Here is a 72,089-nt window from a genome sequence, read left to right on the forward strand (position 1 = left end):
CAACACTAGAGTGAAGTTCAGTTTATAAATTAGGTATACATGTTATTATGTCTCTATATATAAGAGTCAAGAGAATTAATAAATAAAAATAAAAATAATTGCTGTATTATAATGCCATAGTCTAGATTATACAAAAACATTTTAATTCCCTAACATTTTTGAAGTTTAATAAACTAATGTTTAGTTTTTTACAGAAAATTGATCCTATGTTTGAGATTTTAAATAATAGTTAGCTATAATAAAACAAGTACCTATTATAATAATAATTGTAATGTTATCACAATGCGTCAATGGGTTATTGTTTTCACCATTAAAATTTACAAAATGAATCTCCATTTGCCTAATTCATTCATTAACAAAGTAGTAACTGAACTACAATGTTATGAATATGTTATTCGATCAAACATTAAAACTAAAGAGGACTGTAATTTGTGGGTTTGTGAATTTGGAAAATTAAATAATATTAAATGGAATGCTAGATCTTCTCGATCATGTGGGAAAAAAATTAATTGTTCGTAAGTATAATATTATAGGTGCATTATACCAATCAGAGAATATATTACATTTATGTAAAAGTGGCAAATACTCACAAATGTTCATAAAATATAATTCTGGGACATTAGGTATTGTATAATTTACAATTAATATAAAAACATTTTAATATATACTATATTATTATAGTATAAGTCAGTTTTTGAATTTAACACTAAATTTGTATGATTTAATAATAATTAATTATTAATATGGTTGAGTTTAAATTATTAAGAAAATATAAATATAAATGTAATACATTTTTAGTAAGGTAATATTATGAGGTGATCTATCCACTACTATCCTGTCATTATGCCTGTCAAACTAAAATGTTTCAATATAAAAGTGCATATACTATACATATTATATACCTACTTAAATTTTTTATTTAATTATTAACAAGTGTTTAATTACAATAAATTATAATACAATATATTATTATTGTTGTTGTTATGGTTGACTGTTGTTGTCATAGTTATAATAATTATTAATTATATTTTAAGTTGGGTGAGTCTTAAATTAAATGATTTAATAAAGTAGAAAATATTTTACACTAACGGTTAGGTAAATTCAATAGATATTGTAATATTTGTATTAATTCAGTAAAATCTATTTTTTGGTACCTAACACTAATCAATGATTAGTATTATATTATGTAATAAATTATAATATGATATATATTGCTTACAAGTAGATGATATCAGGTATGTTTTTTATATAATGTAGGTTAGGTATATGGGCTATTATTTATATAATATATAATATATTTTAATTTGTGGCTATAATAAAACAAGTACCTATAATAATTATTTTAATCAAAACCATATCATATTTTTCAATTTTATACTCTTACATGTATTTAGAGATATTATTAACTATATTTTTAATTTAGCAAAGTTGAAATTTGTAAATCTCGTATTAAATTATTTTGTTTATATCTGCCTATTGTAGTGTGATAAGTGATAGCCCTGCCTGCTCGTGCCGCCGAGGCGACGATTAGTTATTAGTGATTAGTCACTATAGACTGATTAGTCAGTCTTGTGCCGTCTTGTGTCGTGTGCGTGTGTCAGCGGAGTGTCCGGACTGCACACGCTCACGGGCACTAATTAGTTTTTGTCTTATAATATATTATTACGTTGTTTACTACTACTGTTTACTTATTCATTGTTATGTAAATGTTAATATTATTAAAATATAAAATATATAGATATATATATAATCGTGTCAAGTTTGTAGTAACGGCCGTCTATGCGTGGCCCTACAGTTCAGAAGTGGGATTCAATTCAGTTGCCCTCAAAGTAATTGTGTATTGTCATTATCGCGAAATTAGTCGTCGAGTCGTTCGGTTTGTGTCGCATATTTTGTTTTGCCTAACTTCTATTGATTCAAAATGGATGACGGTCAAACGGGTCAGAAGGACGCCGAAAACCACGAGGTTTGGTCGTCTAGCCGTTTACGAAGCGGGTCGCAGCAGGCTACAGTGCAGCCACCATTGCAGCCCCAAGTGTCTACGGAGCAGCTTTGTTCGCAGTCAATAACAAACATGTTACCACCAAATACTAACCAGTCGTCCGGGAGTGTAACCACTACCAGTGATAGTGGAATGCGAGATGCATTGACAGCGCTAATAGAGCAGAACCGATTGTTGTTATCACGGATATTGCGTAATGAAGACAATAACAATGATAACATACGTGCGCAGTCAACACGTTCGCCGTCAACTTCTAATAACGGTTACTACGTCATGCCAGACTTTAATAATTCGATTAGTACTTTTTCTGGACGTGAATCTAATACGGATGCGAGAGCATGGTTGAAATCCGTTGAAGGTGTGGCAAAATTGCATAATTGGCCAGACAGTTTCAAACTAGAAATAGTACGTACAAAATTGGATGGTCCGTCAAAAAATTGGTACGTTGGTCGTACATTTTCAAGTTGGGGTAGTTTTGTTGACCAGTTTAATAATACATTTGTGGGAAACGAGTTGTGCACAGTTGATCGCGTAAGAATTATGTCGAACCGCGTTCAAACCAAGGGCGAGTGCGTCATAGAGTATTTTCACCACAAAGCACGCCTCTGCCGTGAAATCTCGTTACCGTTTAACGAAACTAAACAACAGATAGTTGAAGGTGTTTATTCTCACGATTTATGTAACTATTTGATAGCGCGCACACATTTAAGTGAAGACGAATTATTAGCTGATATTAATTCTTACAATAATCTGAAAAATGCCAGGATCAATCGAATCCGATCGACCGAGCCTGCTAAAACAACTCAAAGTTATACCGGCAATCGAAAAACCAGTTCTGACAACCGCGATAGAGATCGGAATACGGTACAACGATCCACTATTGATACAAGAATGAAGCCGTCAAGGGATACGTCGAGTGTCACGTGCTATAGCTGTGGAAAGATCGGGCATCTGGCGTCTTCGTGTCCAACGAGAACCTGTCATAGCTGTCATTCAACGGGTCATTCGGCGCGGAACTGTCCAGGTCGCCAAGGTGAGCGTCAAGACAACAACGGTGGTGAGCATGTCTCTGTTTTGGAACGGTCCCCCACACATATTGTACCCCCATATATGTTAAATGTTAGCATTAAGTTTCCCAATAGTGAGTCTATCGATGTACAAGCATTAGTAGATACGGGTAGTCCTGTTAGTCTAATTAAATCGACTGTTGTCCCATACGTGTCTGGGGTCGTGCCTCCAAAATCGGATTTAGTAGGTATTAATGGTTCTAAACTAAATATAGTAGACCAGTTTGATGCGAATATTTTTCATAGTGAACTTGATGCCCCGATTAATTTATGTTTTCACGTGGTGCCCGGCAATGCCATGAGAAATGATTGCCTATTGGGTCGTAATTTTTTATCTCACCCTAGAGTAAATTTAAACGTGTCAGATGGGCATTTTGAAGTAAGCTTTAAAAAAGTTGATAATAATATATCGTTTGCCGAAATTTTATCTGTTAATTACACTGATTATAAAAGAGATGATGCTGATATTAATTTGAATGTTGAGGATACTCTGCCGGATGATATTAAACAAAAAGTTAAAAAAATATATGTAGAGTCCTATGTTAACCATGAAAGTGTCATTAGTACAGCTGATGACTATCGTCCTGAGATACGCATCATATTAAAAAATGATAAACAGTTTTATTTTCGCCCCCGGCGTTTGTCTTTTTTCGAAAAAGACTGCCTACAAAAAATGTTAGATAACATGTTGACCAAAGGGATTATTCAACGTAGTAGTTCCGAATACAGTAGCCCCATAGTACTGGTTAAGAAAAAGAATGGAGATTTTAGGATGTGTGTTGATTACCGCGAGTTAAATAAATATGTTGTGAAAGACCGATACCCGCTGCCGTTAATAGACGATAATTTAGATTTATTACGCGGAAAAAAATATTTTAAATGCTTGGACCTAAAGGATGGGTTTCATCATATATATGTTGCAGACGATTCGATTAAGTTTACATCTTTTACGACACCATTAGGGCAGTTCGAGTTTTTAAAAATGCCGTTTGGGTTAGCTAATGGGCCTTCGTGTTTTAGCCGGTTTATTCAAAATGTTTTCGACGAATTTATTCGTAAAAATGAGGTGATCGTATATTTTGACGATATTATGCTAGCCACAGAAACTATTGAAGGGCATTTAGAGCTCCTGTCTAGAGTATTAAAAGTAATGAAAAATAAACAGTTAGAGATCCGTCTAGACAAAAGTCAATTTTTGAAATGTGAGGTAATTTACTTAGGTTATTGTGTAAATCAGTACGGTATTCAACCGAATCCTAAAAACGTCTCAATAATTGAAAACTACCCTGTACCACAAAATAATAAAGAACTCCAAAGTTTCATTGGTTTATCGTCTTATTTTCGACGATTCATTCCGAATTTTGCAATTATTGCTAAACCACTTTATAGCTTGCTCAAAAAAGATATTCCATACGAGTTTGGAGAGGAGCAAATGAGGTCGTTCGATTCTATTAAATCAAAACTCGGGGAACAACCGTTATTAGCCATTTATAATCCCAATGCAATAACAGAGCTTCACTGTGATGCTAGTAGCCATGGATATGGTTCAATTTTGTTTCAGAAGCAACCCGATAATCATTTCCATCCGATTTTTTATTATAGTCATAGGACTACTGAGTCCGAATCGCGTTACCATAGTTATGAGCTAGAAATGTTAGCTATTATAAATTCTATTAAGCGTTTCCGCGTATATTTACAAGGTATAAAATTTAAGATAGTAACCGATTGTAATAGTGTTGCACTGACGCTAAAAAAAAAAGATATAAGCCCTCGAATCGCTAGGTGGGCCATGTTTTTGCAAAATTTTTTGTATGAGATAGAGCATAGGTCCGGGTCGCAAATGCAGCACGTTGACGCGTTAAGTCGTTGTAAGCATATTTTAGTAATAGAAGGTTGTACATTTAATCAGGCCCTTGCTATTAAACAACAAACTGACCCCGAAATTAGTTCTATTTCCAGAGAACTAGAACGCTCAGAACACCCACAGTTTGAATTACGTAACGGGTTAGTATATCGAAAAAATAATGATAGATTACTATTTTACGTACCGACTAGCATGCGTGACCAAGTAATCCGTTCCTGTCATGACGACATGTGTCACGTAGGAACAAATAAAACTATTGAGTTAATTAAACAAATTTACTGGTTTCCGAAATTAAGTGATCACGTTAAGACATATATTAGCAACTGTCTCAAATGTATTATATTTTCGCCTAAAAACGGTAAGGACGAAGGGTTATTAAATTTAATCGACAAGGGAGACAAACCATTTCAGACAATTCATATTGACCATTATGGTCCGTTAAACCAAACTTTTGGTCGTTTCAGACACATTTTGGTTGTGGTGGACGCATTTAGTAAGTTTTTAAATTTGTATCCAGTCCGCACAGTTGCCGCTAAAGAATCATGTTTACGATTAACACAATACTTTTTACACTATAGTAAACCGATCAAAATAATATCGGACCGTGGGTCATGTTTTCGTTCTGACGTGTTTAAAGAGTTTTGCGAGCGATATGATATAAAACATATAAAAACAGCAGTAGGTACGCCGTCGGCAAACGGACAGGTAGAACGATACAACAGAGGGTTAACGGTTATGTTATCAAAACTTATGCACGAGCATAGTCAAAATTGGAATGAATATTTGTATCAAATACAGTTTGCTGTAAATAATACTTTTAATAGATCGATACAAAATACACCTAGTAAATTATTATTTGGTATTGATCAAATAGGAGAGCCAACAGATTATGTTAGATTATACTTACAAGCGCTTAATGAAACTGAAAATGATCAACGTAATTTTGATAAAATTAGGCAAAATGCTCAGGAAAACATACGCATAGGACAACTAAATAATAAGGCTTACTATGATTCGACTAAACGACCGGCCATGCAGTACTCTGTCGGCGAGTATGTCATGATTAAAAATGTTGACACTACCCCAAATATTTGTAAAAAATTATTGCCTAAATTCAAAGGTCCATATAAGATAGATAAGGTCCTTCCCAATGACCGATATATTGTTTCTGATATTGAAGGGCACCAGGTGACCCAAATACCTTTGAATACAGTCGTGGCCGCGAGAGACATAAAACATTGGGTTAAACAGTATTAATTTTTTTTTTTTTTGATTTTGTATGTTAAAAAAAAAAAAATGTATTTTTTTTTTTAAGTATTACCTACTAGGTACTATCAGTGAGTGTTCGCTTATTATTATTATTTAATTTTTATTGTTCTTATTTTATTTTCATTGTATACATGATATTATACTTGATCTGTTATTTTTTTTTTTAATTATTATGTTGTGTTATACGGATCGAGGACGATCCGAACGTCAGGATGGCCGAGCTGTAGTGTGATAAGTGATAGCCCTGCCTGCTCGTGCCGCCGAGGCGACGATTAGTTATTAGTGATTAGTCACTATAGACTGATTAGTCAGTCTTGTGCCGTCTTGTGTCGTGTGCGTGTGTCAGCGGAGTGTCCGGACTGCACACGCTCACGGGCACTAATTAGTTTTTGTCTTATAATATATTATTACGTTGTTTATTACTACTGTTTACTTATTCATTGTTATGTAAATGTTAATATTATTAAAATATAAAATATATAGATATATATATAATCGTGTCAAGTTTGTAGTAACGGCCGTCTATGCGTGGCCCTACACTATGTAGTATGTACACATATTGTAGACTTTTATAATTTTGTATTTATATATAATTAACCCCAATTGGCTTTTATTGCAGTATTGACAAAAGTTTTTTAACAAAACAAAATATTAAGGATACAATAAATGTATGTGTTAAAATAGGAATAAAATATATATACTTATACTTATATATATAATATATACCTTTATATATTGTATACTTATTTATATAGTTACTTACATTTTGGAATAATTATTATTTAAAATAACTTGACCAATTTTTTTACTTTGTTAAGTTAATATAGGAAAATAAAAGTTAAGTTTCAAGTCAAAAAAAAATTAATTTGAACTTGAAGAAGTTGCAAGATAAATAGAAAAAAAAGTTACAAATAGTTAAAAATCAGATAAATTTATTTTAAACCTAAGTACCTAACATAGATCTTAAATTTTGTTTTATATACCTATTTATTAAGTAATTAATAAACTACCGTACATTATATTACTGTATTTGTAATAAACTATTATTTTACCTACAACCTATTCAGATGTGATGGTAAAACAAATATTTTGAATCAATATTTAAATAACATGATTTACAGGTTTCATTAAGAAAAATGCAACTTAAAACATGCCTAAAACATTTAGTAATTGAAAAATAACTTAACTCATGCTTTGTTTTGTGAACCACTTTAGATTTTAGGTACACTAGTAAATACATTTGTATTTATTTAATCATAGTTCATTCTACGCATTCTTTAGAAATGTCTTCCATCTCAATTTAAACCATAAAATAGTCTTGTTATTATAACTTTTTTTAAATTCTTATAACAATTATTTACTGTCAAGATAACATAAATTAAATTAAATTACAAATTAACAAAGAATTTATTAATTTTTACATATTTGGAGATAAAAATGTATAGTAACTGTTTTAAATTACATAAACAATTTATTTTTAATAAAGAATAATTTAAAAGATATACCTAATATATTAAGTATTATATGATTATATAATATTTCATTGATAATTCTTATAGTTTGAAAAAATAACAAACTCATTATATATTTAATGATTGTGCCCATGTGATTTTGCATTAGGCACATTAAATTGAACATTAGCACCAAGATTTCTTTTTCTTTTTTTGGTGTTAATTTCACCATTTGCTGGACGGCCTGATGGTAGTCGTTTACTTCCTTTTGTAACTCTAGGTAATCTCCTTGCAATAGATGTTGGCTGGACTCTAATTTTTGCACCAGGTCTTTTTCGCAAAGCAACAGCTGAATTTCCAGCAGTATGTAAAAACGATTGCCACTGTCCTTCTGTTGTTATCTTCTTCAAACGAGACTCTAAAATATTCAACCCTGCAGTGGATGAGCCAAACATTGAGTCTTTAGATTTGATTAAATCGATAATACAATGTATTGATTTATTTTTTGTCTCTTTATTTTCTATAATTTCAGAATCATTTGGTACATTATTATCTTTATGATGTGAATAATCTGGCTCATTAGTATTAGAATAATTTAGAAAATCAGTATTATTTTCTTTTGGTGCATCAATTTGAGAACAATTATTTACCGATAAAAATGACTGGAAGAAATCTGGTGAGATGGATACATTCCCCTGGGCTAAAATAGCAATTTCATATCTATCTTTTGGGGTAACTGGAGGGAAACTTTTTGAAATTACATCAAAATGAATATAAACAGCGCACTGATGTTTACAGAATTTACCAAATTTACCAGAAAGGCATGAACAACAACCTCCCATAATGTTTACTTCATAAGTACATGATGAATCTTTTTCACTCTGTACACAATACTCATATTCTGATTTAGATACTATATGAGCTTTTTGTATTGTACTTGCTTTTTTTATTAATGAATCTAAAAAGATTCTAGCAGTTCTATTTTTAGTGTGTCTACAATTAGCAAACGCCATTAAGCGCCTACAATAATGATCTTCTAATACTGTGCATGTGAAATCTAATAAAGCTACAACGTTGTACGAGTATGCTTTTACTCTTGAAAGAACAGTGTCTTTAAAAATTCGAACAGTAATTTCAGAGTAGTTATTTGTGTGATGACCTTTAGTTGATTCATCACGCCACGCCAAACACCATTTGTGTCTTGTTTGCCAATGTTCATTTAAATATCTTGACCATTTTGGAAACTCAGAGTTTTTAATACTATCATTAAAACATTTCTCTGAAGAATCAACTGTATCAGCATATAAAATAGATTGAAAACTCTTCATAATTATTGGTCGCTTATCTTTCGGTATGTTATTCTTTGAGTCCCAGACCCAACGCCAAACAGCCTGACAAACATGGAAAATGCATAGTAAATGGATACTATTTGGCCAGTTGTTTTCAATTGCATTTATTTCAGCTGCAGCATTATCAGTTATAAAGATTTTTGGCCAACCAACACCACCAAAGCAATTTATACCACATTCTTTTAGTAACTGAAATCCAGTGTTATATGCTGAATATGTCTGACCTATTAATTTATTAAATAAGGATATAAGTTAACTGAAATTAATTTATAGATTGATAAAATTAATTTTAAATACACCTTTTGTAATAATTATTGCTAATGGAACTGCACCTGCAGCACACGGAGTAAGCATAAATGTTATAGAATAATTGTCTGCATCACAGGCAGATGTACTGTCAACAAATACAATGTTACTAGATGACTTTAATGAATGGGCTCGTTGCATAAGTGGGGTAATAATAACTAATGCAAATGGATCTTCCTTGAACTTAACTATTACATTTCTCTCTTTGTATACATCAATCTTTTGTATTATTTTCTAGAAAAAAGAACATTATGAGTTATTATATCTTTAGATGCCTAATTAAGTAGGAATTGTATACATTTCAAATCAGAAAATGAAATAACTTTTTAGCTTTTTTTAATATAGGTCTATTAGCTTATAATTTCTAACTACAGAAAGAGAAGAAGTCAGCTTTTTTAATTTTTCAAGAAAAACAAAATCAAAAATTGTATGAAGTTTAATGATATAAGTTTGGAAATTTGCCATTCATTATTAATATACTGTATAGATCCATTAGAAAACCCCATAGGTTTGTATTAATTTATTATTTAATTGATATATGTCTTTCTTTTTTTAGTAACTATAAAGCTAACCTAACCTTTTTGTAATATAAACTTAATTTTTTTCAATAAAATATTTATATTCACAATATTCAGACATACTCTGAAGATGGAGCATGGATAAATCCAAAATATATTGTTATAACTAATAATAAATTGTCTATGAAATCTTCAACTACTTTCTTTAATTGTTAAATACTAATGAAATGTGTATAAAATTACAAAAATTTACCTCAATCAAACCTGTTCCAGACCGTGGACCTAAATTTTCCAACCTCCATTCATTATGCCAATTTTGGACAGTTCTATAAGTTGGATTAATAGATCCATTAGCCAAGACTTCCAGTGAAAAATTTTCTTTTAATTCTAAAATGCGCTCATGACAATTAATTGCATCAGTTATACCCATATTATCATTAAAATACTCGAAAAAGGTATTTTTAAGTATCTTATCTGCTGGTAAAAAGCGTAAAGTTTCAGCAGTGTCAATACTATGGTTATGTTTATTTTTAATTGTTATTACACCATATAACCCATCCTGAAAAATAATTTTACTAAATGTATTTAATTAAATGATATGTAAGTAAAATTTTCAAACAAGAGAATTATAATTATAAGTAGGTACTTATCAAGGCGGTGAGTATCTTAATAATGTATTTAAATAAGTAATAAGAAAAATAAACAAATAACCAAACCTTAATATAGGGGTCTACTTTTCGTGTAGAATGAGTATCTAATTTTACCATACATGTTACAGAAGCTAAACAGTTAGCATTTTTTGAATTCCCTTTTTTATTTTCTTCTCTGGAAACTTTACGAAAGGAGCTATGCAGACATACAAACTTTTTCCTGGAAACAAATAATAAAAACCTTCTAAAGATCTAAACTATTAAAAAAATATAACTCATTTAAAATCAGCATGGTACTGATAAATATTAAATTTATATTCTTGAGTTTTACTGCTTTGTAATTTTGAATTCAAAAAAAAAAATACAAATTTGTTTAAGTATTTTACAGATTTATAATCATACACAAATAATCAAAAAATACTTATCAGTTACCTATCTACCACAATAAAAAAAAGTATTGTCAAAAAAAGTATGTACAGAAAACTTATGTTAATTAGGTATTTTTAGGTTTTTTTTTTTTTATCAGAAATTGTAAAATCTTTATAAAGTTATAAAGATAAAACTAAATAAAACTATTTTCAAAATGTTTTTACCTAATCTAATAGGTGTACAAACTTGTAATCAATAAATATATTCAAACTAAAAAAAATTATCTTTTTTATTTAAAAGCAAATACCTAGGTAACTATACTTATTTTAAAATATTGATACATATCATTTTTAAAAACCAAAAGTGCAAGAAACATAATAATATCAAATAAGTTATTGATTAAAATCTATAGCTTAAAATTATTAAATTAAAATTTCAAACTTACCTACTAATCAAATTGTATGTGGGTAGTGGGTACCAAACTGTTTAAATTGGTAGTTATTAACGCAAATAGTTTTTAAATAAATATAAGCTAAGCATGATTATTATTTTTACATATTTTGTAATAGAAAATATATTTAAGTATTTTATAAGAAAAAAGTATACCATTAGTTTATTTAAAAAAAAAAATAAGCTATTGAGAATTGATAAATTAAATTAAAAACTCAATTAAAAAGGTACCGGATATTTAGACTAATTATTATTGACTTTGTTCACTGTACAAAATTATTATTCTAAAAACAATGATAAAGAATAATTTATTTTAACTTCCAAAATGTAATAATCATATTAATATGGTTAATGGTTATCCTAAATGTACAATATTATTACTGAATTACTGGCCTATATAATTTATCCTTCATTTACTTGTAGACAATATTATATCATATTACAATAATAATCATTGATAAGTGTTACCTACTGAAAAATAGATTTTACTGAAGTCATGCCAATATCACAATATCAAAAAATCCAATATTAAAAATGTTAATAACATTTAAATAAAAAATGTAAATATATATAATATATATTGTATGCACTTTTATATTGATACATTTTAGTTTGACAGGCATAATGACAGGATAGTAGTGGATAGATCACCTCATAATATTACCTTACTAAAAATGTATTACATTTATATTTATATTTTCTTAATAATTTAAACTCAACCATATTAATAATTAATTATTATTAAATCATACAAATTTAGTGTTAAATTCAAAAACTGACTTATACTATAATAATATAGTATATATTAAAATGTTTTTATATTAATTGTAAATTATACAATACCTAATGTCCCAGAATTATATTTTATGAACATTTGTGAGTATTTGCCACTTTTACATAAATGTAATATATTCTCTGATTGGTATAATGCACCTATAATATTATACTTACGAACAATTAATTTTTTTCCCACATGGTCGAGAAGATCTAGCATTCCATTTAATATTATTTAACTTTCCAAATTCACAAACCCACAAATTACAGTCCTCTTTAGTTTTAATGTTTGATCGAATAACATATTCATAACATTGTAGTTCAGTTACTACTTTGTTAATGAATGAATTAGGCAAATGGAGATTCATTTTGTAAATTATAATGGTAATTTTTTTAATTAAAAACCGTACAAGCAACAACCCATTGACGCATTGTGATAACATAACAATCATTATTATAATAGTTAGTTGTTTTATTATAGCTAGGACTTAGGAGACTATTAATACTATAATACTATTATTATTATTATAATTTTAAATATATTTTATGTAAAACCGCGGCATCTGATATCATATTATTCTTTGATAATAATTATTAAATAAAACCGCGGTAAATTTGAATCGGCCAATCAGAGAACAGCGGTCGTGTAGCAATGTACAGTATGTTAATATGCTGGCCGGACATGCACAAAGACATCACGCGATGGACACGGTGCTGCGAACCATGCCAACGCGCCAAGGTAAACAAACACGTCGTTTCTCCGATCACACCTTTCGCGCCGCCCGAACGACGATTTGGTCACATTCATGTCGATCTTGTCGGACCGTTGCCGCCGTCCAACAACTGTAAGTACCTGCTTACCGTCATCGATCGATTCACTCGCTGGCCGGAAGCCTGGCCACTCGAGAACATGTCAGCTCACGCTGTCGCACAGACGCTAACCACGAACTGGATCGCTCGATTCGGCGTTCCCGACATCATCAGGACCGATCAGGGAAGACAGTTCGAGTCCGAGTTGTTACGCTCACTTTTTTCGACATTCGGCATTCAGCACGCGAGAACGTCGCCTTATCATCCTCAGTCAAACGGTATGGTCGAACGTTTTCATCGAACGCTCAAGTCCGCGCTCACCGCCCACGAATCGGCACAGTGGTCAACGAAGTTGCCAATCGTTCTGCTCGCTCTACGCAACACCGTAAAGGCTGGTTTCGAATACGCTCCAGCCGAGTTGGTCTACGGCACGACACTTCGACTTCCCGGCGAGATGTTTCATGCCGCGCCCGCGGAACCTACTCCGCCCGGACTGGTAGCAGCTCTCCGCGACTACATGGCTCAGGTACGTTTCACTCCCGGTACCAACCACAACACACGACGAGCTACGTTCGTACCAGACGACTTGAGCCAAGTTAGTCATGTTTTTCTTCGAATCGACTCCGTCCAGCCGCCGCTCCAGCCACGATACGAGGGACCTTTCGCTGTTTTGGAACGCCGCGACAAAACGTTCAAGGTACAACGCCACCGATCAACGACGTGGGTTTCCATCGACCGGCTCAAACCAGCGTTTGTTGCGCGTGAAGACCCAGTCGCCGACCACTCATACGCCGCGCAATCGATCGAATTTCCCCAAAAAAAACGAGTCCGTTTTTTTTCTCGCCGAGGGGGAGTAATGTGGTGATTACGACGTGTTATCACCACTTACGCTAGCGCGTCCGTTTATTATTGTCGTTACCATGTTGTTCCTAACATTGAATTATTTGTACTTGTATTTTTTGTCTATGTTCCTTGTATTTTTCACTGCGTGAATTATTTTAACTTATTGTATTTGTATATTTATTCTCTTTGTTACGTCGCCCGCGACGACTTTTCGTACACTTTTTCTCCCGCCGCGCGCGATAGCTTTTTCGCCGTTACGGGCTCGAAGCCATCATCGCTCGCCGTGTTGAGTTACTTTTTTCGTGACCGTCGTTCCCTCAAGTCCGTACTCTCACCGACCCGCGGCTATCGTTACGACTCACGTCGTCAAATCATATTTTTGGTAGTACTATTTTTATTGCCGTGTAATAAAATTTAACTATTTAAACTCGTCTTAATAATTATCTTAACCTACTGATTTTGTCAGACACGTTGGTCGTTAGAGTTGAGACGGTATTCCTCCTCTAACGCCACAACCTGATACGGCGATGTTGATAGCAGGTGTTCGCGCCGCCACACCGATCGACACACACACACACAAACACAGTCACATATTATAATTGTTATTTTTGTATTGGTTTATTTTTGTTAATTCTATTGTGAATTATTATATAACATGCAGATAAGAGCGCTATCGCACGCCGCCGGATCGGCTGCTGATTATCATTTAATACGGCCGCCCGGCCGTCAGTCTATTCCAGTGTGCAACACGAAGCACGTATTGTTGTGTGCGTGCAGAAATCATTATTTTTGCGTATTAGTTGTGCGGGCGCTAAGCGCCAAATTTATTATATTCTTCGGCGCAAATCGCCGGCTTATTTGTATTTGTGCGGACGCGAATCGCCGCATTATTTTTGTATACTTTACGAGCGCGAATTGCCATTTTTATTATATATATATTATTGTTACGGCTCAAATAGCCAAAAATTTGTATTTTATTTGTGTGCACTAATTGCCACTCTTTTTATTATATTATAGTGTGTGTGTCAATTATTGTTTATTCCAGGCATAGGTAGCAGCTGGCCAGCCGAGCACCGCCAACTATGTGAGTTTTTCTTTATATATTATTATTTTGCATACCGCTCTAATAGCGGCCTATATTATTATTTTGTATACCGCTCTAATAGCGGCTCTATATTATTATTTTGTTTTCATATAGGGGCTCGCATAGCAGCACCCTATATTTATTACATTTTTACCTGTTGGGCCAAGAGGGCCATATTATTATATCTTTTTATACCTTTTTTGTTGCTGTGATTTTTATATTATTTTGTGTATTTTAAATTATTTGTATATTACAGCAACTTAGTTACCAAAAACCGTGTTACCTTTTATTTTAGTTTTAAGTCCACACACCACATATATACACACCTACACACCCACCACAGACTAGCGTTCAATAGTCTTGCTCGGCGATCCCGTCCACCTCTATTGAACTGCTATACACGTATACACACATACACAGGTCGATCGGTGTGTGAGTGTAGCGCGCGAAGTATTTGGTGACCGGGCGTCACGGCCTATTATTGTGTCGTTCCCGGCCCGTACAGCAGGTGATAACGGCGGGGTGATACAAACAACGACGTCCAGCAAGGAGATGGACAAGAACCAAAATCAATACGACGATGGAATCTTCGGCGGCAGGGGCCAAAACTCGGTACACGTACAACGCACGTACGTGACGAGTAGGTGAGCAGCAAGACTCGGAATTACAACAAATACCACGGTTCGCACTGCGATACACGGACGGGCGGAACACGTGGTTCGTGGACGAGCAGTGCTCAAGTCATACGGGATGATCGGACGAGCGACAAGGTCGCTAAAACCTGTCGTATGACGACACGAACGGGTTGAGACGATGCAACCGGGTGCACAGCGCGTGATATCAAACCATAACACGGCGGTTACGACACGGTTCGCACAGCGTTAGAAACGGACGGGCGGAACGCGTGGTTTGTGGACGAGCAGTGCTCAAGTTACACACGATGATCGGACGGACGACAAAGTGAGCCGTCGATTGGCACAGGCGGCCAAAATGCAAGTCGCGGATAGACACTCGCGAAAGCGTTAAATGAGCGCGAGGGCTCGGGTGCATGAAGCAAAAAAAAATAGAAATAATGGCGGATAGCGGCAACGGACGCACCGGGTCGTAGAACGATATACGACAATTTGCCAAGACGGCTGGTAAACGACAAAGGCGGCGGTGGCGGGTGTCGGCGACCAACGGCTAGACCGCGACAGTACCCGTCCCCTCCTCATAGTACAAAGTTCGGTTTGCGTAGACTCCGTCGGCGGAGCAGCAGGGTGACAACATTGCAACAAATTCGAAACGCATGCAGCGCGCCGAATTTAAAATTTGATTGTGTATCCAACATTAGTAGTTATAATATAGTAGTTTAGGAATTGACATTTAATTGAATAACAAACATTTATTGTCGTTTCTTTATATTTAGGTAAGTTCTGTATATAATATAAATAATATGTAAAATAATAATAAATAAAAACTTTATATTTAGAGCAACACATTATTGGTTTGATTTGTTTGTGGTCAATTCCTGAGTAAATAAAATAGAAGTCTTATAAAACGACAATTTCGTTTAAGCAATATGAAGAAGCTACAATTTGAATTTATGATAAAACCATCAAGCGATGGAAAATCAAATTTGATGACCATCACCTCGATTACCACTGAAGCTAAAGAAACATATTGCCATACCGGAAGAATTACAACAAATAAGTTTCCATAAAGAGGTGAGTACAACTACTATGTATAATATGGTGAAAAGTGCATTAAAAAAAAAGACACCAATTCAGAAAAGTTTAACAATATTAAGGAAATATAAACTTACAGAATTTGCTGTTAACTATATTGATGATATTCTTATATTTCTAAAAATTTTTATGACCACATTAGTCACTTAACACAGTTATTAAAGGCAATACAAACTGAAGGTTTCAGATTGAAATTCACAAAATGCACATTTGCAACAGACTCGGTGAAATATCTTGGTCATGTTATACAGAATAACTCTATCAGGCCTGTAAAAGATAATCTAGTTTCAATAAATAATTTTCCGGTTCCAAAAACTCAAAAGAATATAAGGCAACTTCTGGGGAAAATAAATTTTTATCATGAATACAAACCAAATAGTGCAATTATCCTAGATCCATTGCATAATTTACTTAGAAAAAACCAAAGATTTATCTGGTCGATACAGTGTCAAACAGCATTTGAAAATATAAAAAAACTACTGTGCTCACAACCAATTTTAGAAATTTTTAATAAAGATTTACCAATCAAGATTTACACAGATGCATCTTTGGAAGGTGTAGGAGCCATTCTCAAACAAACACAGCTTAATGGAAAAGAAAAACCAGTGGCATACTTCTCAAAAAAACTGAATGCAGCCCAAAGAAAGAAAGCAATATATTTGGAATGTTTAGCTATCAAAGAAGCAGTAAGATACTGGCAATACTGGCTTATAGGTAAATCATTTACAGTATATTCTGATCACAAACCGTTAGAGAACATGAACATTAAATCTAGGACTGATGAGGAGCTAGGGGATTTCACCTACTATCTGTCACAATATGACTTTCAAATTAAATATGCTCCAGGGAAAGACAATTTGGAGGCAGATTGCCTAAGCAGAAACCCGGTATTGGAGACAAATGAGAATAAAGAAGAGCAATTGAAAATAATAAATCTAATAAAACTGGATGATATTCTAACAGATCAAAAAAATAATGAAGAGATAAGAAAAAAAAACAATCTGATAAAAAAAAAACAATGTATATTTTAAGAAATATAGAAATAGAAAAAAAATTATGTTATCAGAGGAGTTCAGCATTAAACTCATAAAGAACATACATGAAAACCTATGCCATATTGGTATTAAACAAATGCAAAAGAAGATTGGTACAGTATACACAGCGAAAAACTTGACAAAAAACATAATACAATTTTGTAAAAACTATGGGATATGTATGAAAAACAAATCAAGAGGAAATAAAAAATTTGGTTTAATGTCTCATCTGGGTCCAGCCACAAAGCCTTTTGAGATAATCTCAATAGACACGATTGGTGGATTTGGAGGTTCGAAATCCGAAAAAAAATATCTACATCTTCTAGTGGATCATTTCACAAGATACGCATTCATTTTAACATCAAACACACAGAGTGCGAATGATTTTGTAAAATTAGTCAACAATATAACAAACACAGATGAAATAGGTATCCTTCTCACCGATCAATATCTGGTAATTAATTCAAAAGAATTTAAACGTTTTTTGAGTGAAAAGTCGATACAGATGGTTTTTACTGCCATAAATACCCCTTTCTCAAATGGAATAATTGAAAGACTTAATCAAACACTGGTAAACAAAATTCGATGTAAAATCAATGAAAAAAATAAAAAATTAGCTTGGACAACAATAGCACAAGAATGTGTAAATAGGTATAATGATACTGATCATTCAGTTACGGGGTTTGCGCCAAGATATTTGCTATATGGTACAGATGTTTCAATATTGCCACAGGAATTAAAAGAAGGAAACATAACAGAAATAGATTGGAAATGTGATAGAAAAATAGCATATGAGAATACAATAAAATCACATGATTATAACAAAAAGCTATTTGATAAAAATCGGAAAGACATGGAATTCAACGTAGGAGATATGGTGTATGTGGAAAATGGAAACAAACTAAACAGGAGAAAACTGGATAAACTGAAGATTGGACCGTACAAGATTATAGAGAGGATTTCAAATTCAATCTACAGGATTAACACGGGTCACAAAAAAAACGGAATCAAATAATTTCCATATAACGAAACTTATTCCGGCTTCCGCATTGGATGGAGTAGAACCTAGCTGGTTAGGGACTTGCCTTCAAGATGAAAATTTTTATGGAAAATTGTCTGCCCCAGTGGGGGAGATGTAAAGAATATATTATAATTCTTTAAATTGTATTTAACCGCGCTCTGCACGGTTAGTGTGGTTATAAGGTGATTGGTGATAACAATAATAATGATAAGCAAGATATGATAAAATAAATTAATTGTAATTTGTAATAAGATATTAAGATGTAATAATATTATGAAATATGTAATATGAAATATTATGAAATATGTAATATCTAGTTAGTAGTTATAATATAGTAGTTTAGGAATTGACATTTAATTGAATAACAAACATTTATTGTCGTTTCTTTATATTTAGGTAAGTTCTGTATATAATATAAATAATATGTAAAATAATAATAAATAAAAACTTTATATTTAGAGCAACACATTATTGGTTTGATTTGTTTGTGGTCAATTCCTGAGTAAATAAAATAGAAGTCTTATATATATATATATATATATATATATATATATGTATGTATACAATATGACCAATAATGTGTAAACAATTTTAAATAATACCTAATTTAATACTTTAATTTTAATTTTAATATATTATATTTATATAAATATAATATATATAATTTATTATAATTAATATATATATATATAATTATTTAATTATCTTAATTTGACTTTTTTTATTGGCTTTTTTTTCCTACGTTCGTTTGTGACGGTGCTGACACGATTTCCGACGTGTTAAAACTCCAGTCAGATTTGGTTTCGGTCTTGAGTAAGTCAGGATTAGAGTTAAAAAAATGGGCTTCGAATACGCCGGCTGTGTTGCAAGCTGTTCCGGCAGCCGATCGCGCGTGCGATAACGTTTGCGCGTTAAATCTCAATACGTCGCCCGTCTTCACGAAGCGTGGTATTTTATCGCTTGTTGCTCGCATCTTCGACCCGTTAGGTTTGTTTGGTCCCGTAGTGTTCCTAGCGAAAGCTATCATGCAGTGGACGTGGCGACACGGTGTCGCATGTGACGACCCGCTGCCGGACGATATTCACGCGGACTGGTCCGCATTTGTTTCTGAATTGCCGTCGTTATTAGATGTCCGTGTACCGCGACATATTAACGGCCGCCAAGACGCCCCCTGTTATTTATTAGGGTTTTGCGATGCGTCCCAGGTCAGTTATGCTGCTGTTGTATACGTGCGTATGATAAATGTCAAGTTGAATAAGTCTGTGTTCTTAATTGGTACTAAGACCAAGCTAGCTCCGACGAAAGCGTTAACGGTCCCTAGACTAGAACTGAATGCCGCGGTATTGTTAGCCCGCTGGTTAGGTCGCATTCAACAAATATTATCGCCACAACTCGATGTTGTCGGTTTACGGGCTTGGTTAGATTCAACGATCGTGTTGTCGTAGTTGACGGCGCCCCACGAATCGTTTAAAGTTCACGTGTCCAATCGAGTACACCAAATTCGTTCGTTGTTACCGAATTGTTATTGGCAGCATATCGTGTCGGCCGATAATCCCGCCCACTGCGCGTCGTGGGGTGTCATGCCGGCAGCTTTAGCGCGGCTGGTATTTATTGGCATGGTCCACAGATAGCGACGCTATCATAGCTAAAGTGACCATATATTTTTTTAATCAAAACGGGACAAAAAAAAAAAAAATCATAATTATTTGTTACAAATAAATATTTTTAATTTAATAATATTATTAGCAAATTTCTGTGGTACTTACAATGTTTTTAAAGCACAAAAAAATTAAATTAACTTATTACACTTCCTAGGTAATTTTATTATTATTAACAAAATGTTTTCGTGTAATAATTACAAAATTAAATACTTGTATATTTTTCGTTTGAACAAATTTGTTGTAGTAAATCTGGCGATGACTTCAGGAACGAGTAAAATTCTGTACAAGACATTTTAAAGTTAACTTTTGTTAGTAACATTGCTTTTAAACTTGACACTTGTAGCTGTGTTTTTTCGGCCGTCCATAAATTGTTCATTAATGAAAAAATTCGTTCGACTGGTGCATTTGTAGCAGGCATGCAAAGAACATACTCAACAATTTTTTGAAAAATGGTGTGGTTTAAATTGTTGTCTCGGAAGTACTGAAACACTTCTATCCAACGATGCTCCGCATATTTATTCGAAGAATCTGAATTCCACTCTTCCACTTTTTTATCTGATACATACGATGAAATTAGTGTAAATTCATCAAATGCCTCAGTGTCCTGCTCAGAACCGATTAAACCTTTTTCAATTAGCACATCCATTGACTTCTGTACTTCTACCCACGTTAAGATTTTCTTCAAATCGACCCATTTAAATACCTGCAATTCAGACTGATTGTACGAAGTCCACTGCTGAAGGTATTCAGTAGTTGTCTTATAGAAATCCGAAGCAATTGATTTCACGTAGTCTTCTTGAACCTCTCCTTTTTTTTGCAAGTCAGAGAGTAATCGACGGACAGAATAAGGTAGAAATATAGAACTCAGTTTTTCTTCTAAATTTGCTCGTAACTCATTGATTACTTTGGCAGCTTCAATCGCTGAAATATTCTGACCTTCAATCCTTAATACTGCTGTATGAAAAGTTACCGACTGACTGTGTACGAAAAAAAGCCACAACTCGGAGGTAGGGCACTCGAAGAAATTTTTTAAAACTGTTGGACATAATAATACTACTAATACTGTAACAGTGTAACAGTAACAATAAGGTCAATACTCATAGAAAATATTTTGGGAATTTTGTTTTAGTGCTGATATCACAGCGATTATATAATACATTAGATTAATTCGTGTTAATACGTCGCGACAGTAATTATTTTTATATTTTACCGTTGTCTCGTTATCTTATCTAGATGCCATTCACGGTCAATAACGTCAAACACACCACACACGCACACATAAGAAATAAGATATAATAAAAACGATTCATAGCGTACGGCGAGCCATCGGTATGGGACGAATCCCGCCCGTCGCTACCTCTGTGTGAGCTGCCCGATTTGGGCGAGTTGCGCGTAGTATCGTGTGCCGCGCGTATCAACGACGAGGAGAAGGAGTGGTTCGTACGTTTTTTCCAGTTTTGACCGTATGTTGCGTGTAGTCGCGTATATGAGACGTTTTGTGGAGGCTTGTCATAGAAATTTCGCGCTCTGGCGGAGTGGGGCCGTTTACGGCACTCACTATTAAATTATGATTGTAAACACCCGGTTCTGTTAGCCAAACGATCGCATTTCGCGATGTTGCTGTGCCGCCGATGGCATTTCTTATCGGGTCACGCAGGTCCACGGGTTTTGACTGCGTTAATTGCATACCAGTATTGGGTGATCTCGCTGCGTTCCGTGTTGCATAATATCTTAGTTAATTGTACGACGTGTGTTAGGCTAGATGCGAAACCATCGTATCCATTTATGGCGGATTTACCGGGTCCGCGCGTACAGCCGCGTCGACAGTTTGAGCAGATAGGGGATGCGGGCCCTCTACAACTGAAAGAGTTACGGTTGCGAAAATCGCGTACTTATAAAGTTTATATCGCTGTGTTTGTGTGTTTTACGACAAAAGCCGTCCAGCTAGAAGTAGTAACGGAGTTGTCTACTGACGCTTTTTTGGCCGCGTTCGACCGATTCTTCGCGTGCCGTGGGTTACCTAACGATGTGTATTCGGATTGCGGCACTAATTTTGTCGGCGCAGATAAGCAGTTGCGCGCATTAATACAGAGTACTGAGCGGCAGACCGCCGTTGCAAATTGTCGCGCGATGTGTACGTGGCATTTTAACCCGCCGAGCGCACCTCACTTTGGGGGCTTGTGGGAGGCAGCTGTCCGATCTACTAAGCGGTTATTAATCCGGGTGATATGCACACATGTGTTCACTTATGAGGAGTTCACCACCGTGTTAACCCGCATAGAAGCTGTGTTAAACTCGCGCCCGCTGACGCCCGCCTCGACCGATCCACATGACCTGGAATGTCTGACTCCCGGGCATTTTTTAATTGGGCAACCGTTACTCGCCGTTCCGCCGAGGTCGGGACCTGAACCCGTCCGTAATCTTTCCGATCGTTGGAAATTGATGGACCAATGTCACCGAGCGCTTTGGCGTCGTTGGTCATCCGAGTACCAACCACTTTGCAAAACAGACCGAAGTGGACCGAGGGAGTTCCCAACCTTAGTATCGACGATATGGTCGTCGTGATCGACAGCCAGAGTCCACCGTTATTGTGGCGCCTCGGTCGTGTGACAGAGTTGTTGCCAGGTTCCGACGGTCACGTTCGTGTAGCTCGAGTTCTCACGCGCGCCGGTGTCATGACGCGCCCTGTAGTCAAACTGGTAAAGTTACCGACCAATGTTTTATCGTAACACATTTCAGTAAACACTGTGCCCCCACCGTGATTCCCTGTTGTGCCTGGGGCTTTCGACACACCACACCACTATCTCGTGAGTTATGTTTCCGTATGCGTGTTGTGGGCTGGCGGTGGTCGAGGGTACACAATATGTTCCTCAAATTATTAATTTTTTGTACTACATTTAGTAGTTTTTTTTGTGTGTTATTAATTAATTATTATGTTATGTATTATAATTACGATCCTTATGTTCATTTGAATTTTTTCTTATGTTAATTTATTCTACCCCGATATGGAGTTAGAATGCTACTTATAGCTGGTATATTATTAAAAAAAAAAAATGTGTACCACTGACTCGGCCTATGGGTCCTAACGTAATGGCTCATGATCGGCACGGCTTCAGAGGACATCACTGGCGTCCAGTTCCGGTTCTCAGGATTTATGTGAGATGGCTCTCACGGCGGGGAGGATGTTCGAATGCGGAACGGGTTCGCCGCCAAAACCATGGACGTTCCAAGTCGCGACAAATGTCGAAGCTCCGCGCGCCGAGTTTCCCCCTCCGTAGTCTCGCGCCGCCGTCAACGGCCGGCGAGCTGGCCATCAGTCGTCGCGAACTTGTGTCACTACTTTTTTCTTTTTTTTTCTTTTCCAACGGCTGAACGAAGCGCAACGTCAGCGCTGTCGTTCCCGTGAGTGTCGCGAAAACCTTGTGTGAACCCGAGGTGTCCGTGAGCCCTACCTGTGATCAGTGGCCACGTTCGGTACCGGTAATAGGTAATAATAGGTACTATTACCGAAGTACGGTTTTCGCGTTTGTAATAGTCGTCGCGATACGTTTTCGTTGTTACATCGAGTGACATAGTAAAAGTCGAGTGTGAACACGTCAGTTTTGTCCGTCGTGATCGACGTGTGACGTTAAGCTCCCATCGAGCCCTGTTTTCGTGTATTTACGCCGTCCCGTTATTCTAGTCTATCCTCCGCGTGATCGCGAGTGTTTTGCCACGGAAAGACGTAAATACTAGGTATTCTAATTCGCGTTCGCGCTACTCACATCGACAAATTCGTCATTATCGTCGAGCGACGAGCCGAAGATTTGTCCGCCGTCGCCGTTCCGGCGAGGGACCGATATTGGTTGTACCAAGGATTGCCGCAGTCGCAGAGCCACGCAGTCGCCGCAGTCAGGTCCATTTGTTTAGTCTCACGTGTCAGTGAGTTATTTTTAAAATAATTATTGTTCACCAGCTATGGTATTTTTAGTTTTATGTTACCTATTATTGTTATTCAGGGCGCCCGGTACTTAACTTATTATTCATTGCAAAATATACGTGTTTCCGACCCAAAACTGTGATCGTATTATACACGTTGCGTAACCTGTTCCCGATCCAGCTTTCAACACTTAACGCTAGTCGTTGCCGACAACCGCACAATTTGTAGGATCGGTATCGGCGCATACAGTGGGACCAGTAGAACTTTCATGTAAAGGTAATTCATATATCCTAACTATACAAGATGATCTCTAAAAATATTCGACGGCAGTACCTTTACCAGATCATACAGCCGGTACAGTTTCACAAGCATTTACAGAACACTTTGTTTGTTTACATGAAATACCGAACTCAATCGTCATCAACCAAGGCCGGGAGTTCATGGGTAAAGTATTCTCAGCTTGTTGTAAATTACTCAAAATAAAAAAAAGTAATTCTACTGCTTATCATCCTTCAATCAAATGGTGCGTTAGAAAGGGCACACAGAACCTTAATAGAGTATCTTAGACACTTTGCACAAGATAAAAAAACAAGACTGGGATCAGTACGTCGCTTATGCTATGTTCGTTTATAACAGTTCAGTCCATACGGCTGCAGGTTTCCAACCATATGTACTTGTATATGGGTATCCTATTGAAGTACCCCATACATTAAGTAAAATTCCACAAAATTCCTACAATTACGAAGATAACACAAATGAACTACGTCAAAAGATTCAAGAATCGTTTAAATTAGCAAGAGATCGTCTTATAGACAAGAAACAGAAAACTAAAGAACAATATGATAAGAAATTACATGAGATTACAGTAAAAATAGGAGACATGGTTCTATTAAAAGACCATACCCATAAAGGGAAATTCAACCCAAAATGGCTGGATCCCTTCGCTATAACAAATATACATGATAATGAAAATGTTTCGATTAAAAAAGGACAGAAGGAAATAAAAGTCCACAAAAATGAATTAAAAGTATATAATTCTTAACAGATTTAAAAACAAATATTTTTCTCCTTATTAATTTCTTCTCATTGTGAATAATTCAACTAAGATATATATAAATATCAAACAAAAAATAATACCATTATAATGTTTGTTTCAGACAATTCTTATCGCTCATACCAAAAGGTCTTACCCAATATGAAGTTAAAAATATTCAACATCCGGCAGGAATTTATTATCAAGCTATAACAAGTGTAGAATTATCTAACACTCATTGTCATTTACTTACCTATTTGAATATAACGAACTTTAACGAAAATTTCGAAAAAATAAAAGATGTTATAAATAAAGTTGAAACGGCATGTACATAAGAAAAACAATTAAAAATTCAGGACTTGAAACATATATGTAATCAATATCAATATCAAATAAAACAATTTTTAACAGAAATAAAAAACAATAAAGAACAAATAATTAAAATTATTAGTCGTCCAACTACTGATAGATCACGTTCCAGAAGGGGAGCAATTAACTTAATAGGAAGGGTTGCAAATGTCTTATTTGGCATTTGTGATGATAGAGATGCTAGTTATTTTTATGATAAAATTTGAGATTTCGAAGAATCAAAACTCAAAACATCTCAAATATTAGATTCGCAGACACAAATTTTAAAATCTATGTTATCTAATGTAAATTCTTCCCTTATAGAGTTAGCAGAAAATCAAGAAAGTTTAACCAAAACATATAATTACTTGATTGATGAGATTGTAACAGAAAAGGTTTTTTTTCTGGCTTAATATAGACCGTTCAGGTCCTTCGCCGCAACCACCACTTCCCTCCATCTATATCTATCCGTGGCTAGCTCTTCACCGTTCAAGATTCCCAGCATATCCAAGTCTTTATGGACCCTATCTACCCATCTTTGTCTTGGGTGGCCGAGTGGTCTTTTGCTCTTCGGCTCCCAGTAGGTGACTTGACCAATTGTCTGCTCTCGGCCTCGCCATACATGCCCTGCCCAGCTTATCCTTTTGCTTTTCATAGTGGCTATTATGTCCGGATCCTCTAACATGTTTATCACCTCTTCATTCTTTCTTCGCTCATATTCTCCCGTGTTTTGGTTTCTTCTGGGGCCAAAATTTTGCCGTAACACCTTACTTTCAAATCTTGCTAGGTTTTGCTCGTCTGTTTTGCTCGTGGCCCAGGTTTCACACGCATATAGCGCTATCGGGCGTATCATTACTTTGTACAGAGTTATTTTAGATTTGATTGAAACTAGTTTAGATTTTAATATTGTCTTTAATCCGAAGAAGCATTTGTTAGCTGAGTTTATTCTGTTTTGTATTTCCTTGTGGTTATTGCCCGACACGTTCTATTCCACCCCTAGATACTTGAAATTTCCGACCAACTTGAACTCTATATTTCTTAGTATCAAATTATTATGTAAATTATTTTTCCGTGACAGTATCATGTACTTTGTTTTTTTTTCCATTTATAGTTAAGCCCATTAGTTTGCTTTCATCCACGAGAGATTCTGCCATACTCTGTAGGTCGCTCTCAGATTGGGACAGTAAAACTATGTCATCGGCATATGCTATTAGTTTGATAGTCTTAGATTCTTGCAATTTGACTCCTATACCTGTGTTTAATGCATTTCTTACCACCTTCTCCAACGCAATGTTGAAGAGCATTGGTGAAAGTGCATCTCCCTGTTTCAGCCTTGTGTTGATCATGAATGCCTTCGACAGTTGGCCGTTAAATTTGACCATACCTTTAGAGTTTTGAACACATGCTCTTATCATTCTTGTGATTTTTGCTGGTACTCCAAGCTCTTCCATGGCTTTCCATAAACTTTCCCGTTTAATAGAGTCATATACCTGTTTATAATTTACAAATAGCATGAATAGATCCTGGTTATATTCGTAACATTTCCATAGCATACATTTTCGTAGCAGAAAAGGTAGGAGTAGGAATCCTAAACTTTGAAGTTGCTTTAGAAGAACAGATTGCTTTAATCTTATACAATATTCGTTTGAAACAAAAAGCCTAGAAAGCGTAGTAAACGCCGCTATTCACGGATCAATCCATTCTATCCTGTTAGATTCTTCTACTCTGAAAGTAAAACTAAAAGAAATTGAATTGCAACTACCAGTAGAAGCAACGATCCCAATTGATTTAGATAGGTCAGGGTTAGCAGAACTACTAGGACTAGCATCAGTTAGTATGGGCCATTAGTTAATAGGCCATAGCTGACTAGAGGCGTTGTCTGTTAATGGTAAACCATTAATACCAGCCACTAACAATAGTTCAGAAGGAAGATTAGGCTCTGTTTCTATGAGAGTTTTTACTTCATTTTCAATTCCAAAATGGTGATAAATTCACCCTATGATATTTTTTACTTCGGTGGAAGTAGGTGTTTTTAACAAAGTACGAGCATCTTTTGGAAGATCTTTCATACCAGGGTACACCCTTAAACTTTTAAGTAAGTCACTCAATGATTTATGTGTTATCTTATGACGTAGGGCCATTCAGCTATAACAACATTTATATTGAGTACTTCTTCTCCAATAAAACTATTAGAATTATTAGATCCAGCATCACTAACTTCATTATAAGATGTAGTATCAAATTCATTTTGGTCACATTTAGTTACAAAAGTATTATCAGAGGTAATAAAATTTGTTTCAATGTTATTAGATTGTTTTATTTCAATTGAGTCATTTTCTTCTTCGGAATTAGAATAACTATCTAAAATTTTAGAAGCCGTTTCATTTGCTTTTTTACGTAGTCTATAACGTGTACTTTTACTGATTATCGCTTTTTTTTACAAAATTATGTTTATTATTCAAGTGGTCCATACTTAATATAACATAATCTAGCCAACCAAGGTTACTCAGAATCTTGTAATATAAAATGGAATGCAATAGTGCAATACAATATGATCAATTCAAAGAAATAATGAATATGAGTAGGTAGGTATATATATTAATATATTTTGTTTGTTAAGATTTTAATAAATTGATTAAATTAATAAATTGTAATATAATTTATTATAAATTTCAATTTACAAGCATAATTTAAAAACAATATCTATTCAATGGTATTATATAAATATGACCATCATCTATCACAATAATTATTAAAAGAAGGAAAATACAAAATTGTTTGTATTAAACTGCATCATTAGTTAATATTATCATTAATTAAGGATTTATTTATGATTTAATTTCATACACACATTTTCTTCAACAGAAACTTTTTAAAATTACACTACAAAGTGTACATCAATTTGATAAATTATGATATATATATATATAATTTATTTGAAAAAAATCTTATTTTGACAGTAAAATAAAATTCTGCTTAAAACCATACAATAATTATAATATAAACGTACCCTAGAATGGAGTTAAACCTACTATAATGCTATAATGATACATTAATAATTTTGTTCACGGTACACCAGCTGAATTTGACCAGGGTAATTTTATTTTATTCATAAAATAGAGTACCGGCTAGTGTAGGTACCACATTAATTAGAAATGTAAGTATCAAAGTTGACTCAACCACTATGAAACTTTAATTTAAAAATTAAAACAATAAAACACTGGGAATAGACAATAGTAGTAATTAGTAATTAGTTATAATTTAGACATAGGTGATTGATTTGAGATTTTTATCAATTATACTTCAGAATTACTGAATAGTTTTAATATAAGTAAATAGTAATATTGTTTAACTATATACATATACATATATATATATATATATGTATATTGTATATATAATGAAACAAATACTTACGGAGACTGCATGGACATTGCAGCCGACATCATAGGTATTAAATAAATTACAATAATTGTAGGTATTTTTCAATATATTATAATAGTTGTAGGTATTCTATAATATATTATCTGGAAGAGCCGAATACGGAATAAGTACGTCACTATATAAGTTGTTAGTTGTTACAACAAAAAATACTAGAAATCATGATGGTTATGCTAAATATTTTATCATTAATCATTATCAACATAATATTATATCGTTTCAGATCTATTTATATAATTGCTACATTTTACACCGCTAAACGCTATCTGAACTGTCGATCAATGGCCGTGAATACCGTTGGTTCAATTAATCGACAACGGTTCAAATTTTAAATGTTTTAAACTTGGTTAAATGTTTAACCAGTACATGATTATTTAACTTAGATAACAATGGTAAAGGTTGGTAGGTAGTATAATTGTACGCACCGATTATGCACCGTATAGTTGAATTGTAACCTATGAACTAAATTTGAACAGTATGGTTTTTATTTTAACCATATAACGTTAAAAGTACTATACGGTCAATAAGACCGACCTTAAACCTACATAAACAAATCCAGGAAAAATCAGTTGGTTCAATTGATCGGCAACAGTTCAAATTTTAAATACTTTAAACTTGGTTAAATGTTTAACCAGTACACGTTTATTGAACTTGGTTAACAATAGTAAAGGTTAGTAGTATAATTTAATTTACACACCGATTTGGCACCATATAGTTAAATCAATAACCGAAGAACACAATTTGAACGGTATCGTCCTAATTTTAACCACATAACGTTGAAATGACTATACGGTCAAGAACACCGACCCTAAACCTACATAATGTTACCCGGGCATATATTATTACAACAAATTTATATTATTATTACTGTTAGCGCCCGCACTCGCAATCGCCAGCTTCCGACCGATACATATACACGCACACAACATATTATTTGTTTTACCAGTATTAGGTATATCATTATTAATTATTTTTACTTTGTATAATTGTCAGCGGCGAATTATTATATAATATATAAAAATAATGTAGATTAAAGCTGGTTATCGCGCGCCGCCGGATCGGTTGCGTGAAATTAATTAACACGGCCGCCGTGAAACTATTGTCTTCCTCCGTCCGTAGTCGAGAGAAGGCCGTCGCGTATTTTGCGTAAAGGCAAATATTATATTGTAAGGCACAAATTGTCACATTTTTATTATTATTGTAAGGCACAAATTGTCACATTTTTATTATTATTGTAAGGCACAAATTGCCCACGTTTTTTATTATTATTGCAAGGCACAAGTTGCCCACGTTCTTATTATAATACGTATCAATATAGTGTGTGTAGTGTGTTATTATTATTATCCATACCTATATAGGACAGGTAGCAGCTGGCCAGCCGAGCACCGTCATAACTGTGAGTTGTTTTTTATACTATTATTTATTTATTATTATTATTATTATATTTTGTTATGCCATAAGGGCTGTATAGTTATTATTTATTCTGTTTGGTCATAAGGACCACATACTATTTTTATATTTACAGTTAATTATTGCAACTTGCACAATATTATATTTTTCTTATATTTGGCGGTCATAAGCGCCAAGCTGGCAAGTTAATTAATTATATATTTAGTTGTCAGGCCAAAAGGGCCGTATACTTATTATTAATAATTTGTTGAGCCAAAGGGGCCTTGATTTATTAATACCACTGTTGCTGTGATTTTTTATATACTTGTGCCATTATTATTATTTTTGTATTATTACAGCTCAAATAGCTAATTATTATCGTATTATCTGGCCATATTAATACAATTCTTAGCGGCTCAAATAGTTTGTTATAAAGTATCATTATATTATTTGCCTATTGGCCATATTATTATTTATTGTGTGTCATTTTATACATATTATTATATCGTATTATTATCATTAAATTTGTGTTCACATTATTTTAATATTTAACACACCCTCACATACACACCCACTCACCGCACACTAACTAGCACTCAGAGTATTTGCTCGGCGATCCCGTCCACTATTCTTGAGCTGCTATACACATATCATACACAATACATATCGGTCGGTGTGTGAGTGTTCTTGCGTACGAAGTATTTCGGTACCGGGCACACGAACTATTAATGTTTCGTTCTCGGCCAAAACAATTACATATTACCTACTGCTGTGTTAGTATATTAGATACGGTTATTAAAATGATCAAGTGGTTTAATCGATTGGCTGTATTCTTGTTTTTACGTGAGGTGCATCATAGTCTGCAGACTACAGTGGCGTATCCATGGGGGGGGGGGGGGTCAGAACCCCCCCCCCCCCCCCCCCCCATGAACCTAAGATGATAAATTAACTTTTACATGAAACACGGTTATTTCTTTTACATTTTTAGATTTTAGAATTTCGACTTGAAAATTATATTAATAGTTTGTATAAACACTATAAACGTATTATATACACGTTGCACACACACACACACAAGTCATAATATTATTATGATCATATTTACTACTTTCATCATTTTTGCTTGGGAACACATTAATCGGTTCGCTGAAACGGTCGTCTGGTCCCGATAACAGCGATAAAAGCAATATCATTGTGTGTATTCAAAGTTTATTTTAGGTATACCTAATGCATTCGTGGCTCGCCGATCATCAACACAAGCATATCATTGTGTAAAACTAATAGTTATTAGTTGGTCGTTGCCTGTTAGTGTCTCACTGTTTAAATCTTTTATTCGTTTATATTTGACATTTGTATTCAATTTTATTTGTTTCATTTTAATTTGACATAATTTCTAGACGTCTAAACATTCCATTATGGTAAGATATTTTTAAAATTTAATTTTTAGTATATAAGTGATTGGACAGAAAATATTTTAATATCGAATATTTGTGCTCCTAGTTTATTTCCTAGTTTCCTAACTTTAATAGTTAGGTGTACGAGGTGTGACAATAAAATAACGAGACTTTTTGAATAAAAGTTGTTTATTTAAAAAATGTTATAATTTAATGATTATCACCTTCAAAGTACCTTCCCTCAGCATCAATACATTGTTGCATACGTCGCTGCCATTCTTGAAAACAGTATTGCCAATCGCTTTCATTCAGCCCTTTTAGAAGTTCGGCCGTTTTCATTTTTACGTCATCAACTGTTTGAAAATGGGTTCCTTTTAATAAACTTTTAATTTTTGGGAATAAGAAGAAGTCACAAGGAGCAAGGTCTGGCGAGTACGGGGGATGTTGAAGTACAGAAATTTTTTTTTCAGTTAAAAAACATTGAATTGAAAATGCACTGTGAGCTGGAGCATTGTCTTGGTGAAGAACCCAACCATTTTTCCATAAATCTGGTCGCTTCTTTCTGACACGTTCTCTTAATTTAATTAATACCTCTTTATAATAATATAATAAATATTGATTGACTGTTTACCCACTAGGAACCCATTCAACAAAAATTATTCCCTTAATGTCAAAGAAAACAATGAGCATTGCTTTGAATTTCGACTTGCTCATTCGTGCTTTCTTCATTCTTGGGGAAGTTGGTGTCTTCCAATGCATGGATTGCCTTTTAGTTTCAGGATCATATGTAAAAATCCATGTTTCATCACACGTAATTATATTATTTATAAAAGATGGATCGTCTTTGATGATTTTTAAGGTGTCTGAACAAATTTCTTTTCGATTGAATTTTTGATCAATCGTTAAATTTTTAGGGACCATTTTAGCACACACTTTTTTCATATTTAAATTTTCAACTAAAATTTTACGAACACTTTCTCTATCAATATTTACCATCTCTGCTACAGCTCTAACACTTAATCGACGATCTTGCCGAATAATGTTATCGATTTTTTCAACGTTTTCGTTTGTTGAAGACGTGGTAGGACGTCCAGAACGATCATCGTCTTCGACGTCCTCCCTTCCACTACAAAACCGTTTGTGCCATTCAAAAACACGAGCTCTTGATAAACATTCTTCACCATAAACTTCACATAACATACGAAACGATTCCGTGGCAGTTTTTTTTAATTTAACAAGAAATTTAATGTTAACACGTTGTTCGATTTTTATATCTAACATTTTTCGGCAGTATGGTCGAACTCGCACTAATAACAAGGCTACTAACGTATAAGAAAATGAATCGATGTCATCAGTGTTCATAGTACTTTTAGATAACTGTTTTCTAATCATATTTTAATAATCGTTTTATAGATAACGTTAATAGTTTAAGTTATATTTAGAAAGTCTCGTTATTTTATTGTCACACCTCGTAAGGGCCGTTTCACATGTGTGAACTTAATTAATGTAAACTAAAAACGATGAGTCGCGTATGATACACGCCCATGTGAAACGCACCAAACTCATAAACTATTTGTCTGAAATTTGATTTTTATTTATCGAAATACTCCGAAAAATAATCTGCTTCGGAATTTGAAATTAAATTATATAATATAAGTAATATTATTTTATTGATTTCCTAAATTGTTATTATTATTATTATTTATTATTATAGGCAAATTCTCTAACAAATAAGCAGACTAGAAAAATTAATTCTTTTTTTTACCTGAGTCAAAAAAACTAAAGTCAACCAGACTTGAAAATACCGAGCTCAATACAAATAATAGTCAAAATGTTAGTGATAAGATTCCCGTTCAAATAATTCAAAAGGAAATAATTTGTAGATCGACCGATATAGGAGAGATTATCAATAAAAAAAGTCATTGTGTAAATACGGTTTCAGATATTTGGGTACCTGACGATAGTTATGTCTTTCCTAGTAGTGGTAAGAGAAATTTAAAATTTCAACGGTGTTGTTTTAAACGATGGAATTGGTTGGCATATTCTGAAAAAGATGACGGAGCGTACTGTAAATATTGTGTTTTGTTTGCTGGAGAGGGTGGAGGTGTTGGTAAACAAACTTTTGGCAATTTGGTAAAGAAACCATTTAAAAACTGGAAAGATGTTATAGAAGTATTTAATAATCATACAAATTGTGAATATCACAAAACTTGTATTCTAAAAGGAACATGTGCCAAACAAATTTTAGAAAAAAAAGTCGAACCTATAGACATCCAAATAGATTCAGGAATAAAACTTATAATAATTGAAAATAGAAAAAATCTTATTCCTATCATTGAAACTATCATTTTTTGTGGCAGACAAAATCTTTCTTTAAGAGGTCATAGAGATAGTGGCCCCTTGAATTTAACAGAGCCTAATGAAAATGATGGAAATTTTCGTTCATTGTTGAGATTTCGTGCTAATAGTGGTGATGTAGCATTAAAAACGCACTTAGAAACCTGTTCTAAAAATGCTTCCTATACAAGTCCAATGATTGCTAATGAAATAATTTCAACGTGTGGGGACATTATTTTAAAAAAAATAGTCAATAAAATTAATGAAGCAAAATGTTTTTCGATATTAGCAGATGAAACATCTGATATTTCTGGTATCGAACAATTTTCTTTGTGTGCGAGGTATTATAATAATGGTCAAATTAATGAAGATTTCCTACTGTTTGTTCCGGTAACTGATGTCTCGGGTAAAGGCCTTGCTAGTACACTGTTAACTTCGCTTGATTTGATTGGGATAGATTACAATTACATGATTGGCCAATGGCCATGATGGTGCTGCCGCAATGAGTGGTGTATTTCATGGTGCCCACGTTTATGTCCAAGAAAAATGTCCACTAGCAATATACGTACATTGTGCATCTCATAGTCTGAATCTTGCTATTTCTGATGCATGTAATATTACTTCAATAAGAAACTGTTTAGGAAGTGTTGAGTCAATTTATAATTTTTTTAACTCGCCAAAAAGACAAAATATTTTAACTACATCTATTCAAAATATTGTACCTATTTCATCTCATAAAAAATTAAAACAATATGTCCAACACGTTGGGTGCAGCACCATGACTCGGTAATTTACCTAGAGTTACAAAATGTTGTGATTGATGCTCTAGAAAAAATAAGCAGTTGGTCCGATAAAAATACATCTTCATCAGCAAATCAATTGCATTTTGTGATTAATAACTTTGAATTCCAGATTACTATACGCATAATATCAACAGTATTTGCTGTTAGTTTACCACTAAGTAAACTTTTACAAACACCTGGATTTGATTTATCTCATGTTATTAATATGGCTGATAATTCTATAAATGTTTTAAAAGAAATGAGATAAAATGTTGAAAAAGATTTTAAATTAATATTTGAAAGAGCAGAAATATTTTGTAAGAATTCCAATATCAACATTTCTTTGCCTCGTCGTGTTGGTAAACAAGTACATCGAGATAATACAGCTGTTACTACGCTTAAGGAATATTACAGAATGACAATATTTATTCGATATTTAGATAATTTTATAACAATGATAAGTGATCGTTTATTAAAACATAAATCTTTGTTGAAGAGCTTTAATAGTTTGTTTCCGATTAAAGAGAAAGACAATTCAGATACTTTTGAAAATGACGTAACAGATTTAGTAAAAAAATATTCAAAATTATTACCATCTTTTTCTCCTTTAGTAGTTATTGCAGAACTTAAATTATGGCGGACTTCTCTACAAAATTTGTCTAAAATTCCATCTAATTTATCAGAGTTACTTAATAATTGTAATGAAAATGACTATCCAAATGTCTATAAACTGTTAAAAATCGTGGCAACTTTACCCATTACAACAGCTACTGCAGAAAGGTCATTTTCGACAATGCGACGATTGAAAACTTATCTCAGAAATACCATGGCAGAGAACCGTTTAAATGGATTAGCTCAACTGAATATTCACAGGATAATTGAAGTTAATCCAGAAGTAGTGTTGGATGAATTGGCAAAAAGAAAAAGAAAAATTGATTTAGTATTGTAAATTGTAGTTACATTGTATTGTAGGTGATAACTATTTTAACCCTGACATTCGGACATTAAGTATATTATTATGCATTTTATTACCAATGTTTAATAAGTTGTATTTGTTTAAAATTAATAAATTGATGAATTTGATTTTTACGATATATGTTATATTTTTACAATAAAATAAATATCCGATACCATGAAGTAAAGTATGGTAAGTTTAAATTTGCTGAACCCCCCCATAAAAAGTTCCTGGCTACGCCACTGGCAGACTATATTTTTTTTTATACGCGCCACTGCATCTGAAAACTCATTTTCATTCTAAATAGGTTATATTGTCGTTGATTCTCGTATGTATTAATTTTACATGTGTTTTGCGTGTTTTAACAGTATAAAGTGGATATGATTAGAGAAAATGGCGAAAGTGGTGGCGAATACCCATTGCATATATTCTTTGGGTGGACCAATAGTGTTTGCGCCGGGATAGTTCTTACAAATTTATTAGCAGTTGACATATAATACCCGTTTAAATAATATGATTATACAATATAAAAAGAAAAAAGTATATTTTTTTTTGACAAAAACGATTTGGTGTATTTTAATGAATAAAATGTTTAATTCTCCAGTTTTCTAACAAAATCACACTTTTGATAAAATTCATGACTAACAAAATAATCTAAATTTTTTTAAGGATGCCTATACATTATTTGGATCTATATAGCTATTTATAAAAACCTCTTCTGAGTATGCTGTATTCTTAAGGGATATGGATCAAGATGTAATTTTTTTCAGTTTATAGAGCCTTTAATACAGACTATAGACGATGTTTTATTATTGAATTCACATTCTAAAGTCCTGGGACTCGATACACTATACAGTTTATACAGCAGAGTGAATTCTTCGGTTATGTCTTTTGTATGTCCCGTTTACTCACATTAGAGCTTTCTGAATTCTGAACTTATTTATTGATGAAGTAGTGCACATCCCAAAAAAAATATAATCAATATAATATATACATAGTCATATATTATATAAAGGTTGATTCAAAATTTATTTTACAGCCATTTTATCATATAAATATTCAAAATAATGAAAAATGTATGTTACAAAAGTTTTTTTATTTAAAAACAATTTAATAAATGTTTAAAAAAATTTTAGAGGGGTTTTGAGAGGTCAACTTTAAAAATTCAAATGGAAGCCTATACTTTTTTTGCAAGCATAATGTAAAGGATTTTTTTAAATATATTTTAGTGAATGAACAACATTAATTAATGCAAAACTCTATGCTTGAGAGCTATTCAAAATTTTTAGAAATTGCATTTTCAATTTTTAATCACGCAACGCGCGCTGACAGGTAGCTAAAATCACAGAACAAACAGAAGGGAATCATATTTCATTTAACATAGGCTCTTATGGCCCCCATAAGTTATGGGAGATGATAAAACTACGTCCGACAGGGTCGTTATAAATACAGTCGATTACAGCACCAAAGTGTTATCATTTTTATTTTATCAGTGTTATCACAATAATATGATAGTGTCACCAACATTAATATAATACTATAATTATAATTATAATCTTAGTTCTCAGTGGTTCTAATTCGTTAATTAACTCAATTAAGTATAATAAAAAATATAAAATAAAAAATCACAATAATAAATACAAATTAGGTTAGGTTTAATTAGTCTTTTGATTTAGGTCTTAGGTTTTTTATGTGTTTTCGGTAAATCTAATAATACTGTTGAACTACGTTTTTTAGGTAGCAGTGTTAAACCATTATGCTTTATAACCATTTCACTCATTTTATTATGGACATTATTTAAAGTATCTAGTTCTTTTGACAATTCTGGATGTTGTTTTTCGTCTATGATGTAAGTTAATTCAATCATTTTCTTAAGTAATTCTCGACATTGAGCTGGTATATTTGAAATATTTGCATTGGTTCTATTAATCATTGGATTAATTGAGGTAATGGCATTTTCATTATTTTCATTTAAAACTGTGACACTGTTTTGAATTTTGATTTCATGATCTGTATTATTAGTAATTGAATACCGAGGATCAGATGATATGAAAACATTATTTTGAAATTGTTGTGGTAAATCTTCAAACGAACATCCTGGTACATAAATAAATAATGCAATCACATGTTTACATGGCCAATGATATTTTTTAAAATCTAAACATGTACAACTGGGTAATTGAAAATTTACTATATATGAGGAAGAGTCACTTTCACTCTTTACTTCGAACAATAATTTATCCATCTCTAATTTTTTAATTTTTTTTTCATTATAGATATTCTGAGCTGTAGCATATCGTGAATATACATAAAAGTTGCCACAAATAATGGAGTAGAATCTCAAAATAAACTTTTAAAGAGTTTTTATTTAAAAATGCAGACTGACAAGTCTTTAAATAGTATATTAGAAAATATAATTGAACAGTTTTTACCACAAAGTTTAAGTAAATATCAGACAAAAAATTACAAACTTTCATCATATTATAAACAAATATCAAATAAAATACCTTCATTTTTACACGGACGACCAGAAACGTTTGTTAAACATGTATATTCACGATATGCTATAGCTCAGAATATCTATAATGAAAAAAAAATTAAAAAATTAGAGATGGATAAATTATTGTTCGAAGTAAAGAGTAAAAGTGACTTCCTCATATATAGTAAATTTTCAATTACCCAGTTGTACATGTTTAGATTTTAAAAAACATCATTGGCCATGTAAACATGTATGTGCATTATTTATTTATGTACCAGGATGTTCGTTTGAAGATTTACTACAAACATTTTTGAAACAGTGTTACAGTTTTAAATGAAAATAATGAAAATGCCATTACCTCTATTAATCCAAATTCGAGTACCAATGAAAATATTTCAAATATACCAGCCCAATGTCGAGAATTGAAAATAATCGATTTAACTTACATCATAGACGAAACACGAAAAACAACATCTGTATTTATTTATATTATTATTGTTAGGGCCGGAAGCATATAAAAATAATATGCGCATCCCGGACACCTTTGTTGTTCACCACTACCACCTAGATCTTAAATGTGCGAGGACTAGCTGGGTGTGTATTGGTGTAATAGCTCGAACAGCAGTGGTCGGGAATGCCGGGCAAATACTGTCGAGCTATGTAGTGCGTGTTGTGTTTTACGTGTATTATTTGTGTTATGTGTGTATATATGTGGGTGTGTAGAATAAAACAAATAATAATAAATGGTAACAAAGTTTCTAGTAATAAGTTGCTGTTGCTGTATAATACACAATAATAATAATTGCACAAATATATAATAAAATCACAGCAACACAAATGTATACAACATACTATATAATAAATAACAGCCCTTATAGCTGGACAAAACAAAAGTAATATTTGTGGCCCTTCTGGCCCAACAGAATAAATTATAATATTATATTGTACAAGCTTGCAGCAATTACTGTAAATATAAAGAATAGTATGCGCTGTAAAAGTAATCAATACAAATATAAATAATGCACGGCCCTTGTGGCACGACAGAATATAATAAATATGTATAGCCCTTATGGCACAATAAAAATAATATAATAATAATAAATCAAGCCCTTATGGCTAAACAAGATAAATATACAATTATAAATGTGCAGCCCTTATGGTTGACAAATAAATATATAATATTTTGACCCTTCTGGCCCAACAGAGTAAAAATAAGTATAATAATTAAATAAATAATAAATAGTAGTAATAAGAAAAACACACAATTTGTGGAGCGCAGACTGGCCAGCTGGTCCTGTGCTAAATAATATAAAATAATACACGACGGCAATAACAACAAATTAACAATAATATAATAATATTTGGCCTTTATGGCTTACAATAGTAAATAATATAAATATCCAGTTCGTGTTCAGCGCCCGACCGTGCAACACGTCTGTGTCGCTCATTACCGCATTTATAGCTATCGATAGCAGTAACACGCATCATTCGATTCAACGTGCAGGTAATATGATTATCGTTTTTACGTTATCTATACCAATTAAATAATATCTCAAACCCAATGGGCGATAAGCCTATTTCAACAACCGATATGAATAATGCCTACAGTTCTTCACAACCCACACATAGTAATAAGACATTCGCCGAAATAACTTCAAATACTAGTTTACCGAAAATGAATCAAGCTATTGTTTTTAACTCCATAAATAATATCAAACAAATCGATTATGTCACCGCAATCAGCAAAACTATTCCCGCTAAGAATATACAATTTGTTTCGCGTATTTCCAATAACAGATTTTGCGTCTTCTTCAATAGCCAAACCGTTATGGAAAATTTACTTAAGAATCAGTCATCAATTCAAGTTAATGGAATAGAAATCCAAATTCGCAGACTTATAAACACCTCTAAGAGAATTATTTTATCAAATGTCTACCCGACTATCCCAAATCAACTCATAATAGATGCTCTTCATGAGCTAGGAATCAAAACTGTCTCGCAAATTTCTCACATGAGAGTCGGATTCACCACTGAACAATTTTCTCACATATTAAGCTTTAGAAGACAAATTTATATTAGTCAAGATAGCATGTCCAAACTACCTAGCTCCATCACTGTTACAATAGAGAACACAACGTTCAGAATATTTATCAGTGATGACACTGTAACCTGTTTTCAATGTCACCAAACTGGTCACTTCTCAAGCCAATGTACAAATAAACCCAATTCAATTAATGTTACCGAACAGACAGAAACTGAAATGGAAACCATTATAGACCTATCATCAACAGCAAACAATATAATAAATGAATCTTTACCTATCGCCAAGGCTCAAAATGCGAATACCTCCCAGGATAGAGATACTTCATTCATAAACCTATCCGTTGAAAGTACCAATGTCACTTCTTTGGAGCAGTCTATAAAATCTACGCTAGCTGATAAACTAATAGCGTCAGCTAACTCTAATACTAAAGTAAAGCCTCTTCAGACAGGAAAACGCCCAGCTCCGTCCACTGTTACTAATTCTCAGCCGCCTTCACCTACATCATCAAGCTCGTCTCTCCCATCCAGCCCACCTCCAATCGTGAGGCCCCCTAATACACAATACGGCCAAACTCAATCAGCAAAAATAACCAAAGGAATTACAAGCAAAAAACTAAAAACCGGACCTAGTTCCAGCTCTAATGACGAAGTTCATACTAACATCGATGAATGGTTAGAATCCACTCAAGAACTTTTTAACTCACACCCGGATTTTTCCTTAACCTATAACCAATTCAAAGATTTTCTTGAATGTTCAAAAGGTTGCTCCGAACTCGGGAATTTATGTATCAAATACTTAAGTAGTCCAGATAATATTATAGAAATCATTTCTACAATTTACCCCAATGTAACAGTGAAAAGCGCCAAAAATCGTCTAACCAGGTTATCCAATGCATTAAAAAAAATTCAAAACTTCACTGACAGTCAAACTTCCATGATTGACTGTGAAGATTACGAAACCTTTTAGTTAAAATCCAAACCTCTACATAAACAAATATACGTAAACAACACTAACACACCATGATCAATAACACCTTTCAAATCCTCCAATGGAATCCAAATGGACTCTATTCAAAAATTGATGAAATAAAATTATTAATTAACAAGTTCTCGCCAGTAGCTCTTAGCATACAAGAAACCAACTTCACTATCAATAAAACTGGGTCTTTAAAAAATTATTTAACCTATTTTAAAAACAGAGACAATCATAATAGGGCTAGCGGTGGAGTGGCTACCTTTGTTAGTTCAAAGTACCCTTCGGAAGAAATCCCTCTATCCACAAATCTAGAAGCAGTTGCCGTAAGAATCTCTCTCAAATACAAACTAACTATTTGTAATATTTATATACCCAACTCACAAATCCTCAATTACTTAGATATTCAAAACATTATCGACCAACTACCAACTCCTTTTATACTTCTGGGTGATTTCAATAGCCATAATATCTTGTGGGGTTGCAATGACACAGATCAAAGAGGCACAATCGTACAACAAATTCTTGATAATAACAATAACATAAATATTCTCAACAATGGTCAAGCAACTAGAATAAGTGCTAGCACCGGCAATCTCTCAGCAATTGATCTCTCTCTTTCGTCAACTATTTCACCCCATATTGAATGGGGCACTATGCCAGAGCTCTCGAGTAGCGACCATTTTCCAATTAAATTAACACTTAAATATACCGACTCTGGTGACAAACACACTCGCAGTCTCAAATGGAAACTGACCAATACCAACTGGGATACCTATCAAACTGAAATAGAAAAAAACATATTAAATTATGATTTTTCCTTCTCAAATAACAATAATGTGGAAGACAATACGGAGAAACTTAGTAATTTAATTTATAATACGGCTTCAAACATTTTCGAGCAAAATAGTTATTCTGGCAAACGACCTCCAGTACCATGGTGGAATAAAACTATCAAACATGCAATAAGGAATAAAAAAACAACCTTCAATAAATTTAAACGTACACACGATTTCCACGACTTCATTGAATTTAAAAAGAACAAAGCATTAGTCAGATATTTAATAAAAAACGAAAAAAAAAAGCTTGGGAAAAATTCACGACAGACCTCAATAGCAAAGAGTCAACAACCAATATTTGGAAAAAAATTAAAATCATTAAAGGTATTCCTATGACCCAAATTAAAACTATTCTATCTGAAAATGTCATACTTACTGAACCTCAGGAAATAGCTCAATCAATAGGCCAATACTTCTACTCCAACAGTAGTGACGCTTCATTAACCAACGACTTCCTTAAGTACAAACAAGAAAAAGAAAAATATATAAATACCTCAACAAACTTCCAACCCAACCATGGCCAGGGCAGCATCTTGAATGAACCGATTACCTTGCCTGAAATAGAACTATGTCTTCGTGGTAAAAAAAGTAAAAGCTGTGGGTCCGATAAAATTCCTTTTATATTCTTACAAAACCTACCATCAAGTGGCAAAATGTTATTACTTCATCTCTACAACCAAATTTGGGAAACGGGCATAATCCCAATCAAATGGAAAAATGCCATCATCACCCCTATTCCAAAAAAGAATCAAAATAGATTTGAACCTACAGGTTATCGACCAATATCAGTACTCTGCTGTATGAGCAAACTATTAGAAAAAATAATCTACAACCGACTTAATTGGTATGCAACTCAACATAAATTCCTTTCACCAAGTCAACATGGTTTTAGAAAACACCACTCTACCACTGATTGTCATGTAAAAATTGAAACTGAAGTCATAGAAACTCTAGCAAACAAACAATCAATGATCTTAATAACCTAACCTAACCTCGATTTGCAAAAGGCATACGACACTGTTTGGCGATACAGAGTTATCAATCTACTTAAAAATTGGAACATACATGGAAACATGATCATATTTCTAACTAACTTCTTAAACCAACGATCCTTCCAAGTAAAAATTGGAGATCTTACTTCTAATACTTTTGTGTTAGAAAATGGAGTACCGCAGGGCTCCCCTCTCGGCATTTTTTTATTTCAGACGGCAATCAATAACCTTCCCAATACTATTTCCAATCCTGTAAAATCAATTATTTTTGCTGATGATACCCACTTATACATTCGAGGTACACAAATTTCTGATATGACTAGATTACTCCAAAAATGCCTAAATGACCTTTCCGAATGGTGCTTCAAAGCTGGCTTTATTTTCTCGCCTCTAAAAACCAAATGCATTCTTTTTTCTAACAAAAGGAAATTAACCAAACCGAAACTGTTTCTTGGTACTACTCGTTTAACATTTGTAGATGACATTTCAATTCTAGGTCTAAATTTTGACACAAAGCTTACTTGGAAATCTCATATTATGGCACTAAAAAAAAATGCATACAAAAGCCTCAATGTCATTAAAACCTTAAGTCATTATGAATGGGGTGCCGAAGGCACTATACTATTAAATGTATATAGATCGCTGGTAAGATCCAAACTAGATTATGGTTCAATTTGTTATGGTAATTCAGACTCAAAAATCTTAAAAATAGTTGACACAATCCACAACGCAGGACTGAGATTGTCAATTGGAGCTTTTAAAAGCAGCCCGATATTAAGTTTGCTCTCCCTGACTGGAGAACCTCCACTTCATTTCCGTAGACTCAAATTATCTCTTAATTATATAGCTCGTATCTTATCTACACCAAATAATTCAACCATTCATTTTTTAAATAAAAATCGTTTTTCCAAAATATACGAACTCAATCCTAAACTAAGAAAACCATTAGGACTAAGACTTCAGCTAGAGATGATGGAAATTAATATCGTAGCCAGTGAAATTTGCCAACGTGAAAACTGCCTGATACCTACTTGGAAACAACCAAATTATCGTGTTGATACAAGCCTAACAGTTCACTCGAAAAAAGAAACCTCAAATATTATCTACAATAATTTATTCAACGAACTTATACATAGTTCCAGTACCAGTACTCAGATCTACACCGATGCTTCTAAAACTGAAATGGGAATAGGACTTGCAATAGTCCACCTCAACGAAACCAAGCAGTTCAAACTTAACATGTACAACAGCATTTATACAGCAGAATATCTGGCCTTATATAAAGGAGTCCAATTAGCTCTACAGATTCAAGATACCAAAATTGATATATGTTCCGACTCACTTAGTGCCTTAGCTAATCTGCAATCAATAATACTTTCAGAGCCATTGGCTATACTAATTAGCAACCTTCTTTCAAAATCAAGCAAAGATATTCAATTCGTATGGATCCCTGGTCATTGCGACATAAAGGGAAATGAAAAGGCAGATGAAGCAGCTAGAAATGCAATTATGAGTCCAAACAGTGAATTAATCCCCTTTTCCTCACTTGTTGACATAAAGAGGAATATAAATAAATACTGCGTTGAATGGTGGAACACAAAACGGCACAACACCACGGAAAACAAACTTAGAGAAATTAAACACTCTGTCGAACTCTGGCCAAAATACACCGACCTAAATAGGAAAAATGAGGTAATTCTTAATCGCTTAAGAATCGGCCATACCAAATTCACACACGGACATCTCATGGCTAAAACAGATCCACCCCTATGCCCTACATGCAACATCAACTACTCTATCAAACACATCATTGTCCACTGCCCAAACTTTAATACAGCCAGAAGAGACTTCAACATCCCTGACAACCTGTATGATGCTATTGGTCCTTTTTCTAACTGGCGAAACACAATTTTATACCTTAACTCTTTCCGGCACGGCGGGATAACGTTTATCCCACCAAAATGTCGACCGATCCAGCACGGCGGTACGAAAAATAACCCACCTCTAAACGTATTTTATTCTAATACTATAAATGGATATTATTTTCCGTGTACTATTAATATACACATGGTTACTAATATTAAACTAATTTAAAAATAATACAAGACATATTTATAGGTTTTTCAGCTAATTTTACACGATAATGGAATTCCGATTTTGTCAACAGTTCGTTTTTCTGAATATAATATTCGATTGTACATATCAGTCGATTCCGAAGGTCGAATTACTCCGGACTTGTTTCATTTCATAAATAAAATTGTATTTTCTTCGTGTATGTAATAATAATGATTATAATATTATTAGTTTTCATGATATATCAATAATTGTAGCGGTTTAAATTTTAACCCGTGGTGCCGGTTGGGTCGTTTTTATTTTTTTTATATTTCGAATACTTTATTGAATTATAATGAGTTCTAATCTGAATGAAAGTAATATTGTGGACTATCTTTTTGAAGATATACCTTCTGATGACAACAGTCTCACTGATATAGACGATTTTGATGACCAAGATTATTTACCACCTCAGCAAAAAGCCATTGAAGTCGTCGAAAGTAGTTCATCTGACGAAAATGAAGAAGGTAATGAGTTTGTAGAAATATTATGTTTAAATGATGGCAATCTTTTAACTTTACCTAGTCCTAAAAAAACTCGTAGCACATCAAAATTAAACTCAGATATACTAGTAATTAATTCTGCTAAAAAAAGTACTGTAACTAAAAACAATAAAAATAAAAAAACAATTTCTCGTGCCCTTTTCGATCCACCAACAACTACCGAAAAAAATAATTTAAAAAACATCACTCCAGTTATGGATGAAATTATAACTGAAACAGTAGAATTTGAATTTGTGCCCCCAAATTGGTCAAAAAATACGACTACAATATGGCCTCCATTGTCAAATTTTGAAAGCTTAGAAGGGCCCAGTGATTCTGTTGATAGATTTCGATGTCATACACCTTTTTCAATTTTTAATTATTTATTTTCTGACGAAATAATGAACATGATAGTTGAACAAACAAACTTATATTCGTTCCAAAGAAGTCAGAAAACTGGAAAACCTCATACTCAGACTAATATTCAAGAGCTAAAGACTTTTTTTGGTATAAATTTGTTGATGGGTATAAAACGTATGCCCAGCTATAGGGATTATTGGTCATCGCAACCAGATCTCCATGACTCGTATATCAGTAGTTTGATGACAGTTAATCGCTTTGGATGGTTACTTTCGACACTACACATAAATAATAATGTGATGATGCCAAAACGAGGTGAACCGGGATATGATAAACTTTATAAAGTAAGACCTTTTTTAACAAAAATCGAACGAAATTTCCAAACATATTACAATCCACACCGTATTGTCGCAGTTGATGAATCAATGATAAAATTTAAAGGGAGGTCTACTATAAAACAGTACATGCCCAAAAAACCTATAAAACGGGGCTATAAAGTTTGGTCTTTAGTGGATCAGAAAGGATACCTATGGCATTTTGATTTATATATAGGAAAAGTTGGTGACGTTGTTCAAAAAGATCTCGGAGGTAGTGTTGTAAAAAATTTGTCTCTACCGATACAAAATAAAAACCATTATTTATACATGGATAATTATTTTACAAGTGTCCCTTTATTAAATTATTTAAAAACAAAAGGAATCTATGCATGTGGAACTATAAATTCGTCACGAAAATATTTACCAAAAATGAAACCGGATTCAAAATTAAAAATTGGCGATTATGATTGGGCAATAAGTGATCAAAATAATGTATCAATTATAAAGTGGAAAGATAAAAGAATTGTAAATTTATTGTCAAATTTCCATGACCCTAAAATTGTAACTCAAGTAAAACGTAAGGCAAAAGATGGAACTGTCTCTATGGTTCCGTGCCCAATTGTATTACAAGATTATAATTCTAACATGAATTGTGTTGATAAATTTGACCAAAATAAAAAAACCTATCAAATTGATAGGAAAAGCCAAAAATGGTGGCACCGTATTTTTTTCTTTTTTTTTGATGCTACAGTTGTTAATGCTCGGATTCTGTACAATGATATAACTAACGAAAATATGAGTATAAAAGAATTTCGTCGTCACGTATCAAGAGATCTGGTTGCTAAAACTTTAGTTGAAAAACGTCGTAGCTTATCAGATTCACCAGTCACACCTAAACATTTAAAAAAAGGAAGTCCATCAGTACCCAAAGAAGTCCGCTTAGAACAGTCAGCTCATCAACCACAAAGATCGACGAGGAGAAGGTGCAACAATTGCAGTTCAAAACAAAAAGAAGTAAGAACCGACTGGATATGTTCAATTTGTGAAGTTCCTCTATGCTTAGGGAAGACCAGAAACTGTTTTGCCGAATTTCACAATATTTAAAAAGTATGATTTAATGATTAAAATTTATTAGATATTAATTAATTAATTATCAACTGTTATATATTATGTAAGAAAAAAATGTAAAAGTATTTATTATTTTAGGTGTATAACCTTTCATGCACAGCGGGACATATGTCATCCCACCTAATACAGCAAGTGAACAAAAAGTTACAAAAAAAAATTGTGTTTTTTTTTAACATTTTAAAGTGTAAAAAATGTTAATTTTATTACGAATAAAAGTTATTTTTGAAAATTTCAATTTGTGTGCAGGTATGGTATTTATTTTATTGAAATTCTTGTGCCGGAAAGAGTTAAAGAAATTGAATTGTATAACAGCATATAATAAGTTTGTTTATTTGTAATACTTGTTTTTAATTGTATATAATCGAATTGTCCAATAACTTATAATACCGTAAAATGTAGAACCTAAAATGTAAAATGTAAAAATGTAATAATAGTGAAGCTAATAACCTTGCAGTTGATGCTTAAACAATAAAAAAAAAAAAAAAAAAAAAAATATAAATATCAGATGCCTTTAGCAATTAGCACCAAGAAAAAAACAATAATTGTAGTGTAAGGCCCTTCTGGCGCGACAATTATATATATAAAAAAAATGATGGTAAAACCTTTGAATAAAAACTTTATAAAATAATATTATTAAGTACGCGATGATATGGAGTCGGAACAACGTACGGTACGAGACAAAAGTCACGGCGGCCGTGCTAATAATATTTGCGCAGCCGATCCGGCGGCGTGCAATAGCGGCGGTTATCTATATATTATATAATTCACACGGAATACAATTTAAAACATACAAAAATAAAACAATAATTATGTGTGTGTGTGTGTGTGACCAGCTGTCCTCCGCGACCGGTAATATTTATAATTTTATTGTTATTCAGCGTTAACAATTATAATAATTTATTTAACATGACAAAATAAATTTTGTAATAATTTAAAAATAATTATTAATAATAATTTATTTTGTCAAGTAAGATTTAGGTATTTAGATATAGGTGACACTATTATATTATTATGTGATAACAATGATAAATAAAAATGATAACACTTTGGTGCTGTAATCGACTGTATTTATAACGACTCCGTCCGCGAAATTTTAAATCGTGCCATCGCGGCTCCTAATATACCTCCCACCACTCCACCAATTTAACATGTAATCTTTATCAGAGTTCATGTTTGATATGTCGATATGTTCTGTGATAAGTGCCGTGAATCATGATAACGACGATAATTTAATTTTAATGATTTTATATTAGGTACAAATGTACAATATGTTCTTTTAATTTTTATTAAAAAATATAAATATTAAATATTAGTATATTACCATAGTATATTACTCAAGAATTAATAAAGCTTATGATTAACTAATAACAATATAGTATAATACAATATTTGACGGCAAAATTGGAAAAATGGAAAATGGAAATAGGTAAATAAATGAGTAGTAAGTATATATATTGTTATTTTTTTTTATATATATTCTATTTTTGTAAGAGTACTACAATTGATTTATTGTTTAATTTTTCAATTTTCAATTTTTAATATATTATATTATAGGAACTCAAAATAAAAATTAAAATTAAAAATCGTATAATAAATTAATATATAATAATAAGTATAATAAGTATAATAATAATTTTGCTTAATGATTAATTGATCCTAATGATTTATTTTGTTCGACACAATGAGATAGTTTATGAGGGGCTTTTGATATTTTTGATGGCAACTCTGATCGATTGAATGATTTTATATTAAGTTTTGTCCTAGGTAGCTTACTCGAAGATGGTTTTTGTGTGTACCCATGTTCAGTAACACGTTTCCATTTAGGGACTCTCCCTGCTGCCAAATCTTTTCTTCCACCGATTTGTGTAGAACGTCTTGAACAAGCTGTGGGTTGTATTCCAATATGTTTGTTACCAATAAGTTTCATACGTTTAGAATTTGGTTCAACACCAGAATACTTCCCAAATGTCATCATAGCTGACAGTAAAGAAGAATGTGTCCGTATTGTTTTATCAAATGATTTAACCATGTTATTCATTCCAGGTAAAAAATATTCAACATCAGATAAACATGTTGTTTTAATTTTTTCAATCATCTCATTAAATTAAGTGACATTATAATCGTATGAAGCATTTTCTGTAATTAAATTACTTTGTAAGATTTGATCATTTTCTTTCTCAATTTCAGCGTGATCATGTTGTACATTAATACACTTGTCAGTTGTAATTTTCTCAGAAGTGGAGCAGGATGTTCAGAGATTCAAGATGGATGGTATATCCATCTTGAATCTCTGAACATCCTGTTGCTATTACATGGAGTTTGTTCCTAATTTCTTCTGTTACAGGTAAACAAAGACCAAGTTCTCTTTTTAAATCTTTCACTACAAATATTTGATGTTTACAGGGTTTACCAGTATTTCCTTGTGGGCATGAACATAAGCCAGTATCTAGATCAATATTGTATGTGGTATTTTTCAGTGTATTATGGACTAAGTAAAGTGAGTCACTTGATTGTATAGCTTCATATTTTAATGATTTTTGTTGTATTTTTGTAATTAAAAATCTTTTTTTTAGATATTGAGGTGGGCGGTTTGCTGCTACATCTAGAATTTTCATTTTATAAAATGTGTCCAAGTCCTGAACAATAAAAAAGAACAATTGAACTGGAGAGTATGCTTTTGTTCGATCTAGTACAACATCTTTCATGATTTTTACGCCAGCTTCACTAATGTTATTAGTATTTTGCCCCCTTGTTATTAAATTAACTCTTAAACAAATTTCCCATTCACTTTTCCTCTCAAATAATCTTTCAACATATGTTCTAAATCGCGGGAATTCGTTTGTCAAAGGGTCTTGCAATATTGTATTAAAACTAATATTTAATTCATCATTATTTTCTGCATACACCATTTTCTTTATTCCAGAATAAAGAATTGAACGGAATTTTAAAGGAATACCATGATTGGAATCCCATAAATATCTCCAGGTGGCTTGAAGTACATGAAAAATACAAAGAAGAAGTATTGCTTTTGGAAATACTTCATGTAAAGCAGTTCTTTCAGCGGTAGAGTCATCAGACATAAATGGCCCAAAAGTATTTATGTCTACAGCGCATCGCGCGGTCATTGACCTCGGCAAAGTCGTCGCCGTCAACACCAGTCGTTCCTACGCTCTCCTTTGAGCGGTCCGTGCGTCAGGCCGTTCACTTTGTCGCCCTGTCTTCGCGATCATCTCGTGGGGTGAATGCGTGATATTTATACTTATTCATAGTTATACTGTGCCCTTTTCTTTTGTTCGTGCTGTCATTCGGCCCGCAATTATTGAATACTGTCGATGTGCCGTATTTCGCACCGCGACCGGCGAATTCGTCGTTTCGTGCTGGTGGCGTAACGCCGCCTTCGATAACGTGATTACGTAAAGTTACGCCTTACGTAATCCGATCATCCGCTGTGTTCGAGTGCCGCCGCTTCGTTCTGTATCAACACTGCCGTATCAGCTGCTGCCACCACCAACGCCGCCGATACTGACCGTCCCGACCGTGGCGTATGTGCCGATCGGTATTTATGATATCTCTATTTGCGTATTATCAATGTTATTATTATTTGTTATTATTATGTACTGTTATTATTATTGTTGTTGTTTGAGCCGCAATTTCGTGCCCGACGATTTGCACCGACGGCAATACAGAGTCCAGAGTCCAGCCAGATTACTACAGGTTTTGACGATCTTTATCAACTATCGTCGTCGTAATCGCAGCTTGGACGGTCGCGGCGCGTAATAATATACGCACCAGCCAGTCTACGAGAAACTTCTCGTCTCGCCTCTCGCGACCGGTGCGTGCTGTGTTGTATTGTGGTGCACGAGTGCCTACGCCGGTCTGTTTTACGCGTCGTCCTGTTCGGACGGATTTTGGCGTCTTCGATCGTCGTAGGCGATTGCGCCATTACGGGTTCGTTGTCGTTGTGTCGGTGACTTGTCCGTTACCTCCATTGTTTTGGGCCCTCTTGTGACGGGCGTAAGTGTCGGCGCTGATCGCGCGGCCGTTCGGTGTTCGCGTAACCACATTAATTGTGCAAATTGACGACACCGTCGTGTGTCGGTTTTGGCGGCGTGAACGCCCGTTCCGTACCACATTGTTTGTGGGGAACCCACTACCGCAACCGAACTATTGTTTCGATTGTCAGGTGCGGGTTGCCATGTTGTTTTGCTGACGCGGACGAGCGTCGGGTGGTTAACGCGGGATTCCCCGTTGAAGTTTGGAGGGCCCGTCGTTTCACGTCGCCGTCGTGGGAACATTGCAGTATTCGTGTCAAACGGTTCCAGGAGGCAGCACTGCAGTCCATGCCAGTGACCGTCCAGTCCACTTCATCGTCTTACCGGGTGATCGACTATTATCATTTCCATTATCATTTCTACTATCAATTTATATTATCGTATTTTAATTATTGTTTTGTTTACATATTGATCGATTGATCATATTATTTATTATAATATTATTTATTTGTGTTATATATTATTACCAATTTTGGGCGCCCGTATTTATCATTGTATTTTATAGGTATTTATATATTGTCCAATAGACTCACATTATTATACTATACATTTGCGTTATATTATGTTCCGTATTTTGGTCACCCACCTCGAGACTAGTGATGCGAGTCAGAGTAGTTGACTACATAATTCGTATGAATTATTCTGGCGCAACATTTGGTAGCAGAGCGTGGTTTCTTTATTTATTTAATTAGCGTTCTGGTTTCGAGTATTCAATCAACGAGTGACCCTTTCTGTTATTCACAATTCAGCGATTACTGCTAAATATAATTTCGATTTCAAATAATTTATTCAAGTCGACATTAGTGTCGCATTCGTCATTTCAAATTATTGTTTGTCTAATTAATATTTATTATTATTCTCTGGGTTTATTATTATTATTTTTGTGTATTTATATATAACAGCGCGCATTTCAATAGGTTATACCTGGATCGTGATAGGTACCTAATTTGTCCCGTTAGTTATTGTCTCCTTGTCTTCGGTCGATTGTTGCCAATTTTCTCCGTTGATTTCGCGTCATATTCAGACAACAGTCAACATGGTCGAGACAGCAGAAGATAAAGAAATAAAACGCGTCAGACGTCTTGCCACTAGAGCTGACACAAAGCGCACTATCGCCGTAAAAAAATCCGATCAATTGACAGTCTCGCTAAACGCGCGAAAAATGATCCTAGTCTTATGGATGAACTGCATATAGCGGCTGCGACGTTGGATGATTTATGGGCACAATTCGAAGCGGCGGACAATGATGTGTTAGACAGTTTATTGGAAATAAATGCCGAAAGCGAATATTCAGCCGAGTTGCCAGCCGAAGTGCTTTCTATTATCAATACAATTACGGCAGTCGCCATGCAGGGCAATTACGATAATATTAAGATTGCTAAGCGCGGCCTGGGTGGACAAAATCATGCCAGCGATGCAGCAGTTAAACCAACATCTAGACTACCTGAAATCCCGTTACCGTCGTTCCATGGTGATTTTAATTATTGGCCCACGTTCCGCGATCGGTTCTCCGCGCTTGTTGGCGATAGGACCGACATACCGAAAATCGATAAAATGCAACATTTGATCGGATGTTTGCAGGGTGCTGCAGCGGACGCCATACGCAATATAACCGTGTCCAATGACAATTACGACCTCGCGTGGTCCACGTTATCGTCGCGTTTTCATCGCCCGCGATTAGTCGCGCATGCATTGATCGACAAGTTACTCAACGCACCGGTGTCTTCGCAAGAAACGTTGTTCGATCTCAATAATTTTGTATCGCTCTTTTCCGAGAATATTGCGTTATTAAATGCATTGAACATCAGGGACCTCGGATCATTCATAGTGTTCTCCATGGCTTTTCGGTGTCTCCCGGCATCCACACGAAAATTATTCGAGTCGTCCGCCCCTCCGGAGTTTCCGACTGTGACTGACTTGCTGAATTTTGTACAGTCCCGTGTAGCGATTTTGGAGATTGCCGGAGATCATCAGAAAAGGCCCAATAATCGACTACAGTCTACATCACATAGCAACGCGTTCGTCAAGAAGGTTCCGTTCAAACCAACCACTACATCGTTAGTCGTTTCGAAGCCATCGAGCTCCAAGAGTGACTCCTGTCCGAACTGCCGTGAAAGGCATACTATTACTGATTGTCGAAAATTCGCGTCGTTGTCGGTCGAGGACCGCAACAAATGGGCTCGTGATAACCGCGTGTGCTACGCGTGTTTATCGACCAATCATTGGGCCAACAAGTGTCATTCAAAACTTCGCTGTGCAACATGTTCAAAGAAACACCATACGCTGCTTCATGGGTTTTCAACACGACGCCAGTCAGAGAGCGCTCCGTCTAGCGACGATGCGCCCTTCTGTGCTGCATCAACGACATACAGGAAGGACGATTCATCAGCCGTGCTATTGGGCACCGCTCTCATTCATATTCGTGACCATTGTGGCACCTGGCAGACGGTCCGTGCCATCGTCGATTCAGCATCCCAAATAAGTGCCATAACTGTGTCCTGTGTTACTCGTTTAGGACTACGGCTGACAAACTGGACAGCACCGATCACTGGCCTATCCGGTGCAACAGTTGCTGATGTCCGAGGTATGGTCGATTGTGTCGTCCAACCAAGATTTGCTACGGAGCCACAATTGCAAACAAAGGCGTGGGTAATGCCGTCGATCACGTCCAACATGCCACGTCGATCTCTAGACACCAGCGTCAAGGATCGATTCGCGAACCTGGCCCTTGCAGATCCGACGTTTAATATTGCTTCTCCCGTTGACATGTTATTGGGTGCCGACTTGTTCGCGCAAATAATGGACGGCCGGAAAGTGATTGTAGCTGCCGATCTACCCACAGCGTTCAGCTCTATTTTCGGATGGATTCTGATCGGGCCGGTGCTCCAAACTTATGTCGAGTGTCACGCATCGCTCCCTGTGTCATTAACCGTCTCAATTCAAGATTTAATCGAGAATTTTTGGCGTGCTGAGGAACCCGCGATGCCGCCGCCTTCGTTCACGGATGATGGCCGTTGTGAAGAAGTATTTGTAGCGGAACACAAGCGACTGCCGTCTGGACGATTCGCCGTGCCATTACCGACGCGCACAGCCTTGTCTTCGCTAAGTTTTCCAGGTTCCCGTGAACACGCGATCAAACGCTTTGAAAATCTCGAGAAACGACTGTCGAAGGACTCCAAACTACGAGAGTTATATTCCAATTTCATGTCCGAATACTTATCACTAGGTCATATGTCGGTGGCAAAAACACCCGGGACATACTTCATACCGCACCACGCCGTATATCGACCTGCAGATGGCGACAACAAGATCCGCGTCGTATTTGACGCGTCTGCGAAGGGATCTCGAAGTTTGTCATTAAACGAATGTCTATTGCAGGGCCCCAAATTACAACAAGACATCGTCGATGTACTGACCCGTTTTCGTGTACCAAAGATAGTTTTTACGGCAGATATATGTAAAATGTACCGCCAAATATTGGTCCTACCGGAGTACCGTACACTCCAGCACGTGTTTTGGCGGTCGTCTCCGTTCGAAAAACTCGTTGAGTATGAACTTGATACAGTGACATACGGGACAAACTGTGCCCCATTTCTAGCACTTCGCGTCCTTAAGGCAATCGCCGTTAATGATTGCACTGATTATGACGACGTTCGTGACGCGTTGCTAAACCAGACATACGTCGATGATGTGTGTGCTGGCGCTGATTCCACTACCGATGTTTTAAAATTCCAATCCAGCCTAATTTCAATTCTGAATCGCGCGGGGCTAGAATTAAAAAAATGGTCCAGTAACGAACCCGACGTGTTAACCGCCGTGCCTGCCGACCATTGTGTAAATTATCCACATTCGTTTGACGCCGCAGATGACAGCGGTATAAAAGTACTCGGCCTTCAGTGGCATCCGACCAACGATTCGTTTTCGTGTGCCCTTCGTCCTAATTTGTTGCCGATCATTTGCACGAAAAGAGGATTGCTGTCCATGATCGCGAGGATTTACGATCCTTTAGGACTGTTTGCACCCGCAATCTTTCACGGGAAATGCATTATGCAGCGCACATGGTCGGCGAAGGCATCATGGGATGACCCCCTTCCGGATGACATCTCGCGGGATTGGGAATCGTTTGTATCAGACCTGCCATCCCTTAACGACCTGAAGGTACCTCGTCATTTCAATTCCCGTCGTGGATCGCCGTGTCAACTATTGGGATTTTGCGATGCCTCACAGCACGGTTACGCTGCAGTTTTATACATAAAGATGTTAGACCATGATTCTGATTCTAGCAACATTTTTCTCGTCGGGACAAAAACGAAGCTGGCGCCGATAAAACCCTTGTCGATTCCGCGGTTGGAGCTGAACGCCGCGTTATTGCTATCTCGATGGATGAGTCGAATACGGGCAACCCTTAAATCGTATTTAAACATCGTCGATTTGTACGCATGGAGTGATTCAGCCATCGTATTGTCTTGGTTGAAAAATCCACATACGTCATTTAAGGTATACGTTTCCAATCGCGTCCATCAAATCATTACTCTAATGCCTGACTGTCGATGGCTCCACATAAAGTCGGAAGAAAACCCCGCAGATTGTGCCTCGCGCGGCGTCTTACCTTCGGTGTTATCTAGTCTATCGCTATATTGGCAAGGTCCTCGGTTCCTCCACGATGACGCGGCGAGCTGGGACGTGACTGTACCGTCGATCCCGATACCCGAACTACCTGAGACGCGGCCTGTAGCTCTAGTGCTCAGCACTGAACAGCCATCAGAATGGTATGACAGTTTCTCATCATATGACCGGCTGGTCCGCGTAGTTGCCTACATTTATCGTTTTCTTCAAGCATGTAAGAAACACCCTCGGCCTGCCATTGGGGCACTACAGCGCACCGAACTCGATGACTCCATCAGCAAGCTGGTCATCATGTCTCAACGATGTTTCTATAAAACTTTAGCACACGAACTATTGACGTCAGCACGTGTGTCATCGAAACACCTATCACGACTACGTCCGTTCCTAGACCCATCTGGGGTGATTCGCGTTGGTGGGCGATTGCGCCATTCACATTTAAATTATGGTAGTAAACACCCCATGTTATTAGCGAAACAATCGCATTTGTCGTTGTTAATATGCCGCCGATGGCATAAAATTACGTGTCATGCTGGTCCGCGAATAATGACGGCCCTTATATCGCGTGATTTCTGGATTGTGTCAATCAAATCTGTGTTACACACCGTCACACGCGCATGTCCGGTCTGCGTGCGTTTTGATGCGAAACCGCCGCAACCTATAATGGCAGATTTGCCAGCCGCACGAGTTCAGCAAAGTAGGCCGTTCGCGAGGGTAGGGGTTGATTACGCCGGCCCACTTCAAATGCGTGAAGTGCAACTTCGAAAATCTCGAGTATATAAAGTGTGGATCGCCGTCTTTGTATGTTTGTCGGTTAAAGCTGTCCATTTAGAAGTGGTTACAGGGCTGTCCACTGAAGCATTCCTTGCCGCCTTTGACCGGTTTGTTGCGCGACGAGGCTTACCGTCAGAAATATTTTCGGACTGCGGCACGAACTTTGTTGGCGCGGACAAGCAACTTCAGTTACTGATCAACAGTCCAGACGGTCAACGCACCATTTCTCAAGCGCGCACATCGTGTCAATGGCATTTTAACCCCCCAAGTGCACCGCATTTCGGTGGCCTATGGGAGGCAGCGGTCCGGTCAACGAAACGATTGTTGATCCGTACCATGGGTACCCATGTACTCACGTACGAGGAATTCACTACCTTACTTACGCGTGTTGAGGCAGTACTCAATTCGAGACCATTGACCCCATTAACCACGGACCCCGCTGACCTTGAATATTTGTCTCCTGGACATTTCCTAATCGGGCAACCGTTGTTGGCTGTACCTCCCCGAGTATCGTTTGAGTCACGCGTCAGTTTAACTCAACGTTGGAAGCTTCTTGACCAATGCCATCAGGCATTCTGGCGACGTTGGTCAACGGAATATCTGACGTCGCTTCAAGGGAGATCGAAATGGACTACTGAAGCACCCAACGTCAAGGTCAACGACATGGTAGTTATAATCGATAACCAATCTCCACCACTGGAATGGCGTCTCGGACGTATCCTTGAACTGTTACCTGGCAACGACGGTGTTGTACGTGTCGTACGGGTGTTGACGTGCAACGGCCATATCACTCGACCGGTGGCTAAAGTAGTGGTATTACCCACCCACTAGCGTTTCGAATTCTTAACAACCTCACAAAATTGATCGTTGATTGAATGCTTATCCCCAAAACATAGCTTCCAGTTCTAATTTTTATATATTCTCAAATAAACTACCACTTATCAATTATTCAATCACTAGCTACTCTGACTTCATATCTAATGTGTGGGCACCATATGTGTCATTGGTTTTAACATTTATGTATCTTCATTCGATTATTGTGTATTATTTGTAATTTTATATTCAACATGTTCCTTTTCATTTTGTAAAATGAAATGATAATTAGTATCACTCCGGTCATGCATCATCTCAAGACGTCGCTGCAGCCCATTCAATCCAATCCGTTCGATTTCTATGGGAGCCTGAGCCTCCCATGGGGGGGAGGATGTTTGAGCCGCAATTTCGTGCCCGACGATTTGCACCGACGGCAATACAGAGTCCAGAGTCCAGCCAGATTACTACAGGTTTTGACGATCTTTATCAACTATCGTCGTCGTAATCGCAGCTTGGACGGTCGCGGCGCGTAATAATATACGCACCAGCCAGTCTACGAGAAACTTCTCGTCTCGCCTCTCGCGACCGGTGCGTGCTGTGTTGTATTGTGGTGCACGAGTGCCTACGCCGGTCTGTTTTACGCGTCGTCCTGTTCGGACGGATTTTGGCGTCTTCGATCGTCGTAGGCGATTGCGCCATTACGGGTTCGTTGTCGTTGTGTCGGTGACTTGTCCGTTACCTCCATTGTTTTGGGCCCTCTTGTGACGGGCGTAAGTGTCGGCGCTGATCGCGCGGCCGTTCGGTGTTCGCGTAACCACATTAATTGTGCAAATTGACGACACCGTCGTGTGTCGGTTTTGGCGGCGTGAACGCCCGTTCCGTACCACATTGTTTGTGGGGAACCCACTACCGCAACCGAACTATTGTTTCGATTGTCAGGTGCGGGTTGCCATGTTGTTTTGCTGACGCGGACGAGCGTCGGGTGGTTAACGCGGGATTCCCCGTTGAAGTTTGGAGGGCCCGTCGTTTCACGTCGCCGTCGTGGGAACATTGCAGTATTCGTGTCAAACGGTTCCAGGAGGCAGCACTGCAGTCCATGCCAGTGACCGTCCAGTCCACTTCATCGTCTTACCGGGTGATCGACTATTATCATTTCCATTATCATTTCTACTATCAATTTATATTATCGTATTTTAATTATTGTTTTGTTTACATATTGATCGATTGATCATATTATTTATTATAATATTATTTATTTGTGTTATATATTATTACCAATTTTGGGCGCCCGTATTTATCATTGTATTTTATAGGTATTTATATATTGTCCAATAGACTCACATTATTATACTATACATTTGCGTTATATTATGTTCCGTATTTTGGTCACCCACCTCGAGACTAGTGATGCGAGTCAGAGTAGTTGACTACATAATTCGTATGAATTATTCTGGCGCAACAGTTGTCATTCTGCGTGTCGTGGTCCCGTGGAGACGTCCGCGTAAGCGCCACTTTGTTGACGGCATCAATATAATATTATTTATCTTTATACAACCTCTTGTCATTGTTACGAACTCATCTCAATCCTTTGAACACCACATTTTATTATTATAGTTGTCCGGCCAAATGCTCGATAATAGCCGGTAACGAACAACTATATTATTGGAGTAATGAGTTTGTTTAACTGGAATGGATTCCACAAAATGGTGGATTAGAGCACACGTTTCTGGTGGCACAACGTTACTTCTAGACCCTACAGATTTTCCGCGCATACCGTGGGGACTTTTACCGGACACTTTGAGAAGTTGTAGTCTCTTGATTCTTTTATTAGTTACGCCATGCAAACTTAAAAATGCTTTTTTACATACTTGGTTTTTGCTTCCATCAATTTCGATGAAATACTTAAAAGAATACATCTTAGGTTTTGGATTCTCGACATTTTGCCGTTTTGACGTATCCCTTACAGAACTCGAATCAATAAGAGCTTGCAGATACGTGTCTTGTTCGTCTTTGGTGTTAAAATTATTTATTCGATTAAGAATAACAACCTTAGTTCCATCAGATATGTCAAAACATTTTCGAATGCACCTTTATAAAATAAAAATAGTAGGTAGATTACTAAACTTGTTTTGAAATAAAATAAAATATTTAACTAAATTTATTAGGTATTTAATATTATTTTCAATAGCATTGTAGGTAATACGCTCTACACATGCTTATGTACTATTTTAGAAGTCTTATTGCATTATGGGTTATCCAGTATTAAAATATTAAATATTGGGAGAAATCTACAACAGTGGTACCTTTAATAGGTATTGAGTTTATTACTATCTATATTAATTTTATTTAATTAAGTCAATAAAGATAATGAAAATATAGGTCTCACGGGAAAAAATATCTAAAATTAAAAATAAATTACAGTTGTTCGATTACGAACACATAAATATACATATTCATTCGTCAAATGCTTAGTAAGAATCATACATAATACCTGTGTGTATTATAGCAATATTTCTTATTATAATAAAATCATATTAATGACAAATTATATATATATATATTATACACAAAATATACTCATGAAACTATAAAGAAAAAAAATATTAAAATTAAAAACCTAATTGCAGCTGTCTCCGGTTTTCCTGGCCATGATGATTTTGCCAGCATGGTTTTCATGAAGAAGCCCTTTTACCTTTGCTTTTTTAATAACTACGTGTTTATAAAGTTCAGTGTTTTTAACACCTTTTCTCTTTTTTTTGTCTTGATAATTGTCACTATCTGAACTGCTAGATTCACTCATATTTAATAATATACGAATATGTGAAATGACAAATTATTTTATACGTGAAAGAATAATTTCACTGTGTAAACTGAAGTTAACTGAACAAATGTCTGAGAAGTAGTAATATTGTTTTCGTTTATGTCACAATCACGACGATAACAATTATCGATTAGAAACGAAGGCAGCAGTCAATAATAAAAATAAAAATATCATATTATATCAAACAATTTCGAAAAGGACTCATATCACCGAGATGAGTCTTTTTCGAAATTTTTCTAAAAATAGGATGTTTATTTCATCACAATAGAAAACGGATATGGTCCCTTTTCGCTCATAAAATATCGGTCTATATGTGTAAATGAAAAATCTATTTTGGTAAAATTTCGAGATGGGTCCTTTTCGAAATTCCCAATTCAATTATTTGTTTTACAATATATTATTACGTATAAGTTACTATGTATTTATAATATACATTAAGTGTTAAAATTGTCTGTTTTTTTAATTTTGCAATCATATATCGCTAAATTTTATAAAAATAATATTTCAAGAAAATCTAATAAAAAAATAGTGGATGCGGTAAATATTTTTGTGCAAGGGGCAAATAGACGGACAATTTTGTGTAATCACTGTATTGAACATTTTTTTTTACTACGTAAAAGCTGGCTGTGAACATACATACTACTAAGGGCTAGTTCACATGAGAGGCGTTAAACGCGCGCCGACATTGTTACCACTGTTCACATTACTGAATTTACGCGCGAATTAAATGTGCGCTTATACCGTAGTCAATCGAGTATTGTATTCTGTCGAAGATGGATGTTGCAGATGCGATTTGTTTATGGATACTGTATCGAAGAAGACTGCGTCGTAGACAAAAAGCATGAAAATATTGGGTTCATCCTATTTTACAAAATAGACTTACCTCAAGCTTATACATTACGCTTTATCCGAGTCTTAGGAATTATGAACCTAAATTTTTCAACTACTTCAGAATGTCAATTCAATCTTTTGATGACTTGTTGGAACTAATAAAGGGAGAACTTACTGCTGATGAAAGTGCAATTAGGTATTGCATTTCACCTGAAGAAAAACTTATAATAACTCTGAGGTATGTACTTTAATTTTTATTTTACAAACATAACAAATTACTTTAACTTGAAATATACTTTGAAACTAAAACATTTTTAAAAATGAAAACTTATTTATTAATGATTTTTACATAATTAATATTAAAAATTGTATTTAATACTTTTTATACTATAAACTTGTTAATAATTTTCTTCAAATAAATCCATAATTGATTCTTGAGAAACTTCACTGACATTTGATGGTGTTGGAGAAGGTGAAGATAATGAAGTCAATTGATGTTGATAATTGTTTTTCTCTACAGTAGTATAATCTTGATGATGTCTGCGTGCGGGTGTGTCATATTATGTAGTAGTATCATAGTTTGGGTATACAATGTTACTTGGCATGTATTGGTGATTATACATTGGAGAGTGATAACTACTAGGTGGTGATATTGTTTGATTTTGTAGTATTAAATTATATATATATATCAATTTTGAGTTTCAGACGTTTGGTTTCTGGTACTTTTTTGATATCTTTCAATAAGGACAAACAAAATAGTTTGTCTTCATCATCTTCTTGTTTTTCTGGAACTTGCTTTTGAGCTATACTTCTTTCTAGTAAATTAGCAAAATGCTCGTCAGCTGGGCTAAGTTTTAATTTTTTTGTGCTTCTATATTGGATGTTGTTGGGAGATTTGAAAGTTTCATTTTCATCATTTGTATCGGCAGATCTTTTTGAATTTTCGTCGTTTGCACAGAAACTACTTTCAGTAATATTTTTTTCAATCGATTTTTGCAAAAATCTTAATCTCTCAAAATGTATATATGTAGATTTTTTGCTCCCGATCCTGATTTAACAATTTTACATTTCTTTGATTTCCTTACATAATTATCACGAAGACTTTTCCATTTTTTTTGTAATGTTGCCCCTATAATATATAAAAATATCATAAATTTAAAAATTAATATTATGGATTTTACAGATACTTAGCAAGTGGGTGTTCTATTAGTGAGTTACACTATGAATATAAGATTGGAAAGTCTACTGCGTCTGGTATTATTCATCGTGTTTGTGAAGTGATTTGGAGAAAATTGAAAAATATGGTCACGCCGGAACCCACTAAGGATAAGTGGATAGAAATTTCTAAAGGATTTGAAATACATGCAAAATTTCCAAACTGCATTGGAGCACTAGACGGGAAACACATACGTATGATACAACCACAAAATTCTGGTTCGCTTTATTATAATTATAAACATTTTTTTTTCGCTTGTTTTATTGGCATTATGCGATGCTAATTATTGTTTTACTTGGGTGGACATTGGTGCTTATGGTAAAAATAGTGACTCAGGAATTTTCAAAGAATCCACTTTATATTCAAAACTAACTGAAAAAACGTTGAATATTCCTGATCCAAGTCCTATTAACAATTCAGATGAAACCATATTGCCATATGTCATAGTAGCTGATGAAGCTTTCGGTATGTTGGAGAACTTAATGAGTCCATACGGTGGAAAGTTATTATCGTACGAAAAAAAAAGTTTTTAATTATCGCTTAACGTTAGCACGAAGATACATTGAGTGTACTTTTGGTATTATTAGTAATAAATGGCGGATATTACATCGTCCACTAGACGTGGACATCGATTTTGCAGAATATATTGTGAAATCAATTTGCGTACTCCACAATTATGTAAGAACACGAGATGGCTGCAGTTATGTAGATACATTTTTTACAGCACCTCTATCAAGTTTAACTGGAAATACAACTGGACGCGCTAACGAGTAGGAGATAATGTTCGAGCCAAATTTATGGATTATTTCACCAATGAAGGAAGCGTCGAATGGCAAAACCGTATGATATAAATTTATACATAGGTACAAAATATTTTAATAGTTATATTAATTTTTAGTAGTAAATAGATGTACAACAATGTATATAAAACTTTATTTTAAAAACAAACAATATGTATTTTTTTTAATAATAGTTTTAAATAATTAATTTATGTATAGAATTTTTTTCCAAAAAAAAACATGAAACAAAATAAATTATGTCTATATTATATATTTAATTGAATTTAAATGTTATATCAAATTATAAAATACAAAATAGTTAATAATACTTACCATGGAATTTTTTTCTTTCTTCGGTGTCACTTGGGTCACTAAAAATTAGAACAATTTCTTCCCAAGCCTTTCTTTTACTGATTTTATTTGAATATTCACTACTTGTCATATCGCAAATTGGGGGTCTTTTTTCAATTTCGTCGATGAATAAATCAGTATCAAATTCCTCACTATCCATTTTTGATTTTTTAGAAAACTTTTTCGAAAAGACAAACGAAAATATCGAAAAACAAGAACCTATCGCTTCAAAACGCGCGTTGCAAATGAACACGTCAATGCAAAACTGTACAATGTTCAAACGCGCGTCAACTTGGGCTGACGCGCGTTGACAGGTTTTTTGCGTTATCACTGCGTTGAACGCGCGTCGCCATCCAACGCGCGTTACCATGTGTACAGTTAACAGCTATTAGGCAGGGCGCAAATTGAGACGTAGGCGATGCAGCGCAGCGCAGCACAAGTCAGCGTAGGACCCAACTGCGTGACCCGTGTGAGCGAATATTACTACACAATATTTTAACGCAGTTTCGTGTAGTCATTCGATGAAAACATTTGAGATCGACATGATGGCTCACGAATTATTGAAGTTAGACTTAAGTTCGGAATCCGATTCTGACGAGGAATTGAATGAATTGATTTTATATTCTTTAATTAAACGAAAAAAGTCGCGAAATAGTGATTTTATGAAAAAAAGAAAGAGTCACGGAGAATTTGTTTTGACAACGGAATTATCTGAAAAACAATTTACTAATTACTTCCGCTTAAATAAATGTCAATTTCATGAAGTTCTCCATATTATAAAGGATACTATTTTTTCTGAAGGGGGTAATGCTCAAAGACCTATTGATCCTGAAGAAAAACTCGCTGTGTTCTTAAGGTAAGATTTTAAATATTTATTTAAAAATTCAAATAAAAAAAACAATATACATATATCATAAAGTTAATTCGCATTAATTATAAAAAAAAAATTTTTATATATTGTGTGTTTTTAATAATATACACAATATTAAAGTAGACTTATACTTTACTTTAAATTATTGAAAAATAGACCGTTTTTAATAAAATATACAATACTAAAGTAGACTTATACTTTATTTTAAATTATTAAAAAATAGACCGTTTTTAATAAAATATACAATACCAAAGTAGACTTATACTTTATTTTAAATTATTAAAAAGTACACAAAATATGATTGATATAACTAAAAAATAAAAATGAAGTAACTCAAACTAATTCATTCAGAAAAATTGCTAATATAATTTATCATGTCATTACTGTTTTCACAAGTTTGTGTATTCACGTAATAAGTGTCAGACGAAGAAGTTTCGTGGGAACTTAAAGATGAGTTCTGTTCATAACTCCACGCAGCAGTAGACCGAGGTTGCTCATGGATTGTTTGTTGAAATGTTGTTGGAATATTCAAGAGATTAGCCTCGGCTTTTGAAACTGCTTTATATAATTCATTTTTTATGAAATATTGAGATGCTGGTGACAATTTTTGTGTAGTGTGGTGCATTGACATGAAAAAATGGTACAATGGATTATTTGGGGTTTTCGAATCCTCTAACTTCTTACGTTCCAGCGCTCTCTCTTTTGCCCTTTGTTCTCGACTTGCTATTGATTGCTGGAGTAAGTTACTTATGTCATCTTTTTTTTTTTGAACGGTTGTTTAAAACCCGATTTCTGGAACGACAATGATTGTGTAATATTTGTCATACCTTCAACAGAATCTTCAGTTTCGTCTACGTTTATATCATGTTCACTATTTTTGTTTACGTGTATTTCATTATCAATTTCTGATGTTGGTGCTTCTAGATCATTATTATTTTGCGTATTATAATTCGCGTTTTTCCGTCACTTTTTTTTGTTTTTCTCGATTTTTTTGAAAACTGTGAGAAAATGTTTAATTTTGACCTCTATAATGCATCAAGGATATTCACTTTGTCATCGGAAACCACCCCCGAAGTTTGAAATTGAAGCATTATTTCGACTAGTTATGCTGTACACAGACACACAAAAAAAAAAAAAAAACAAAAAAAACACATCATTGTAAAATCAATATATTCATCACTTCGTTCAGAATCTAAAATTCATAAAATTTTTAATATAAAGTTTGAAATTTCAATACAAGGTCCTACATAAGTTGTGATTAAATTAATTATAAAAAAAAGTTAAAACATATTCCATAAATATTTTTAATGAACGTTTGAAGTTATGTTACATTTGTATAAAACTATAGTATCTATTGTAATTTGCAAAATTTATTTATTTACAGATATTTAGCATCAGGAGATAGCTATAAAAGTATTGCGTACAGTTACAGAATGAGTGATCGAACGGTTTCAAACATAGTAAATGAAGTATCAATCGCTATATGGAATACAATGCAAACATTGTATTTGCCTCAACCCACAATGGAAATGTGGAAATTGATACCTAAAGATTTCGAACAGATATGGCAATTTCCACACTGCTTTGGTGCATTGGATGGCAAGCATATCTTAATTAAGAAACCACCCAACAGTGGTTCGTCGTTTTACAATTATAAACATACCTTTTCTGTGGTTTTAATGGCTCTTGTCGACGCTCACTACAAATTCATAAGTGTTGATATCGGATCTATGGGAAGACATAGCGATTCGAATATCTTTTCTAGCGGTGCTTTGGCAAGAAAAATGAATAAACAAACTTTACAACTTCCACAACCTGCATCTTTACCCGATTATAATCAAACGTTACCATTCGTATTTGTAGCAGATGAAGCATTTCCGTTATGTGATAATATCATGCGACCTTATCCAAAGAGAAACATAACGGTAAATTTTGAAAATAAAATTTTCAACTATAGACTTTCGCGAGCGCGACAAACCGTCGAATGCACTTTTGGCATATTAGCTTCACGATTTCGAGTTTTTAGAAAACCATTCGAAATTAAAATTGAAAGTGTGGATAATGTAATTAAGGCAGCTTGTGTATTACATAATTATTTAAGAAACGAAATAACAATTTCAAATTATGTGCAAGGCGAATATGATATAATGCCAGACAATCAATTACTGCCATTAAGTAACAATAACAGTAGAAGTGGGTCAAGTGCTTTTTTGGTGAGAAAAAAGTTTACAGATTATTTCAATACTGTAGGAAGCGTACCTTGGCAAAAAGATAGTGTTTTTAGCGGTAAATACTAACTAATTTTGGACATAACATGTAAAATAAATATAAATTTTGTGAAAAATGTTTATTTGTGTTATATTTAATTCGTATATCCATCTATTTATATATTGTCTTGAATCGTTATAATAATATTTCTAGTTGGTGTAATAAAATTAAATTTACGATAAGAAAATATGTAAAAAGTAGTCATCAATTCAGTTATTTAAATAACTAGTGAGTGTTAAGTATACGATATAATATTATTGTAATGTATAACAGTGTATTATTATCAAATACAGGGCCGGCGATACTTTGATAGTATTTATAGATTATGCCTTATTAACCTTTATTAAATCTTATTATACCTAACCTATAACAGTAAAATAAATATAATATAATATAATATAATATAATAAATTTATATTTATTTATTTAATTTATTTATATTTATATATTCTTACCATTTTTAAATTTCAATTCATTAGCAATATTTTCCCATATATTATTTTTCAATTTTGCCTTCATGTAGTCAGGATGGCTAGTGTCATATAAGACACTGTATTGTCGAACTGCTTCAATCAGTTTTTCTTCCATAATATAAAGCTTACCTAATACAAAAAATTTGAATTCAAAGTCGAAAAAGTTCAAAAACTGCGCTACACATTCGCAGGAAACTGTGTCATAAACACTGTGCAACGCAGACTGACGTAGGAGCAGTTCTGCGCTGCCCTACCCTGCAACTTAATTAAAGGCTAGGTTCACATGAGAGGCGTTTACAATTACTATTAATAGCTGTTAACTGTACACATGGTAACGCGCGTTGGATGGCGACGCGCGTTCAACGCAGCGATAACGCAAAAACCCTGTCAACGCGCGTCAGCCCAAGTTGACGCGCGTTTGAACATTGTACAGGTTTGCATTGACGTGTTCAGTTGCAACGCGTTTTTCAAGGCGTTACGTCGTTTTTCGTCTACTCGTACAATGGAAGAATTCAATACTGAATTTTTCATCGATGAAATCGAAAAAAGGCCCTCGATCTGGGACATGACCAGTCGTGATTATTCAAATAAAATAATAAAAAGAAATGCCTGGGAAGAAATAGTACTAATTTTTTCTGAAGAAGGTTGTACAGAGGAAAAAAAGGAAGTTCTTGGTATGTATTACTTTATTTTAATTACTTATTTTTTATTACTTTATTACTTTAACTCATAAACAAATGCATATTTTAATAATGAATACAATATAATGTACATTATAATATTATGTTCTTATTAATATTTTACAATAAAAACTAAAAATATTACATTATTTTTTAATACTACATTTTTACAATTTATATCATGCGGTTTTGCCATTCTATACTTCCTTCGTTATTAAAATAATTCATAAATTTAACTCTAACATTTTCTGCTACTCGTATAGCACGTCCAGTAGTAGAACTTGTTAAATTTGATAGGGGTGCTGTAAATAACGTTTCTTCATAACTATTTCCATCTCTTATTCTGACGTAGTTGTGAAGTACACAAATAGCTTTAACAATATCTTGTGCAAATTCAATATTCACATCTAATGGTCTATGCAATATACGCCATTTATTGCTCATAATGCCAAAGGTACATTCTATATATCGTCGTGCTAAAGTATGTCGGTAATTATAAATTTTTTTTTCGTGCGATAATAAATTTCCACCAAATGGTCTCATCAAGTTTTCTAGCATACCAAACGCTTCATCAGCAACTATGACGTATGGCAATTTGATTTCATCGTTGTCTATAATAGGTCTTGGTTCAGGAATATTCAAAGTTTTTTCAATGAGCTTAGTATACAAAGATGATTCTTTAAAAATCCCAGAATCGCTATTCTTTCCGTATGCCCCAATATCCACCCAAATAAAACAATAATTAGAGTCACACAATGCCATTAATACTAGCGAAAAAAAATGTTTATAGTTATAATAAAGTGACCCTGAATTTGGAGGGTGTATCAAACGTATATGTTTGCCATCAAGTGCCCCAATGCAATTAGGGAACTTGGCATTTTGTTCAAATCCTTTGGAAATTTCTAACCATTTTTCCTTTGTGGGTTGAGAAATCACAATATTTTTTAATTTTCTCCAAATTACTTTACATACTTGGTAGATTATAGCAGCAGCAGTACTTTTCCCCATCAAATACTCATAATGTAATTCACTAATGGAACATCCACTTGCTAGGTATCTGTAAAAACCATATTATTTTTATATTTTTATAACCTATTTTTTAATTATAAAATAATTAGGAACAAATGCAGTTTAGTTCCTTCCTCACCATTTTTAATTTTTTTCTTCAAAACTTATGCCTAATTATATAATTATAACTATATTATTTTATTTAGGATTAACTTTACAAAAAAAGTGGAAAAGCTTACGAGACAATTATGTAAGAGAAGCCAAAAAATGTAAAATGGTGAAATCAGGTTCAGGAAGATCGAACAAATCTACTTACTTACATTTTGAAAGATTACGGTTTCTGCAAGGGTCAGTAGAAAATAACGTAACTGAAAGCAGTTTTTCAACTGATGATGAAAATGTAAAAATAACTAAAAATTCTAACAACGTAAATGATGTAGATGACAATTTTAAAAGTCCTAAAGAAGATTGTCGTAAAAACAAAAAAAAAATAAAATTACATCCAGCAGATGAACATTTCGCAAACATATTGGAAAAAAGTATGGCTCAACGATATGTTCCCGAAAAAAAAGATGAGGATGATGAAGATAAACTATTTTGTTTATCACTAGTTAAAGAAATTAAAAAAGTTCCTGAAGACAAACGTCTCAAACTTAAAATTGATATGTACAATTTAATTTTACAAAATCAGACATCATCATCTGATGGATATCAACATGCTATGTATGGACAACAATATCGGCCAAGTAACTTTGGATATCCAAATTATGGTTATAATTCTATGCCACACAACACCACAACACAAGGGTATCATTATGATCACAATTTTGCTGATAAAAGTAAACAACTAAATACTTCTGCACCTGCACCATCACCAACGCCAACAAATGTTAGTGAAACAGACAGTGCACAGTCTATACTTGATTTATTTGACTAAAATTTACTTATCAATAATTGTATTATATAATGTATGCAAAGGGTTCTTTAAAATATTATGTATTAAGATATAAATATAATAATAAATATTATTTATTATAATAAATATTCGTTAGTAAAAATGTTACACTTGTTATCTTATATTATGCTGTAATGTTATGTTCTTGTTATTAAAATAAATAAATTAACATACCTCAAAGTAATTATGAGCTTTTCTCCTGGTGAAATACAATATCTAATTGCATTTTCGTCAGCCACAATTTCTTGTTTGATTTGCTCCAACAAGTCATCAAAAGATTTAATCGACATCCGAAAATTGTTAAAAAAATTTAGTTCATGATTTCTCAAACTTGGATACAGCGTGATGTACAAGCTTGTACTTAGTCTGTTTTTTAAAATAGGATGAACCCAGTATTTCCTATTTCTCTGCCTACGACGCTGCATTCGTCTATATAAGGTCCATAAACATACAGCTTCTGCTACGTCCATCTTCGCCGGAATGAAAAACACGACTGACTATAGTTATATAGTATAACTATATACTATATACGACTATACTATACGCGCGCTTAACGCGTAAAATCTGTAATTCATGTGAACACTGACTAAAAACGCGCGTTTGGCTAACGCGCGTTTAACGCCTCTCATGTGAACTAGCCCTAATGGTTGCTTTAGTGACGGTTATTATAAGCGGTTATTAATTGTTCTGTGTTATTAGTGATAGTTATATATATTTTTCTGTTAGTCCTATATACATTCTTAAACTTTAAACAGCTGGACCGATTGCGACAAAATTTGGTACAGAATTTTATTAGACATATGGGCAGAAGATATGCTAAGTTAGAAAGTGTTATGCCTAAATATCATTGAATTGAATATTTAAATTGTCAACATTATATTGAAAAAACGAAGAAAATTACATAATGATATACGAAATTGAATATCGTTGTAAGATTATAATATATTTTAACCACTATCTATCATTATGTATAAAAATATACTGCTAGCATCATCACATGAAATGAATTTACCACACACAATGTGAACTATGGACCATAAAAGAGATAGGATTTTTAACGGGCTACGAAGTGCACGGGTTCAGCTAGTAAAGTTATAATAATTTAATACATTTTTCAGAGCCCATACTATACCAACAAAACCAGTTTTTCTCAGTGAATCAACAACTCTGGTCCCATCTACATGCTTTGAGCCATACTCCTCAAACTGTTTTATGAAATTTGCATAATTATCATATGTTTCTAAGCTTAAAGCCCTATTGTAAGGAGATTTTGAATATTTTGAACGGCAATTAAGTATGTCAAATGCATCATTCATAAATTGGCAAAATTCTGCGGTTGGCTCAGAGTTATTAAATTTTGAATCTAATGACTGACAAAATAATAAACCTTTACTAACACTATTACTTAATAACTGAGTAGCTAGCCTAACATTCATTTTCTCATTAAAGTAATAAATATGTTTATGAGATAATTTAGTTGCAGCTTTTAGACCTTCTTCTTTTTCTTTATAATACAATTCTTTAATAAAATTCCATTCAATTTTTTCTCTTTTGCTATTAAATATAATTTTTTTATCTCCTAAGGTATTACGTATCAATTTTATCATGTGACAGGGGTCATAAAATATAAAAACTGGTTCTTCAGAGTTTTTTTGATGTGTTTTGATGGATTACTCAATTTAAAATTTGCTCCCAATTTAGTACACATGCTAAGATTTGTATGTGATCCATCAAATGTAATAGAGTTCATTTTATAGACCTATTATACTAGTTTAGTACCTACTAACTTAGTTAATAGGTCTATGGTATAGAATACATAGTATTTTATCGTACTTTACGTCGGGTACGGTTTTAAAAATATTATACTCATTAAAGCGCATGTGCGCAGTACACGGTGTACCGCCAGCAGCGCCCTTTCGTCCTATCGTTCGAACTGCTACTATTGCCCGTCTATTAGTATAAGCATTGATTATAGAATAGACAGATATACCATGCTATAGGG

The 72,089-nt window shown here is 34.3% G+C and overlaps 7 protein-coding genes across 7 annotated transcripts; 6 read left to right on the forward strand and 1 right to left on the reverse strand.

Moving 5' to 3' along the window:
• Positions 1 to 7,784: 7,784 nt before the first annotated feature.
• LOC149054040 (uncharacterized) lies at positions 7,785 to 10,848 on the reverse strand. The gene is made up of 3 exons (XM_089230703.1): positions 10,080 to 10,848; positions 9,302 to 9,542; positions 7,785 to 9,226 (listed from the first exon to the last, which is right to left on the reverse strand). The coding sequence occupies exons 1-3, from the start codon at positions 10,254 to 10,256 to the stop codon at positions 7,791 to 7,793; spliced, it is 1,854 nt and encodes a 617-aa protein (XP_089086829.1). The 5' UTR covers positions 10,257 to 10,848; the 3' UTR covers positions 7,785 to 7,790.
• Positions 10,849 to 12,721: 1,873 nt separating this feature from the next.
• Positions 12,722 to 18,582, forward strand: LOC149054041 (uncharacterized). Its single transcript, XM_089230715.1, has 4 exons — positions 12,722 to 13,576; positions 14,384 to 14,479; positions 16,689 to 17,247; positions 17,987 to 18,582. Exons 1-4 carry the CDS (start codon positions 12,722 to 12,724, stop codon positions 18,580 to 18,582), a joined length of 2,106 nt encoding a protein of 701 aa, XP_089086841.1.
• A 1,031-nt stretch (positions 18,583 to 19,613) lies between these two features.
• On the forward strand, positions 19,614 to 20,033 carry LOC149054042 (uncharacterized). Its single transcript, XM_089230716.1, has one exon. It carries the CDS (start codon positions 19,614 to 19,616, stop codon positions 20,031 to 20,033), a length of 420 nt encoding a protein of 139 aa, XP_089086842.1.
• Positions 20,034 to 22,034: 2,001 nt separating this feature from the next.
• LOC149054043 (uncharacterized) lies at positions 22,035 to 22,814 on the forward strand. Its single transcript, XM_089230717.1, has one exon. It carries the CDS (start codon positions 22,035 to 22,037, stop codon positions 22,812 to 22,814), a length of 780 nt encoding a protein of 259 aa, XP_089086843.1.
• Positions 22,815 to 33,260: 10,446 nt separating this feature from the next.
• Positions 33,261 to 34,599, forward strand: LOC149054044 (zinc finger MYM-type protein 1-like). Its single transcript, XM_089230718.1, has 2 exons — positions 33,261 to 33,264; positions 33,716 to 34,599. The coding sequence occupies exons 1-2, from the start codon at positions 33,261 to 33,263 to the stop codon at positions 34,597 to 34,599; spliced, it is 888 nt and encodes a 295-aa protein (XP_089086844.1).
• An 8,655-nt stretch (positions 34,600 to 43,254) lies between these two features.
• Positions 43,255 to 45,267, forward strand: LOC107171300 (uncharacterized). Its single transcript, XM_015521537.2, has one exon. It carries the CDS (start codon positions 43,255 to 43,257, stop codon positions 45,265 to 45,267), a length of 2,013 nt encoding a protein of 670 aa, XP_015377023.2.
• A 7,533-nt stretch (positions 45,268 to 52,800) lies between these two features.
• On the forward strand, positions 52,801 to 57,852 carry LOC149054045 (uncharacterized). The gene has a single exon (XM_089230720.1). The coding sequence runs from the start codon at positions 52,801 to 52,803 to the stop codon at positions 57,850 to 57,852; it is 5,052 nt and encodes a 1,683-aa protein (XP_089086846.1).
• Positions 57,853 to 72,089: the final 14,237 nt, after the last annotated feature.

This window comes from Diuraphis noxia, unplaced genomic scaffold (genome assembly GCF_037042655.1).
Source record: "Diuraphis noxia isolate RWA-SAM2 unplaced genomic scaffold, SU_Dnox_SAM2 contig0013, whole genome shotgun sequence".
NCBI classification, from domain to species: domain Eukaryota; kingdom Metazoa; phylum Arthropoda; class Insecta; order Hemiptera; family Aphididae; genus Diuraphis; species Diuraphis noxia.

What these genes read in the sequence shown, in the direction of transcription:
- LOC149054040 (XM_089230703.1), bottom strand. Translation starts at nt 10,256, where the DNA reads ATGGGTATAACTGATGCAATTAATTGTCATGAGCGCATTTTAGAATTA. An exon ending in CTGGAACAGGTTTGATTGAG is followed by an intron (nt 9,543 to 10,079) that starts GTAAATTTTTGT and finishes TCTTTTTTCTAG; the next exon opens with AAAATAATACAAAAGATTGA. An exon ending in AGCAATAATTATTACAAAAG is followed by an intron (nt 9,227 to 9,301) that starts GTGTATTTAAAA and finishes ATAAATTAATAG; the next exon opens with GTCAGACATATTCAGCATAT.
- LOC149054041 (XM_089230715.1), top strand. Translation starts at nt 12,722, where the DNA reads ATGTACAGTATGTTAATATGCTGGCCGGACATGCACAAAGACATCACG. An exon ending in GCCGCGACAAAACGTTCAAG is followed by an intron (nt 13,577 to 14,383) that starts GTACAACGCCAC and finishes TATAACATGCAG; the next exon opens with ATAAGAGCGCTATCGCACGC. An exon ending in CTGGCAATACTGGCTTATAG is followed by an intron (nt 17,248 to 17,986) that starts GTAAATCATTTA and finishes TAACAAACACAG; the next exon opens with ATGAAATAGGTATCCTTCTC.
- LOC149054042 (XM_089230716.1), top strand. Translation starts at nt 19,614, where the DNA reads ATGCAGTGGACGTGGCGACACGGTGTCGCATGTGACGACCCGCTGCCG.
- LOC149054043 (XM_089230717.1), top strand. Translation starts at nt 22,035, where the DNA reads ATGGCGGATTTACCGGGTCCGCGCGTACAGCCGCGTCGACAGTTTGAG.
- LOC107171300 (XM_015521537.2), top strand. Translation starts at nt 43,255, where the DNA reads ATGATCATATTTCTAACTAACTTCTTAAACCAACGATCCTTCCAAGTA.
- LOC149054045 (XM_089230720.1), top strand. Translation starts at nt 52,801, where the DNA reads ATGGATGAACTGCATATAGCGGCTGCGACGTTGGATGATTTATGGGCA.